The 70,677-nt window shown below is 50.1% G+C and overlaps 1 protein-coding gene across 3 annotated transcripts; it reads left to right on the top strand.

Annotated features, from left to right (window-relative positions):
- Window positions 1-14,634: 14,634 nt before the first annotated feature.
- ST14 (ST14 transmembrane serine protease matriptase) lies at window positions 14,635-68,237 on the top strand. Of its 3 annotated transcripts, none has more exons than XM_025183716.3 (19): window positions 14,635-15,081; window positions 38,970-39,129; window positions 39,885-40,012; window positions 40,554-40,624; window positions 41,970-42,130; window positions 43,308-43,343; window positions 43,966-44,203; window positions 47,848-47,987; window positions 48,369-48,466; window positions 49,719-49,828; window positions 52,215-52,345; window positions 53,821-53,925; window positions 56,821-56,928; window positions 60,182-60,295; window positions 60,661-60,783; window positions 61,229-61,415; window positions 63,387-63,661; window positions 64,321-64,457; window positions 65,620-68,237. In XM_025183716.3, the coding sequence occupies exons 1-19, from the start codon at window positions 14,983-14,985 to the stop codon at window positions 65,779-65,781; spliced, it is 2,583 nt and encodes an 860-aa protein (XP_025039501.3). In that variant the 5' UTR covers window positions 14,635-14,982; the 3' UTR covers window positions 65,782-68,237. The 3 variants fall into 3 exon arrangements, with proteins under 3 accessions (XP_025039501.3, XP_075772494.2, XP_075772493.2); XM_075916379.2 differs by lacking the exon at window positions 14,635-15,081 and adding an exon at window positions 34,618-34,731; XM_075916378.2 differs by lacking the exon at window positions 14,635-15,081 and adding an exon at window positions 37,019-37,341.
- The last annotated feature ends 2,440 nt before the right edge of the window (window positions 68,238-70,677 follow it).

The following is a 70,677-nucleotide window of genomic DNA, read 5'->3' as shown; positions in this document are numbered from 1 at the left end:
TTACATGCCCCTACCGGAAAAGGGGCCAGTGTAGACGTAGCCAAGGAGTAACAGTTAATTCGAACTAAGGAGTTAGTTCGAATTAACGTTTAACTGCTGCGTCTAGCTGTGGGCAGTTAGTTTGGACTAAGGGGGATTTTAAAATGGCGGTGTCCGGGATCATGCAAATGAAGCCTGGGATATTTAAATCCCAGGCTTCATTTGCAACTCCGGTTGCCCTCATTTGCCCTCATTTGCCTACAAACGAGCTAGTGTAGAAATATTTTGCGGGAGTCAAAATCTGCTTTTCTGAAGTCCAAGGTGTGTATTTTACTACTCTCTTTTCTTCCTTTGGTCAGGATCCTGAATCTACCATCTCATGATCACTGCTTCCCAGGTTGTCACTCACCTCTACTTCCCCTATTAGTTCCTCCCTGTTTGTGAGCAGAAGGTCAAGCTGCGCACGGCCCCTGGTTGGATCCTTCAGCACTTGTGTCAAGAAGTTATCCCCAACATTCTCCAAAAACTTCCTGGACTGTCTGTGTATTGCCATATTGGTCTCCCAACAGATGTCAGGGTGATTTAAGTCCCCCAGAAGAACCAGGGCCTGCGATCTGGAAGCTTCTCTCAGTTGTCTGAAGAAAGCCTCATCTACCTCATCCACCTGATTCGGCGGCCTGTAGTAGACACCAACCACAACATCACTGTTTTTGTTTGCACCTCTAAATTTAATCCATAGACTCTCAACAGGCTTTTCTCCCTCTATATACTGGAGTTCTAAACAATCATAGTGCTCTCTTACATACAATGCAACTCCTCCTCCTTTTCTCCCCTGCCTGTTCTTCCTGAACAGTTTATACCCATCCATGACAGCGCTCCAGTCATGCAAGTCATCCCACCAAGTCTCTGTTATCCCAATTAAATCATATTTCTTGGACTGGGCCAGGGCCTCCAATTCTTCCTGTTTGTTGCCCAGGCTTCTCACATTGATGTACAAACACCTCAGACAACCAGTTGATCGCCCTATCTTCTCCATTCGAATCAGAGATACTCCTTTGTTGCTCGTTCCTCTTTGCATTTCTTCCCGGTATCCGACTTTCCCACTCATCTCAGCGTTTTGGTCACTTTCCCCCGACGAACCTAGTTTAAAGCCCTCCTCACTAGGTTTGCAAGCCTGCCTGCAAAGATGCTCCTTCCTCTCTTTGTTAGGTGGATCCCATCTCTTCCTAAGAATCCTTGTGCCTGGAACAGAGTCCCATGGTCAAAGAAACCAAAGCCCTTTCTCCAATACCGCCTGCGCAACCACGCATTTATTTTCTCAATTCGACGATTCCTGCTCAGACCTTTCCATTCAACAGGGAGGATGGACGAGAACACCACTTGTGCTCCGAATTCTTTGATCCTTCTTCCCAGTGCTACATAATCTGCAGTAACCTGCTCAAGGTCATTCTTGGCTGTATTGTTAGTTCCCACATGGAGAAGCAGGAACGGGTAGCGATCCGAAGGTTTGATCAGTTTTGTAAGCCTCTCAGTCACATCCTGAAATCAAGGTCCCGGTAAGCAGCATACCTCTCCAGATTCTAGGTCTGGACGGCAGATGGATGGCTCAGTCCCTCTTAGGAGGGAGTTCCTGACCACCACCACCACCCATCGTCTTCTTTTGGGGGTGGTGGTCATGGAACCCTCATCTCTAGGACTACGCATCCCATGCCTTCCAGGAGATGGTGTTCCCTTCTGGTTTCTTCCTTGTGAGGTCCCTTCCAAAGCATTCACCACCGCAGAGCCTGTGGAGAGAGCCTGGAAGCAATTACTTACCTCTATAGCATTGGGGGATTCCTGTGCTAGCCTTTTTCACCTTCTAGAAGTTACATGCTGCCAGTTCTCTTCCTGGTCACGTACTGCCCTCTCTGGCTCTTCTGCCTGCCATGCTTGCAGAATTAAATGCTGCCTTTTATCAAGAAAGTCTTCATCCTCTCTGATTGAGCGTAGGGTCGACACTTGGGCCTCTAGTCCTCTAATTTTTTCTTCCAAAATGGCGACCAGCTTGCACTTAGTGCAGATGAAATCTGTTCTTTCTTCCGGGAGGAAGACAAACATGGCACATGCAGTGCAGATAACAACAGCAGACCTATCACCATCCATACCTGCTGTTTTGGAAAAAGGATTTAAAAGAAAGGAAAGAGAACCTCACCCCCTTCCCTCTCCCCTTCCAAACTCCCTCTCTAAACTCTCAGTTAGCACTCACCTGTTCACAAGCTCTTTGGTTGCTTGCTCACTGCTTTATAAAGCCCTAGACAGCCTGAAAGTCCTTCCCCCTACCAAACCTCAGCCAATCAGCAGAGGCTTCTAGAATTCAAATTTTAATTAGAAACCAACAGTTTCCAGCTGCCAGTCACAGCACACACTCCGTGAAGGGGAGGGGGAGGGAGAAGGGGAAGAAAGAAAAAAAACCCCTCACTCACAAACATAGACGGAAAAGAAAACCTCACTCACAAACACAACACAACACACACTGCAGACAGCCACTTCCCTCAAGAGTCCTGTATCTGTTTGTTTTTACCTGGAGAACTCCCTCTCTAAACTCCCTGTTAGCACTCACCTGTTCACAAACTCTTTGGTCACTTGCTCACTGCTGGACCTGGATTACCTGAAAGTCAGTGCTATATTAAAGCCTGACAAGGCAAAATGCATAGACTTGCATGGAAGGAAAATCCTGTAAAGGATGAGGTTTATTTTATGGTTCTTCGGGTTCTTGTCCTGGCAAGTGGAGCATCAGTCCGGACTGACAAGAACCTGTCTCCTTTCTCACACCCAACCTATCTGGCCAATAGGTTGGGCAGAGCAACAGACAGGTAACTATTCCATCAGAGAGAGAGAGAGAGAGAGAGAGAAAGAGAGAGAGAGAGAGTGTTTGTGTGTGTGTGTAAATGCATATGTTACTTTGTTATATTATCAATATATGTGGCGTTATCCCCCTGAAAAAGATCCTGTGTGCTTCTTTTAAGCATAACAGTGGTGCAGACTGGCGCTGCACGTACATCCATGTTCATGGACTGCAGCACAAGGGCCAGACAGAGAAGGCTGAGTGATGATCACACCACAGCCCCTCAGTGCCTGCCACCCCTATCCTGTGATCTCCTGATAATCCCTCCCTGGCCTTGGAGGATACCTGTGAGACATCCAGGCCCTGGGGTACCGGCTCCAGTGTGATGGTGCTGGCTGTCTCTTCCTCTCCCTCCAGCTCCTTGTCCTTGTCCTCCTCCTCCTCGTCCTGGGCTGGGACCCCTAGGTGGGCTACGACGGGTGTCTCCAGCCCCAAGTCCACTACCATGGGTGGAGATGGGGCTGCACCGACCCCCAGGTTGTGGTCAATTCTATGTAATAGGGGCAGGAGTGGGGTCCTGTCCCGGTGTGAGAGCTGCACTCCCGCGCCCCGGCGTAGTCCTGCTGCAGCTCCTTCACCTTACTCCTGATTTGCTCAAGAGTCCTGGTGTCGCCTTTCATGGCCAGGCTGTCAGCCATCCAGCCATAGATGTCAGCTTTCCAGCATCTGGAGTAGAGATCCTGGATGGTCCCCTCTTCACCCCATACCTCCAGGAGGGTCAGGATCTCGGCCCCAGACCAGGATAGAGCACATCTTTTTTGGCTGCTGGCAGGCTCCTGGGAGCCCTGTGCATGCTTCCTGGGATGGGCAGGAGGCTCTTGTGGGACTTGTGGCTGGGACATGGATGCCCAGATGTGTGGCAGTGGCAGTTGTTTGGTGTGTGGAAGCTCCAAGGACCTGCTTCCTGCCACAAGCCCTGTCCCCAGTGTCTGAAGTTTTAAGAGTTGCCGGGAGACAGGAACTATACAGTTGTGATGAGTGTGGATGGAGTGGCCAGCAGAGCACCTGGAGGCCTCTTTTATTGGAAGAACTTCCTCTTCTGTGTCCACACACACCTTTTTCAGAAAAAGCCTTATTCCTCATAGAATAAGGTTTACTTTCATCGGAAAAAGCCCTCCCTTATTTCAACTTTTTGTCAAAATAATACAGTTGCAGCGTGGATGCAAATATTGTTTTTCAGGAATAACAGCTGTTATTCTGGAACAATACTGCAGTGTAGACGTACCCTGAGATGCAGGGATGGTTTTAGTGGCAATTGTTCAATGAGACTTTGGTTCAGAAACTGCTGATGGACAGATTAAGTGACAGACAGTGAACTGGGAGAGACTGGGAGTAGGCAATACAAATGTAGAATGACAGAACAAATTCCTATGGGTGAAAGTGCTCTAGGAAGTTAGGAAAGGAGTCAGGTGGATTCATGAGGCTTTCAGATTGCACCTTTGCGGTATATTTACATTCCACACTCAGGCTATGTCTACACTATGGGGCTTTATTGGAAAAAGGTATGTAAATTGCGCTCCCCAATTTGTGTTCCTTTTTCCGATAGTTTTTTCAGAAGAGGCTTTTCTGAAATTTTGCCTGTCTATCCTGGGCCAAATTTTGGATAAGCACCCTCTTTTGGAAGAGCCCTTGTTCCTTATGGGAGGAGGAAGACGGGGCTTTTGAAAGAGTGCATCTGCTTTTCCGCAAAAAAAAGCAGAAGAGCAGACGCATTCCCTGGATTTGGCGGAGTTTTTCCGATACCCTGGAAAAACTCTGTAGTGTAGACATAGCTTCACAGAAACTGTTTTCCATATATCCAGCTACCCGGCACTCTCTAATGCAGCTTTTTCCTTACATCGCTCATTGTGGCAATTACAAGCCATCTCTTTCCTTCAGCACTTCCCAAAATTGGCACCAAACACACTCCCAATTGCAAGCCCCAAGCCAGGCTACATGGCTTCAATACTCCTAGCAGTGGCTTTTTCAGTTCCTTGTGTCTGCTGCAGAGGCTGATTTCCCCGAATTAAATCCTAATTTCATAACTACCTTCCAATAAAGCAGACGGAAAGGCTGCCTGCCTGCCTGAGAGCATTAGGCGCTATGTCATAACATGGGAAACTCAGACAAAGAGAGACAAAGTGACCTATCCACAGTCACCTGGTAGATCCATTTCAGAGTTGGGAATGGAAAGGAGTTCAGGCTTCTTTTCTAGGGCCTTGGGCCCAGATCTTCAAAGGTATTTAAGCACCTGATTTCCACTGCAATCAATAGGGAGTAGGAGCCTTTGAGGATCTTGGCCCTACTCATTAGCAACTGCCCTCAGGATGTTAATACAGTAGCTTCCTGTAGCTTGGGCATGAAGTAGGGCTGCCTGTTTGGGCTGGACAGATTCCTGCAGCTTTCATCATATGCCATAATTTTCAATTAAAAGTTAATCTTTTAATTCCTAGAGACTCTGGGGCAATCCTGGGGGTTGGCAAGCTTAGCATACCTAGGTCAGCGGTTTTCAAAACTTTTTTTCTCATGACCCAGTTGAAGAAAATTGTTGATATCTGTGACCCAACATAATTCAACTAGAGTGTGGGCTCTGGGGTGGGGCTGAGGATGAGAGCTTTGGGGTGTAGGAAGGGGCTCCAGCTTTGGGGGGGAGTCAGGTCTGGGGCAGGAGGGGCGGAGCTAGTGCTCAGGGCAGGGGCAGGGTTCAGAGCCCTGTGCGCACTTCCCCACACACACACACACAGACCTAGGAGCTAGGCCGCCCCTGGTGCCAGGACAGGCAGGTAGCTGCCTTAACACCTCCACTGGTCACCTTATCCCTCTGCAGCAATGAGACCTAGTGCCTGACATTCCACCACCCAGTCCTGGGTTGCAACCCATGGTTTGAAAACCACTGCTCTAGGACATAGGCAGGTGTTTGACAGTTGCCCACCCAGACCCTGGGTCACTTCCATGGTGTGATGCAGATGGTTCCAGCAGAGGTAACTATAAATAGCTCTTACCAATATTGCTTCCCTGGCTGCATGCAGCATTTGCTGTACTTCAGCATTAAGTTGGATTGCCAGATCCTTCTCCCACATGCTCATTACTGGGAAGGAAGTTTAGGCAGTGGCCTAGCTAGCCTACTTTCCCGGCAGTGTTTGCTAGTCCTGTTGTTGCATCCACTTGATCTTGATTGCTGCCTCTAGAAGGCCCCCAGTGTGCCTAGCTCTTTGTGAGCTCACAGGAGCAGACCTAGCCATGGTGCTTGAGGGAAGCATACAGGGAAGTTATAGCAAAAGGAAAGGGTGGAGGATGCAGCCTGTGGAAGGGGATAGCAGATACACCCTGCTCTGTGGGGTTCATGAGGTGCTGTATTTCTGCTCTAGTTAGGTTCTTACAGCCCTCATCAATGTAGCATCTGAGCCCCTTTTAGGGCATTAGCATCCCTGGGATGATCCATTCTTTCTCTCTCACCCTGCCCAGGGAGAAAATGTTTCACCATGTGTAAATTCTGTTTTACACAAGTGACTGTGCAAGCTCACCTGGGCACACACCCAGCCAATACATCTTAAAGATGTTAAAAACTGTGGTAGGTGCTGAAATGTTTTATAATATTATAATTATAATCAGGGCATGACAAACTAGTAATCTACTCGCCTGTAGATTACAACCTGGAAGAGCCGGGTTCGGGTGATCTGCGCATGCGCAGATTGCCGGACAGCACGGCTAGTGAGCCCTGATTATAGTTATAATATTATTATAATTTTATAATGCCTCCTGATTGTAATAGCTAACACAATTTTTTTTCTTTTAACAAAATTCCATCCCCCACCCCACTCCTGATCTAGACAAGGCCCAAATCATTAAATCCAGATTTGCTGTTTCTCAAAGTTACTAGTTCCTGGGTTGACCATTTAAATGTAGGCATGGGCTAGCATGGGGCACCGCAAAGTCATAAACACGGTCATGCACTGCAGTATAGGGATAAGCCCTCCAAAACAGCTTTCCGACGGGTGCCGCTCACACAGGGCAGTTCCACACAGTACATTTTCCTGTTTTCACCAAGATCTTTTTTTCCCCCAAATATAATTTGAAACGAGCCTTTGCAGGGCTAGGAGAACAATGAATATGACATAAGCAAACTGAATCGTCTGCTGCTGCGGATCACAACAGTCTTAGCCTGCTCTTTTCATGCAGCTTTGGATTTTCTTTCAATATTAGGGTACGTCTACACTGTTCAGCTATTTTGGTATACCAGAGGTATCCTGAAATAGCTACCCTGTGTCTACACAAACCACCCATTATTTACAAATATTTTTCAAAATAACGGGCATGCTATTTTGCCATCCTGGTAAGCCTTATTGCATGTGGGATAAGGGATGACTCGAAATAGTGAGGTTATTTTGAAATTTGGCGCTGTGTAGATGTGCCAAATTTCTAAATAAGCTATTCTGAAATAGTTTTGAAATAAGATATGCAATTTTCATAGCGCCAATTGCATATCTTATTTCAAGTGTAGGGCACTGTGAGGAGGCACCCTCAGTTATAGAAACAGATTAACCAAGATTCCTTCTCACCACTGGACTTTCCATCCTCTTCTATTGAGTCTGCTCCTCCTTTATTGCCAGTAGTGGTGTGTTCCTATCCATGCAGTTTTTAAAAAACTCTTTAGTTACTTAGGAAGTTGTAACAGGTTTTAAATTCTGGCCATGACAAACCACTAATCATTACAATAGTGAGATTTTGTTTAGAGCAACATTATACAGTAATAGTCATCACATCTCCTGTGTTACCATGCTGCAGAGTTACCATCTTTACAGTTCCCAGGACTTGCTGTTACTAATAATTTCATTAAATTGGGCGAAATCCCTGATTGCATCTATTTAACCAACTAGCCATTTCTATTAAATGTTAACATTCAAAAATGTGGACAGGTGTGATGGTTTGTTTTCAGATGAATAGACTATGAATAAATATTAATCAAATATGTAAGTATGTATCTGTCCCCTATTTATAATTGGTGCATTACTTTTTCCATAGCAACTTTGTCTCATATTTTTCTTGTTTCAATGAGAAGCTATCTGTGTCCTTTCAGCTACTAGCAGATGAGAGATTAAAGGAAATGAAGAATTAATGTGACTGCTTCTGCCTGGAAGCCCCCAGAGGATTACCAAAGAATCCTTTGGTGACAAATATCCAACCATTTGTGGTATTTTGGTTAAGAACTGCATCCCAATACTTTCTGATGGGTGGACATGTCCAGCACCAATGTACAAAATCTCTTCTTTCACCACAGTTATTCCAACATTTATTTATACACCCAGTCTATGGCTGTGTCTATACTCGTGCGATCTTGCGCCAGAGCTATGCAAATGAGGCTCAGCGTGGAATATTGCCGAGCCTCATTTGCATAACTAATGAGCCGCCATTTTGCGGAAGAGGCTCTTGTGCAAGACGGAGCTGTCTACACTGCCCCTTCTTGCGCAAGAAAAATCCTCTTGCGCAAAGCCGTTATGCTGATTATTTTCAGGCATGAATGAATTATATGTATTTGTACTTGTACTGCTTGTATTCTGCATCCCAATTTAACTTCTCCATCAAAATACTTCCAATGCAGAACCTCTGTCATGGCCCACAAAGTGAACTGATTTATGGCACTCGAAAAGCCTGAGATCCTGCCTTGAAAACCCTCCTCAGAGCTCTTCTATAGTAGGGAGATTTGTTGCAGAAAATTGCAATGCAGCTGAGTAGCAGTTGAGTACATTGGCTTGTAACGAACTGGCAAAAAATGAACAGTGCCAAGGTTCTGTGTACTTCACCTGCAACAAAGTCAAGATGTCTGGACACCTGGTTCTAGCTTATTTCTCACACAGGACCTTAACTATGTTTGTCTGTCAGTTACTATTGAGCATACCTGACAATTTAGTCTGGTTTCAGAATACACAACACATTGGAAACATCAAGGCTGTGTCTACATTGGCACCCTTTTCCGTAAAAGGGATGCTAATGAGACACTTCGGAATTGCAAATTCCGCAGGGGATTTAAATATCCCCCGCGGCATTTGCATGAACATGGCTGCTGCTTTTTTCCGGCTCGGGGTTTTGCCGGAGAAAAGCACCAGTCTAGATGGGATCTTGCGGAAAATAAACCCTTTTCCGGAAGATCCCTTATTCCTACTTTCAAGTGCCAGTGTAGACATAGCCGTAGACAAGACCTTCAACTTGGGTGCAGTTAAAATGCAATTGGCAACTTCTGCCTTTCCTAATTCACAGCATACTGCAAAGGTTTTGCCTTTTAAGCCACAACCACAGAAATGAAGGATGAGAAGAGCCCTCAAGAGGCATCTAGGCCAGCCCATCTGCTGTTGCAGGATTCAGCAGGTAAACCTAGATCATTCCTGATAGGTGTTTATCTAACCTCTTCTTAAAACTTCTGATGATGGGGATTCCACAACCTCCTTACATGGCCTGTTCCAGGTCTTACCTCATTTTATAGTTCAAAACTTTTCCTAATATCTAGCCTAAATCTCCCTTGCTTCAAACCAAGCCTATTACTTGTTCTCCATGTCCACCAAGGGTAGGAGAACAATTGATCACCACTCTAACACTGTTCTTGTGTCCCTCCTTTCCCTCAATCTTCCTCTTATGTAGACTAAGCATGCCCAATTCTGTCAATCTTTCTTCACAGGCCAGGTTTTCTAAAGGTCTTATTTCTATTGCTTTCCTATGGTTTCTTTCCGATTTGCCCATGTCTTTCTTAAAGTGAAGTGCCCAAAATGGGAATCAGTACTCCTGTGGAGACCACAACAGTGCTGAATAGAGCAGAACAATTATGCCACGTGTCTTACATACAACACTCCTGTAAATATGCCCAAGAATGACATTTACCTCTTTTGTCACAGCATATCACTACAGACTCATATTCAATTTGCAAACTACTGTAATCCTCAGATCTCTTTCTGCAGTATTGCTGGATAACTATTTTTCCCCTTTTTGTGGTTGTGCATTTGATTTGTCTTTATTGAATTTATTGATTTCAGACTAATTTTCTAATTATCAAGATAATTTTGAATTCTAATCAAGTAATCCAAAGTGCTTGCAACCCCTCCCAGCTTGGTTTCAGCCACCAGTTTTAAAAATGTGTTCTGTACTTCTTCATCCAAGGTATTAATGAAATTATTGAATACAGATGCCTATAGGACTCTCAGTTTGAAAGAAAAAAATGACATCTCAGTTTGAAAGAAAAAAAAATCAGCAATTCTATGTAAATGAAAAATTGGAAAAATCCCATTTATTCCAGCAAGATCATAGCTTAAGAGTTACCTCATCTATCCTGATCCATTATCAGGGCAGGAGGTTGGATGCAGAAGTGGTCTGAGGGTAGGAGGATCTGGGTAGGAACTTGGGTACATGAGTGGGCTGAGGGTGGCGAGGTCTAGATGCAAGGTTGGGTGCAGGAGCGGGATGAGGGTCTAGATGTGAGGTGGGAGGGGGTGGGGGCGGGTCTGGCTGGGAGGTTAGGTACAGGAGCGGGCTGATGGTGGGGAGGCTCAGAAGGAGGGGATGCATCAGGGGGATGAGGGGTGCTTATCTGACTCCACACATCCTGCCCTTCCCAGGCACCACCCCCTGCTGCTCCTGCTTATGTTCTCCGATTCGCAATGTACGCAGTATGAGCCTGGGGTCTTGGGTTAACGTTCCCAGGTACATTCAGGATCATGGTATCAGCAGGGAGCTGGCTCTGTGTCTGCCTGTCCCTCCCCCATGTAACCGCTGACACTTTCAAGAGTTACATGATTACTTAAATGCCTTTTAACATCCCCGGACTCTGGAACTTCAGTAGGGCTGTCACACAAGTGTACATGGGAAGAATGAGTATTAGTGGCTGCTGCTGGAGGTTAGATTTATGACCCACCCCAAAGAGCAGAGCACTTAAGAGTTTACGACTTCCAGCAAAAGCTCTTTTAGCTCTGAAACAGTTTGAACTCGGGCCCTTCTCGGGAGCGGGGGGGGGGGGGGGGATTGCCCCTGCACTCACTGGTAGGAAGTGGATCGATGTGGCTGGGGGAGCAGAGTGAGCTAGAACCATGTTCCCACACTTCCCTTGACCCTGGGAGAAGAAATGGGGCGGGGGCAGAGCAAGGGCAGGGAGAGGCAAGGCTTGGGCTGGAGGAGAGTTGTCCTGGTCCTTCCCTGGACTGGGGGGAGGGTCATGTGGCCTGTGACACACTCCCATGTGCTCCCTCACCAGTTGCTACTGGTCCCCACATATAGTGACCGGTTAGACCCTGAGTGTGTAAGCAAGAAGCAGCCAGCCAAGTACTTGAGACAAAAAGAATGTTTTGTCACCTCAGAGCACTAGCTCTCCCACTCTAGTGTCCCATCTCCAGCCGTGGCCATCTCTGATGCTTCAAAGGAATACGATAAACTAAAACATTGTGGGTAGTGGGAATCCCTCTCTATTCTTTATGTCTGGTCATTTGTTATCTTCAAAGCATTGTTCCGAGATTTTCTCTGTGTTTCAATTTGTTTTCCTTAGTTGCTCTGTAACATCTAGCAACCAAGTGTGCTTTATTAAGTATATCTTTTGGTTTGTAATAAAAATCACTATTTTAAGGTGACAATTTGAATCTTGTGTCCTGGAAGGTACATGAGATCTGTCTGTCTCTGTGTGTCAGCATGCCTCAGACTGCAGCTTGTTTTCCTCTTTTCTTTTTTTCAAGCGTTTGTAGGGCAAATGAACTTGGGGAACTCCTGTGGGTGAATTCAAGTGTTCATGCTGGGTTTTAGGAATAAAAATCACTTGATGGTGGCAGCTACCCCCCAAAATCTGTGCATTTATGATTCTGGGGGAAGTTTTTGTAACCAGTGCCTGTAGTGGCAAGGTATATTTAAAGTCTTTGCAGGCCCCCAGCTTCTGCATTCGGAATGCCAGAGTGGCGAGTGGCCCTGACACCATTACTGCAATGAAGTTCAGATCCAGCCAGCTCCCTGCCCCTAGAACTGAAAACTGAAATTAGCCAGGGGACTCTGACTCCTTCCTCTTTATCTCCTTTGCATTGTCACATTCCCCTCCCCCTCCCCCCCCATCCTTTAGATTGCTGCCTCCTATGCAGACAGCTGCTCCACACAGTAGGTGAAAGTGTTCATCTATAAGCACAAGGAAGCTGACATCACAAGGAAGCTGCTCCAGGTGACATCAGCAAGCACTGCAGGGGCTCAGAATCAGTAACCTGGGATTGAGGCAAATATACATGGCTTTGAGCATCTTCTGCTTCCACCAAAGTCATTTGGCTCAATGTGGGTTCTGAAGAGGGGCTGAAGAGGGCAGTGGATCAATTTAGGGAGGCTGGTGCCTGGCTAGGAAATGGTCTTCTGCTTCTATCCCCATGTAATACAGAAACTGCTCTTAAGCAGGCACCCCCTTGGGTGTGGCTCCCGAGGCAGGGTATCTGGTAGAAATACACAGCCATGTATTGCACAACAGCTGGCTCTGGGCCAGCCCTCCATGATACTGTGTATGACACCCACAAGCCTGACCTGCTCCTGAGACTATCAGTTTCAGCAGGCTGACTAACACCCCTGGGTTTCGAAGGGTTACGTCTTTGTCGGGGGATACTTCCTGGTTTGCTACCTTCCTGGAAGGGATTGAGATGTGAGGGGCTTGTGAGGGAGCAAGTGAAGGAGGCAGGGGAGGGAGTTAAGGCTTTTATATGAAGGAGCCATGTACATTGTGGTTTGCATGTACTCAAAAAATAAATCATAGGAACAGATCTTCCACAACTGGGCTGCAAGAACCGTACACAGTAGAGGGAATAAGAACGGCAGACTTGCAATCTGAAAGGTCTTTAGAAAACAGCAGAGAGAGCACAGGATCTGTGAGTACAGTACTAAATCTGATTTGTCAGTTTAATAATGTGTTCATTTTTTTTCATTGTATTCCTTTGGGCTGTGTCTACACTGCATCCCTTTTCCGGAAAAGGGATGAAGATTAGACCAGTCGGAATTGCAAATCCGCGGGGCATTTAAATACCCCCCCGCGGCATTTGCATTTACATGGCTGCCGCTTTTTTCCGGCTTGGGGATAAGCCGGAGAAAAGCGCCAGTCTAGACGTGATTCTCCAGAAAATAAGCCCTTTTCCGGAGGATCTTTTATTCCTACTTTCAAGAATCTTGCCAGTCTAGATGCACCCGTAGTGTTTTTAGGAATATAAAAGAACAGGGCATGGAAGATCACACTTCCCCCGCTACAAACACTGCATCCTGGTGGTTAAGGCTGGATCCTAGAGGGGAAGAGACCAACTGATGTGAAAAAGACCCAGCAGGAACCAGGACCAAGCTACCATGGGTTTTGCTAATGTATCAGAAATTGGTATGTAACATGCCCAGTCTGGAAAACAGAATTAAGACTAGATCTACAGTCAGAACGATTTACAGGGAGTATTCCTTATTCCAGCCTCCTCGAGCAAAACAATCTCTACCCATCGATGCACAGGTTTGCATCTACACTAGTGACTTTTGCCAACATAGCTATATGTCGATCACAGATGAGATCTCCTCACATCTCTGACCAACCTATCTATGCTCACAGCAGCTTCTGTAGTGTAGACATGGCCTAAGAGCTGGGAGGGAAGAGGCTCTGTGAATGGTCGGAGAGGAAGATCAAAGAGTTAGGGAAGAGGAGCTGAAAAATGTAGGTGAATCCCTGTTTCATTTTTTCTAAGCCATCCCTGATTTTAAGAGATTAAAAATAAGCAAGTTCGGGGATTTGTCCCCTTTTTTTCACCTGCTCTGTAAATAAAGAGCAGTGGAGGTGAATGGCAGTGGATAGAGTTTCAATATAAATAGGCCCCAGACATAATTTTAAAATCTGGCTCCAGATCAGAGTTTCCCCAAAGTTTTGGAGTATTTGGAGAGATTCAGTCAATCCCACTGCACCCACCTGTTGTTAAGCCGTAACCTCTGACTATATGGACACAGCATAGTTTGAGGACCTTAACTCTGAACATCATGGCTTCGGCTCTCAGTTCATGCTTTTGTATTTAATGACCTCCTTTAATTCATTCATTTTTAAGAGACCCAAAAAAGAGGTGCTGAAGGCATTTGGATCCCTGAAACTGTTACCAAGTAAATGCCTTCCCTCAGCTCATCAGAGTTTAGCTGCACACAAAAGGGGTACTGCTTTAACAATTCCATTATTGTTAAACTGTACAACCTCCCTATTGTGGCTGCAGTGATATGAAGCTGTTTTATGCTGGCACAGCTCTTCTCGTACATGAAGGGGAGTCAGCTAAACAAGTCTAATTGGGGGTTTTCTCCTTTTTGCTCCACTCATCTGAAGAAATGGGTGCAATGAGTCTGGTTTAAAAAGTTACTCCTTACCAAAATAAGTGACACTGGTACAAAACACACTTGTGTGAGAGAGATCCACATATCCCCAGATTTGATAGGGTTTTGCGGAAGGTGGAAATAAAGTTTTTTCTGATGCTTTGATTTACTAGCTGGCTGGGTTCCTTTCTCATGCATAGGTGTTTACTTCTATGCTGCTGAAGGGGGTTGGTGTGTTCCTATACATCTAATTAATTGAGTAGCCAAGAACTTTTCTAGTTCTTGACAATCAATTATCTGCACCACTCCCCACCAGCGTGTGTGGTACCCCACAAGGCACTACCAGCTCCACGTGTGCCACAGGGATAGAGGCGCCAGCAGCAAGTCTGCAAGAGAAGGGAGCTGCGAAATGAGCCTTTCGCAGGGGCAGGGCCTCTCCAGCGGCTTTCACCTGCTGCCAGGAGGAAGGCGAGAGAGGGGAGGGGCCAAGGCGAGATAATCTCGTGTGATCGCAGAGAGAGACCTGGCCACACCTTGAAACTACCTGAGCCCAAGGGGGAGAGGAAAACTCCAGACAAACAAGGCAGGGAGGCGAAAAGGGGAACGACGGCCCAGGGCCCCAGTGGTGGGGTGATCGCAGGGGAAGGAAATACCCAAACCGCGGCCTCTCCGCTACTGGCCGCACCCGGCCTGCGAGTTTCAGTGACACCGATCGGCCCTGGGCCCTGGGCAACGAGGCCCGCGGGACGGACTTTGAACGCGGCACTAACTGCGCTGGGACCGAAAACTTCCACGAGTTCGGGGCCAACGTCACCCCGTCTCCCGGGAGCATGCGGAGCTCTCGGCTCTCCGGAGAGAGAGACACGAAGGAGTATCTGCCCTCCCCGGGAGCCGCGGACCCAGGGCTGAAGTACAACACTAGGAGAGAGGTGAGTCCGGGGCGCGCCGGCTCCCCCGCGCAGCCAGCGTCCTGGGGGTTGTCTGAGCAGTGACTCGGCGCCACTGCTCCCCCGGCTGGCGGGGCGAGCGAGCCGCCACTAGGACTGGGAGGAGGGGCGGGAAGTGGCGGTCGCTATTGCAGAGTGACTGGCTGGCGGGGCGAGCGAGCCGCCACTAGGACTGGGAGGAGGGGCGGGAACTGGCGGTCGCTATTGCAGAGTGACTGGCTGGCGGGGCGAGCGAGCCGCCACTAGGACTGGGAGGAGGGGCGGGAACTGGCGGTCGCTATTGCAGAGTGACTGGCTGGCGGGGCGAGCGAGCCGCGACTAGGACTGGGAGGAGGGGCGGGAACTGGCGGTCGCTATTGCAGAGTGACTGGCTGGCGGGGCGAGCGAGCCGCGACCAGGACTGGGAGGAGGGGCGGGAAGTGGCGGTCGCTATTGCAGAGTGACTGGCTGGCGGGGCGAGCGAGCCGCGACCAGGACTGGGAGGAGGGGCGGGAACTGGCGGTCGCTATTGCACAGTGACTGGCTGGCGGGGCGAGCGAGCCGCCACTAGGACTGGGAGGAGGGGCGGGAACTGGCGGTCGCTATTGCAGAGTGACCGGCTGGCGGGGTGAGCGAGCCGCGACCAGGACCGGGAGGAGGGGCGGGAAGTGGCGGTCGCTATTGCAGAGTGACCGGCTGGCGGGGCGAGCGAGCCGCGACCAGGACCGGGAGGAGGGGCGGGAACTGGCGGTCGCTATTGCAGAGTGACCGGCTGGCGGGGCGAGCGAGCCGCGACCAGGACTGGGAGGAGGGGCGGGAACTGGCGGTCGCTATTGCAGAGTGACTGGCTGGCGGGGCGAGCGAGCCGCGACCAGGACTGGGAGGAGGGGCGGGAAGTGGCGGTCGCTATTGCAGAGTGACCGGCTGGCGGGGCGAGCGAGCCGCGACCAGGACCGGGAGGAGGGGCGGGAACTGGCGGTCGCTATTGCAGAGTGACCGGCTGGCGGGGTGAGCGAGCCGCGACCAGGACTGGGAGGAGGGGCGGGAACTGGCGGTCGCTATTGCAGAGTGACCGGCTGGCGGGGCGAGCGAGCCGCGACTAGGACTGGGAGGAGGGGCGGGAACTGGCGGTCGCTATTGCAGAGTGACTGGCTGGCGGGGCGAGCGAGCCGCGACTAGGACCGGGAGGAGGGGCGGGAAGTGGCGGTCGCTATTGCAGAGTGACCGGCTGGCGGGGCGAGCGAGCCGCGACTAGGACTGGGAGGAGAGGGCGGGAACTGGCGGTCGCTATTGCAGAGTGACCGGCTGGCGGGGCGAGCGAGCCGCGACTAGGACTGGGAGGAGGGGCGGGAACTGGCGGTCGCTATTGCAGAGTGACCGGCTGGCGGGGCGAGCGAGCCGCGACTAGGACTGGGAGGAGGGGCGGGAAGTGGCGGTCGCTATTGCAGAGTGACCGGCTGGCGGGGCGAGCGAGCCGCGACTAGGACTGGGAGGAGGGGCGGGAACTGGCGGTCGCTATTGCAGAGTGACCGGCTGGCGGGGCGAGCGAGCCGCGACTAGGACTGGGAGGAGGGGCGGGAACTGGCGGTCGCTATTGCAGAGTGACCGGCTGGCGGGGCGAGCGAGCCGCGACTAGGACTGGGAGGAGGGGCGAGAACTGGCGGTCGCTATTGCAGAGTGACCGGCTGGCGGGGCGAGCGAGCCGCGACCAGGACTGGGAGGAGGGGCGGGAAGTGGCGGTCGCTATTGCAGAGTGACCGGCTGGCGGGGCGAGCGAGCCGCGACTAGGACTGGGAGGAGGGGCGGGAAGTGGCGGTCGCTATTGCAGAGTGACTGGCTGGCGGGGCGAGCGAGCCGCGACTAGGACTGGGAGGAGGGGCGGGAAGTGGCGGTCGCTATTGCAGAGTGACCGGCTGGCGGGGTGAGCGAGCCGCGACCAGGACCGGGAGGAGGGGCGGGAAGTGGCGGTCGCTATTGCAGAGTGACCGGCTGGCGGGGCGAGCGAGCCGCGACTAGGACTGGGAGGAGGGGCGGGAACTGGCGGTCGCTATTGCAGAGTGACCGGCTGGCGGGGCGAGCGAGCCGCGACTAGGACTGGGAGGAGGGGCGGGAACTGGCGGTCGCTATTGCAGAGTGACCGGCTGGCGGGGTGAGCGAGCCGCGACTAGGACCGGGAGGAGGGGCGGGAAGTGGCGGTCGCTATTGCAGAGTGACCGGCTGGCGGGGTGAGCGAGCCGCGACTAGGACTGGGAGGAGGGGCGGGAACTGGCGGTCGCTATTGCAGAGTGACCGGCTGGCGGGGTGAGCGAGCCGCGACTAGGACCGGGAGGAGGGGCGGGAAGTGGCGGTCGCTATTGCAGAGTGACCGGCTGGCGGGGCGAGCGAGCCGCGACTAGGACTGGGAGGAGGGGCGGGAACTGGCGGTCGCTATTGCAGAGTGACCGGTTGGCGGGGCGAGCGAGCCGCGACTAGGACTGGGAGGAGGGGCGGGAACTGGCGGTCGCTATTGCAGAGTGACCGGCTGGCGGGGTGAGCGAGCCGCGACTAGGACTGGGAGGAGGGGCGGGAAGTGGCGGTCGCTATTGCAGAGTGACTGGCTGGCGGGGCGAGCGAGCCGCGACCAGGACTGGGAGGAGGGGCGGGAACTGGCGGTCGCTATTGCAGAGTGACTGGCTGGCGGGGCGAGCGAGCCGCGACCAGGACTGGGAGGAGGGGCGGGAACTGGCGGTCGCTATTGCACAGTGACTGGCTGGCGGGGCGAGCGAGCCGCGACCAGGACTGGGAGGAGGGGCGGGAAGTGGCGGTCGCTATTGCAGAGTGACTGGCTGGCGGGGCGAGCGAGCCGCGACCAGGACTGGGAGGAGGGGCGGGAAGTGGCGGTCGCTATTGCAGAGTGACCGGCTGGCGGGGCGAGCGAGCCGCGACTAGGACTGGGAGGAGGGGCGGGAACTGGCGGTCGCTATTGCAGAGTGACTGGCTGGCGGGGCGAGCGAGCCGCGACTAGGACTGGGAGGAGGGGCGGGAACTGGCGGTCGCTATTGCAGAGTGACTGGCTGGCGGGGCGAGCGAGCCGCGACCAGGACTGGGAGGAGGGGCGGGAACTGGCGGTCGCTATTGCAGAGTGACTGGCTGGCGGGGCGAGCGAGCCGCGACTAGGACTGGGAGGAGGGGCGGGAACTGGCGGTCGCTATTGCAGAGTGTCTGGCTGGCGGGGCGAGCGAGCCGCGACTAGGACTGGGAGGAGGGGCGGGAAGTGGCGGTCGCTATTGCAGAGTGACCGGCTGGCGGGGCGAGCGAGCCGCGACCAGGACTGGGAGGAGGGGCGAGAACTGGCGGTCGCTATTGCAGAGTGACTGGCTGGCGGGGCGAGCGAGCCGCGACTAGGACTGGGAGGAGGGGCCGGAACTGGCGGTCGCTATTGCAGAGTGACTGGCTGGCGGGGCGAGCGAGCCGCGACTAGGACTGGGAGGAGGGGCGGGAACTGGCGGTCGCTATTGCAGAGTGACTGGCTGGCGGGGCGAGCGAGCCGCGACCAGGACTGGGAGGAGGGGCGGGAACTGGCGGTCGCTATTGCAGAGTGACTGGCTGGCGGGGCGAGCGAGCCGCGACTAGGACTGGGAGGAGGGGCGGGAAGTGGCGGTCGCTATTGCAGAGTGACCGGCTGGCGGGGCGAGCGAGCCGCGACTAGGACTGGGAGGAGGGGCGGGAACTGGCGGTCGCTATTGCAGAGTGACTGGCTGGCGGGGCGAGCGAGCCGCGACTAGGACTGGGAGGAGGGGCGGGAACTGGCGGTCGCTATTGCAGAGTGACTGGCTGGCGGGGCGAGCGAGCCGCGACTAGGACTGGGAGGAGGGGCGGGAAGTGGCGGTCGCTATTGCAGAGTGACCGGCTGGCGGGGCGAGCGAGCCGCGACTAGGACTGGGAGGAGGGGCGGGAAGTGGCGGTCGCTATTGCAGAGTGACCGGCTGGCGGGGCGAGCGAGCCGCGACTAGGACTGGGAGGAGGGGCGGGAACTGGCGGTCGCTATTGCAGAGTGACTGGCTGGCGGGCTTCGAGTGCTCTGCTCCGCCCGTGCCCGGGAGAGAAGCTGTCGCTTTTCACAGCAACACAGTTGCTGCCCGTTTTTGGTCAGGGAGGCGGCGTGAGGAGGACTCGCAGGACAGTGTTGGAGGGCTGGTGGTGCTGACGGTGCCTCCTGGCTGCGTTAGCAGCTGGTGGATTGTGCTGTCTCGAGACTTCGTCTGAGTGAGATGGCAAGGCCTAAGTCCATGTAACCCTTCTAGGCTTCTTGGGCAGCTTGTTCAGAGGTGGTCAGGGCTCCAGCCAGCAGCCTCAATCACAGCTCGTTGTAGGAAAGATTGTGTTCATGAGCAAAACTTGGTGGCCTTGCCTCTTGTGGGAACTGTATGGCTTGTCCAACCCAGAGCTGAGGATGCTCTTCACCAGAATAATCCTCATGGGCCAGCAGCATGCAGGCATCTGGCTGGTAGCACAATTCCAGTCTCTCCATTCCAATGAACTTTGGGTTGTTTGGTGACCAATTCACTGCAGGTTTCTGCTGTGTCTGATTAGCAGCTGTTTCTGCTCCTTCAGTGTGTGACTTCAACATGGGGCTTGGTAAGGCTACTGTGCTGACAACATGCAGAGCCATAGTTAAACCTACTCTGAGCAGGACGATAGACCCAAGCAGACACTTGGACTCGGAAACATTACAGCCAGAAGGACCATCATGATCATCTTGTCTGACCCTTGTGCATATTGCGGGTGAGGCTCTGTGGCCTGCACACTCCTGAATTCTGGCTGAATCACTGGCGTTCTCAGATCATAATTTGAATCCACCATTGACTCTAGTTCAAACCTGCAGGAGACCCATGTCCCATGTTGCAGAGGTAGGTGAGACCCTTCCTGTGGTCTCCCCCAATCTAGCTTGGGGTGGGGGATTCCTTCCTGACCCCAAATATGGCTTTCAGAACTCATGAACCAAACTATTTGAGACCTTTGCTATGCAAAGGCAAATTGCTCTGTTTATGGCTGGAAATGACTAGGCAGTGTTGTGAATTGTATTGAAGTGAATGCATAGATTGTATTGGACCAAATTTTCACAAATACAGTAAAACTCCAATTGTCCGGCATCCAGTGGTACGGCACTCCTGATAGTCCAGCACCAACTGGAACCCAGAAGTGCTCCGGACAATTGAAGCTGCTGTGAGCCACATGGGCGCTCACGGCTGGAAAAGGGAAGGGGGGAAGAGGATTATACCCCTGTGACGGGTCTGCCAGGACCCACACTGTGACCGGGTGGGGGGTGGGTGGGGAACGGCTCAGAGAGGGGCGAACCCTCCGCCATTTTGCAGGAAGGCAGGGCAAGCCCCGTGCCGCTGCCGAGAGTTTCCGGGAGGGGAGCGGGCTCCTCGGACTGCAGTAGTTATTGTTGAGCAGAGGAGTGAGGGGTGGCGCTGCGGGATCAACCTGGCAGCACCCCAGCTGCTCTGCTCTGCAGCTTCCCCAAGTCCGCTGCTCCTCGGTTTCAGCAGCGGCAGCAGTGGACTTGGGGAAGCGGTGGGGCGGAGCAGCTGAGGGGCTTCCGAATTGGTCCCGCAGCACTGCTCCTCACTCCCCTGCTCGGCGATAACTGCTGCAGTCTTCTCCCGCCTCCCTGCAAAATGGCAGAGGGTTTGCCCCTTGCCGTGCCATTCCCTGCCCACCCCCTGGATGCAGTGCGGGTCCCAGAAGACCCGTCATAACCCCCCGCCAGAGTACCTCCCGATACTACGGCATATCTGATAATCTGGCACCACCTAGGTCCCAAAGGTGCCAGATTATCGGAAGTCAACTGTACTACTTGGTATTCAACCAGATCTGGGAAGTGCACGATTTTCATCCATTGAAGGGTTATAGAGACATATATTCACTGGCCTTTTGAGTGAAGTCTTGTCCAATAATATGAGATCAAGAAAATCAAGCGGAGACAAGTAGCTAATATGAAGACAACAGGATGGTTCAACCAACACACACATTTGCCCTCCCTCTTCTTTGTAGGCACGGAAAAGTTTGTGACTGAAAGAAGGTGTGCGTTTGCCAATGGTGTTGGCTGGTAGCAATCCAAGGTGTGTTAGGCTGTGCTTTCAAGGTAAAGAGTAGTCTATTCAGCAAAGAGATTAGGGGATAATGAAGGCACAAACTAGATCTTTTGGGGGTAGGACTAGTTTTAGTTAACAAAGCTCCATGCTGATTAACTCTGGCTCTATATTGCAAAGCTCACTTTTGTCAAAGATCACTGTGAAAAAAGTACACAGGAGTGATACAGGAAGGAAACTTAAAATGCAGATACCCAAAGGATCTTTTTCATCCAGGAAACTCTAAATCCTGAGTCCTTTCAGTACTAGTCTGACAAATTGTGTGCCTACTAGCCTTTGGCTACAGAGAAAATGTTTGTCCAACAGGAGCAGTTGGTTTTGGTGTTACCATGCCTATCTGCTTCAGAATCATGATCCCTTCTTGCCATTAGCATAAAAATTATAAATGGTAAACGTTTTTGAGAGAGAGATCTTTCTGTTTTTTCAAAACTTTAGGGTTCCCTTTCAAGCTTATCTCTGCAATAAGGGGGTCTTCTAATAGGTGGTCTGAATCACAGAATCCTAGAAATAGAAGGGATCATGAGATGTCTTCAAATTCAGCCCCCGTGCAGTGATGCAGCACCAAGTATACCTGGATCTTCCCTGACTGGTGTGTCCATCCTGTCCTTGGAAATCTCCAGTGATGGGGATTCCACATCCTCTCTTGGAAGCCTGTTCCAGAGTCTAGCTACCCTTGTAATTACACAGTTGTTCCTAACATTTAAACTAAATCTTCCTTGCTGCAGATTAAGCTTGTTACTTTGTGTCTTACTTTCACTGGATGCAGATAAAAATTGATTATGGTACTTTTTATAACAGTCCTTAATGTAGTTGAAGACTGTTATCAGGTGTCTCCTTAGCTCTCCGTTCTCAAGAATAAATGTGCCTGATTTTTTTTTAACTGTTCCTTGTAGATCAGGTTTCCTAAACATGACCTATCTCATGATCCCTTCCATGTCTAGGATTCTGTGACTCAAACCTGTCCTTTGGGCTCTCCAGTTTGTCCTCATCTTCCCTACTGTGGCACCCAGAGTGGACACAGTCTATGTGGGGCCTTACCAGTACTAAGTAGAGTAATAATTACCTCCTATATCTTATATACAATGCTCCTATTAGCACATCCCAGAATATTTAGCTTTGTTGCCACTGCATCACATTGTTGGCTCAGACTCAATTTGTGATCCACAGATCCTTTTCATCAGGATGAACACATTGCCAGCTATTCCACATTTTGTGGCTGTGCATTTGGTTTTTCCTTCCTCGTTGTCGTACTTGTCACTTCACTTTTTTGAATTTCATCTTGCTTCATCAATGCTCCAATTGGCCAGTCTTTTTTGAATTCTGATCCAGTTTCCCAAAATGCCTGCAACACTGATGCCGCCTGCAAATTTTCTAACTCCCTCTCCATTATACAAACTGTTAATAAAAAATGTTGAGTAGTAGCAGATGCAGGGCAGACCTCTGAGGGACCCCGTGAGATGCACCCTCCCAGTTTGACTGCAAACGATTGGTAACAATTTGTTTGGAAAGCCATCAGTTGTGTACCCATACAATAGTAACCTCATCTAGACTCCATTTCTCTAATTTGCATATGAGAATGTCATTGTGGGTCTGTGTCAAAAACCTTGCTAAAATGAAGCTGTATCACATCTGTTGCTTCCCTGGCCAGTTACCCCAAGAAAGAAGGAAATTGATTTGGCTTGGGTGATTGTTCTAGGGATGTATCAAGTCATTACAAAATGTAACCATGAACACTGCTAAAATCCTAGTGGTTACAAGGTTACACAGGCTATGGACTCTTCAGTGTAAAGCTTAAATACAGCCTTTATACTGCAGAGCCCACAATGCAGCCAGCTCCTTGGGAATGGGGTGAGCAGCCAATGAGCCAGCGTGTAACTAATGCGCAGGGGTCTCCAACCTTTTAAAGCACAAGATCGCTTTTTGAATTTAATTGCAATCCAGGATCTTCCTCAAACACCTCTGCCCCACCTCCTTCCTTACCCCTTCTCCGAGGCCTTGCCCCATCTCACTCAGTCCTCCCTCCCTCCCCCATTCTCCCTCCCTTTCACCCGGCAAGGACAGAGGATTGGGGCACAAGTTCTGGTCTTAGGCTAAGAGATTTGGAATGTGAGAGGGGCACTGAGCTGAACCTGGGGCAGGAGCTTGGGGTGCAGGAAGGGGTTCATGACTGGGGCAGGGGATCAGATTTGGCTCCAGCTGGACACTGCTTATCTCAGGTGGCTCCTGGGTGCAGTGGGGCTAACACAGGCTCACCCCTGCCTTGTGACCCTGCACTATTCCCAAGAGCAGCCAGCAAACCCCCTGCATCCCAAGCCCTGTTGTGCCACCCTCCGTTCTGTGAAGATACAATACAGGCAGTCCCCGGGTTACGTACAAGATAGGGACTGTGGGTTTGTTCTTAAGTTGAATTTGTATGTAAGTCGGAACTGGTACATATTGTAGGGGAAACTCTAGCCAAACATTTCTCCAGAGCTCAGTTTTGTTCTCCCTCACCTCACTTCCCTCAGTCCTTTATTCTCAAGCTGAGCTGTCTGCTGAGAAAAGCCGCTCTGTGTCTCCCTGGTCTGCTGGGGGAGGAGGGGGGCGCTAGCTTCGCGTCTCCCTGGTCTGCTGGGGGGAGGGAGGGGCGCTAGCTTCGCGTCTCCCTGGTCTGCTGGGGGGAAGCAGCTAGTGCGGGGTTGCCTCACCCCGTTAGTAAGTAGGGATCCGATGTAAGTCGGATCCCTGTAACCCGGGGACTGCCTGTACAGGGTAGGAGCATCAATACATCAGTGCCCCCTCCTATCTTTTCCCTGCTCTGTACTATAGCAGGAGGCTCCCAGGGAGGGGCAGCTCCAAGGCAAAGGGCAGGAGATTTGCAGCAGTGGGGGGAGGGACAGCTGACGTGCTGCCCTTGATATCCTCTTGGCCAAACCCATCAGGATCACCTGTCAGAGGCTCTAGCATCTACCAGTAGATCCCAGTCTAATGGTTGGTGACCACTGCTGTAATGGAAACCAATAAACTGATGCTTATTAGTTAACTGTGTAACCAGTTACACTTTTACATTCCTAATTTGTACTTGATAAATCTGTATTGGCTAGAGTTATAATTCTATTCTCCTCTAGGTCAGTGGTCCCCAAGCTGCTTTTTTTTTGGTTTATTTGTGAGTGATACCTCTCCTCCTTCCCCACCCTCCCTCAAGAGCCATGGCCAGGAGGCAGTAGCAGAAGTTGGAGGGAAGTGGAGCAGAGTGGGATAGGATGGTGCTGTCTGCCTGCCCCCTATGAGTGTTGCCCTAGGTCAGGCACCACTGTGTCTCTGCCCCCCCCCCCCCCGAACATTCTGTTGGCCCCACAGCTTGGGGACTTGCAGATTGATTGATAGTTTCTTTTAGTATCTTTCTAGGTTCCAGGAGTTAGGCTGGCTGGATTATAATCCCCCCCCCCCCTCCATCCCCTTTAAGGATAGAGCAGAGAGTATCTGCTAAATTACCTGCCTTGAGGGGTTATTCTTTTTTTAATGACAAATTCTTGGGGGATGACACCAGATTGACTCAACTGTGTCCTTGGTGCTAGCCTGCTACAAATGATAATGGAGACTTTGCTATTGCTCTGAAAGCTACCATTTGAGCTAGTTCTATTGGGAACAGATTTCTTAAGTGTAAATCTCTGACAGCTGGTACAGATGGCACAAGGATAGAAATTCTATCTATTCTCTCTGGGTTGGTGTCTGATGCAAAGTGCTTGCATCAATCTTCTGCTGTTTGTATTAATGGATCTGAACTGGAACCTGGATACTTCCCTTTTAAAAAAAAATCTCTTTGGCAAAGTCTAGCCCTGACCTTCATTACTCATGGAGACCATTTCTAGGGATTGAATTGTTCTTTGTTTGGCAGTGCAAATGATCTGAACACCTAATCCGGATTGGCTGCTGTGTACATCTGTTGCCTTTTGTTACTGGTTAAATAGCATCCAGTGATTAATGGGGGAATATCATGAACATATTCTATCTTGGGGTGGGGTGGGGCACAACCAAGATTTATATTTATGCTTAAGAACTCGTAGAGGGTGCTTAGTGCGGGTCTCAACCAGGATGCTGCTGGTGCCCCCAGAAGCTTACATGAGAGCAGCATTTCCCAATTTTATTTGGCCACGGAACCTTTGGGGGGAAACTGGCCAATCCTCCCCCAAAAAAGTGAAAAAACTGTCAGCAAAGTAAATAAATAAATACAAACATGAGGGAAAACTGGTTGACCATTTGGAAAACACTACACTGTGTGCACCCTTTTAAAAAAGGCTCTCCTCCAACACTGCTGTACAAATATATTCCAACACAACTGTACAAACATATATTTGTACAGCAGTGTTGGAGAGCCTTTTTAAAAGGGTGCACACAAGTGTCTGGGCCTGCTGCAGACTTAGAGGTGTAAATTTGAGTTTTAAAGTTAAGGGCATTTCACTGAGTTAGATTGGAATCAGGATCATAAAGTGACCTTTTAATCTAAAGCATGTTGAAGCCTTATGCGAAGTTCTAATCACATGGCTAATGCAGCCACATCTGGGGTGCAGGGCCACAGCTAGCTGGCATGAAGCATGCTTACCAAAGACAGTTGAGTAGGTAAACCTGGCCTGGAGCACGAAAGCAAATCTTTAATGTCTATGCAGCACAGACTGAGCCCTTACCTTTGAAGTCTCTTCCATGAAAATCCTCCATGATGGGACGCAGTTTCTCATCTGACTCGGAAGGGCAATAAGGATGAACTGGCCATGTGGGGAAAAAGCAGCATCTAGGCATGGCACACTTGGTTCTTCTTACCAGATTTATACTTGTAGTGATTCTTACTATTCTATTTCCCCCTTTGCCAGGAAGGACAAGGATGCGCTCTCTTGTGTCCTGAAGTTAATTCCTTCCTTCAGTTAATCTCCATTTTATAAACTAATTGCCTTAACAAGGATTTGAGAAGGAAGAAAAAGTGTGACTGTCCTGAGGCTGTTAAGTTTCAGGTGTCCTATCTTCAAATGTGTTTGTTCTTATCAAAAGCCTATTCTAGCCCTGCATGAAAAGGACAGTAGATAACCACTTGTGTTATCCTTTGATAACAGCAGACACAGTTTACGAAGGACCTGGGTGCTACCCTGTTATTGAGCTGGTAGTTTGCTCTGTGCTAACAGCTGTTAGGTTTGGGTTCTGTAAAAGGAAACTAACCTCCTTTCTAGAGCCCTGCAGATCCATGGGTATCTGCTTTATATCCATGGATCATTTTTGCAGATACAAATTTTGTACCTAGAACCCTGAAAATTTGTGGATATCCACTTCATATCTGATGGTGCAGATAGCCACAAATCATTTTTGCAGATGTGGCTGCAGATACCAATTTTGTACCTGTGCAGGGCTCTACCCATTTCACTCCCATAACCCCTGCTATAATGTACAGGTATCAGGACAATTCAGGGGGTGGTGGCCACTAGAGAAGCTGCTGGTGGCCGCAATTTGAGAAAGATAGTATTAAAGTCAATATGGGAACACTAGTGCTTGTGTGTGTGAAATTTAGACCATTTTAAGTTATTCGCCCATTTTGCACATGTAAATTTTGTTAGCTTTTGAATTTTTATCAAGTCTAGGGATATGTAGTGCATTTCTTGAAGCCATATAGTTGTCTGAGAATTTTTGTTCTTAAAAATGATAAAGCTGAGATGCTAGCCTCTGTAGTTACCAAGAAAAGCTTGAAAATGTGTCCTTAAAGGCTCAAAAACCAGAGAGTAAATAATACATTGGGGAAGGAGGTTATTACATTGGTTTGTTTTAAATGTCATGATTTCGGGGAGTCTCACTCGTGAAGTTGTTTTTTGTGGGACTGACTATTTTTTAAGCAGAACTCTCTGATTTCAAAGGCGAATTCTGAAAACTCACTTTGGGATGCAATCCAATGTGACTTAACCACTATTATTGTTATAATGTACAATATTAAATCTCATTGTAATGTTTTTCTGATTTCGACTGTAAAGCTGCAGGATAAGGTTTTTGTGCTGGGCCATGAAAACCAGATACACTGATTTCACTTTAATAGAACCATAGAACTGGAAGAGACCTCAGAAGGTCATCAAGTCCAGCACCCTGCTTTAGGCAGGACCAATCCCAACTAAATCAACCCGGCCAGGGCTTTGTCAAGCCGAGACTTAAATACCTCTAAGGATGGAGACTCCACTACTTCCCTAGGTAACCCATTCCAGTGCTTCACTACTCTCCTAGTGAAATAGTTTTTCCTAATATCCAACCTGGACCTCTCCCACCACAACTTGAGACCATTGCTCCTTGTTCTGCCATCTGTCACTACTGAGAACAGCCTCTCTCCATCCTCTTTGGAACCTCCCTTCAGGAAGTTGAAGGCTGCTATCATATCCCGCCTCACTCTTCACATCTGGAGACTAAACAGACCCAACTCCCTCAGCCTCTCCTCATAGGTCATGTGCTCCAGCCCCCTAAACATTTTGGTTGCCCTCCACTGGACCCTCTCCAATGCGGCCACATCCTTTTTGTAGTGGGGAGCCCTGAACTGGACACAATACTGCAGATGGGACCTCACCAGTGCCGAATAAAGGGGAATAATGACATCTCTGGATCTGCTGGCAATGCTCCTCTTAATGCAACCTAATATGCCATTAGCCTTCTTGGCTACAAGGGCACACTGTTGACTCATATCCAGCTTCTCATCCACTGTAACCCCCAGGTCCTTTTCTGCAGAACTATTACTTAGCTGGTTGGTCCCCGGCCTGTATCAATGCTTGGGATTCTTCCATCCCAAGTGCAGGATTCTGCACTTGTCCTTGTTGAACCTCATCAGATTTCTTGTGGCCCAATCCTCCAATTTGTCTAGGTCACTCTGGACCCTATTGCTGTCCTCCAGCGTATCTACCTCTCCCCCTAGCTTAGTGCCATCCGCAAACTTGCTAAGGGTGCAGATGAAATCCGTTCTTTCTTCTGGGAGGAAGATACACATGGCACACGCTGTGCAGGTAACAACAGCGGACCCATCACCATCCATCGCTGCTGTCCTGGAGAAGGGATTTAAAAAGAAAGGCAAGAGAACCTCCCGCCCTTCCCAACTCCCTCTCTAAACTCCGTTAGCACTCACCTGTTCGCAAGCTCCTTGATCACTTGCCCGCTGCCTTATAAAGCTCTGGAGTGCCTGAAAGCCCCTCCCCCTACCAAGGCTCAGCCAATCAGCAGAAACTTCTAGAATTCAAACTTTAATTAGAAGCCAACAGTTTCCACCTGCCAATCACAGGCAATCACAGCCCCTACCAATCATAGCCAATCACAGCATAAACTCCATGAAGGAGAGAGGGAGGGGGCGTGGAAAAGCCTCACTCTCAAACACAGGGGAAAAAAAACAAAACCAAAAAACCACACATCAACCCTCACTCACAAACACAAGCTCAACACACAGTAATAAAGCCTCAATAACAACACACGCTTCCCTCAAGAGTCCTGTATCTGCTTCTCCTTTACCTGGAGAACTCCCTCTCTAAACTCCCTGTTAGCACTCACATGTTCGCAAGTGCACAGGTGCAGGGCTACTCAACATGCGGCCCACAGCCCATTTGCTGGTGGCCCGTGGTGCAGTTTGGGTTTACATGGGACTCAACACACAGCCTGCGGGTGGGATCCTGTGAACATGATTTCCACTGGAAACATGCTCCACAACAGTGAGCATCTCCCAGGTGAAAGGCGCAAGCGGACAAGCTGGCTGAAACTAGGGTTGCCAGATGGTTTCAACACTGGACACACTTGACATTACATCTTATTTAGAAAATACCAGACATTTATATTTTCTCATTTATATTTTCTCAATTTGTTTCCTGAACAGAAAGCTCTAATACTGGACTGTGCGGTTCAAAACCGGACACTTGGCAACCCTACCTCGAACAAACGGGTACAGGATGTTGGCGTTTCTAGCCCCTAGGGAGCAGGTTTCCGGAGTGCTGGGGGCATTGTGTGAAGAAGCTATTTGCATATATATTTTCACGTACATGCAACCACACTTAAGTTGCAGCCCTCAGCTCGTGCTGTGAGTATCATTGTGGCCCCTGGGACCTCCAAAGTTAAGTAGCCCTGCTTCAGTGGTTAGTTACTGACTAATCACTTCGCTTCCGGGCTCTGGGATGTAGCACTATAAGTGCACCTGTATAGGCTGCAGAGGATGAGCTATTTCAAAGGGATTGGGCTGCCTATTTCTCCTTCAAATGAATATGACTAGTTTAACTTGAAAATCATGCCCTTACTGGACCAAAAAGCCTGTTTCTGTTAGAATTGCTGACTCTGTGTGGGAGAAACCTTAGAGATAAAAATGCAGCTGTTACTCGACAAGTTATGGGAAGTTTCTTACTGCACATTTTGACCTGGTTGTCTAAAGTCTAATTCCTAGTAAAAACCAGGAGAGTGTTGCCATTGACTTCACTTGGAGCAGCACCAGACATTTGTGTTTCAAACACGGGCTTGGCCCTCATTTGTCTGGATGCGAGTCTTTTTGGAAATACTGTCTCTTGAGCATGTGTGTTAATTGGGAATTCAAGTGTGATCTGTTTCTTTAGTGGCTTGGCACATCCCAAGCCTGCCTGGGTTGGATGGCTAAGCGTTGAATGATGCAATGCTATTTTTGCCCCTTCTGACACCTGCCCCCGGTCAGGTCTGTATTACAGACTTCTGTCGGACCTTGATATGTTGGCGTGGGGTATGAGGAGATGCAATCCCCGACCGACATAGCTGTACCAGCCAAAGTCCTTAGTGCAGACACCATTGTACTGTCAGTTGTGCAGTTTGGCTTATACGAGCTGCATCCTCACTAGGAAAGCTTTGCCATTATCGCATACTAGCACAGCTGTGCCACCAAGACCTTCCAAGTGTAGATCTGGTTCTAGGCTGAATATCTGGTGTTAATTTTACCAACTGTTTTTAAACAGGAGTGATGTGGGTGCAGGCCCTTGGAGTCACTGGCTGAGAACTGGAGTTTAGAATTGAAAGCCTTATTTAGTAGATAACACACATCTTTCTTGAACAAATGGTCCTGAATCAGATGCCAGCTCCACTCCAGCAGTGCTGCTTGGTTAGGTGAGACCTGCCTTCTCCAGAGCTTTCAGCCAGGCCTCTGCCTTTCCACTCCTGATATGTGCTGGGCTCTCTCCTTGTCCAAACACCCTTGCCTTAGGGCAGGGCTGGTCAATACGTAGCCCACGGCGCATTTGTTTGCGGCCCGCGGTGCAGTTTGGGTTTACACGGGGCTCAACACCTGGTCTGCGGATGGGAGTCAAAACAAAAAGGAGTCAATATAATCTGTTGAAATGTGTTTTAAAAGTTAAAAATTCTTGGACTGTCATTGCTCATTAAAAGTGGTGGGTGGAAATTGGGGGGTAACTATTGCATTTTATTAATATCAGCAGAACTGACTTAAATGGAGCCTGTGTGTTGTGTAGTCTGGCCTTAATCTTTGCATTCATGTTCATCAGTGTAAAAGAAGCTGTTTGCATGTATATGCATAAGTTGCAGCCCTTGGCATGTGCTGAGAGTAACATTCCCCCCTCCCCCCCCCCCGGGCTTCCAAAGTCAGGTAGCCCTGCTTTAGGGGCTCTCTCGCTACATGCATTGCTAGCACCTCAGATGCTTGCAGCCATGTTCCTTGTAAACTGAGCATTAGTGCAGCCACTCAGGAGACATTCAAATGCCACCCAGCTGATTAGCAGAGTGCCAACAGCTAGGTTTTGTATCTACTGTATCTCCTTGCCTTTTGCCAGCGTGGATCTCATGTCTGTCCTCAGGCCTCTCTGCCTCCCTTGGGACATCACCAGCCACGTAGCTGGCCCTTATCAGAACTTTGGTGGGTGCTCTGCTGTGGTGCCGGGTTCATGGCTTGGAAATGCCATGTTCAGCTCCAGCTTGGGATTGGGGAAGAGGGACTTGTATAAAAATCCATATTCATTTAACTTCTCCTGTTCATGTTGTAAGAAGAGCTGGGGGAGGGGTGGCACGCAAAGACATGTCTCCTCCCCAAGTGTGGAGTCAGGGGGTGTCAGGAGCAGGTCCCCTACCAGCCTGGCATCACACACTAGGCAGCTGAATAGGTTATTGCATGTGTAGTGTCTATTCTTACTGTTGCTATGTCACATGGCCTAGCTGCTCAGAATTGTACAGGAACAGCTGGCTAGGACTCGCTGAGCCTTCCTTTCCTCAAACAGCCCTCTACCCACCTCAGCTAAAGAGAGTCCCCATTAGCTGCTGGCAGTATAGGGCTAATGTCACATAGTTGAGCACTTCTAATGCCATCCAGCAGAGGGCAGTGATGTGTGCAAACAAATGAGCCAGTTCATTTCCCAAACCTTGTGTAGGGGTGGGGCAGGGGGATCGTGTTTAAATCCCATTTGCTGTTAGGTCAGGTATTTGTCAAATTGTAGCAGCGTGTTGGCCCTAACATTGAGCAGTGGCTGCTTGCTCTGTGAGCATTCAACTGCGCTGCATACCCACCCATGGGTGGCCTGGCAGCTAGAGAGCTGATGCCTCTGATCTTGTACTTATCTGAGTCACCATAGAAAAAAAGCCTCATTCTCGAAATACAGCCTGAGTGGGGCATCCCGCTAACTCCCTGCCTGCCTGCGAGGGCGTCTCCTTTTCAATAAAACCTTCCTAGTTCCAGGACCTACCCCCTCTCCCTGCTGTCCAGGCTTGCGCAGCGTGAGTCACCGCTGGCTGCCCCTGAAGTTCTGGTTTTTCTAGACAGGCGACAATTCCTGTCTAAAAATACCTTGAGCAGCCAGATCTGGGAGAGGCTCGCTACTAAGGGAACCACATTCCTCCTCCTTGGTGCCTCATTTTACCAGCAATTGAATAGTTGTGCCGGGGGGAAGGGGAAAGCCCCTACCCTGCTGATGTTTCAGACCACAGCATGGTCCAGCACCCATCTCTGCTAGGGTGCACAGGGAATCGCATTTCCCTGCTTTCGGGTGTCTGAATGTAACTGCAAAGCTGGCTGGGCTTTCCTGGATGAGAATAGTGGCCAAGACAGCTGATGCAGCAGGTTGGTCTTGAGAGCTGGTTTCTCCAAAGAGAAACAGAGAGGGTCTTCAATCACTATTACAAACCGTTTACACTCCAATCCCTTTCCAAAGTGTGTGAGTCCCCTAATCTCCCACTTGGCCTTGGGGAAGCCTAAGCACAGAAGAAATGATTTGCCCAAAGCCACGGAGGGAGCTGATCAACCAAGACATAGAACCCAGGAGTCCTGACTGCTTTAATCACTAGGAGAGGGGGGCTGGAAGCCAGGAGGTTTTGACTCTGTCATATGTGCTGTAGTCAGTGGAGTTTACTCCAATCTCATAGTGCCCTGGGAACTCTACCACCAGAACCCTCTGCATTCCTGGGCCCCGTCAGAGACTCATTTCCTTCATTCTGAAGTTAGCACCAGGGAGAGGAATAAGCTACGTGAAAACTTTGTGGGAAAGTTCCCATAGAGATGGCGGGACTCTCCCTACTGGCACACCTCTTCTAGTCTAGACTAGGCAGGCCTCTAGAAACCTTGCAATGCAAATATGATTTATCTGGAAAGTGTTAACGTGATGGGCCTTAGAGGGGAAAAAGGGAAGATGAAATATACAGTAAGGAACAGTCTTTTGAGAATTTTAATCAAAGAGATGAGCCTTTTCCATCTCTGTCATCTAGCAGTTGTCTTCACATCTATCCTGTGTTCAGGAAAGGCTGGTTCTGACTAGTGGTGTTCCCAGGGACGGTGGTCAGCACTCTGAATGGGTTACTCCAGAATGAAGAGCAGGATTGGAAATGGCAATGCCAGCTGGGAAGGTGGTCCCCCAAAGAGCTCAGAATGCAATCTGCATAGTTTGAATCCAAATTTCTTCAGGGTTTGGGACGGGGGAGGGTGTCTTCAGATAAAGGGGGTTGACTTGATCCAAGGCCTGCTGGGAGATGAGGTGAGACTCCCTAATTCACACCAAGACATGCGACATATAACCACCCCTGACATCTGGTTTTTCAATGACCTCTAATGTGTTAATATTCCTACAGTAGTAGGAGGATGTAAAGTACTAACAAAGTATTTTTAACTATCACATTGCACTAGTGTTAGTCTGCAATCAGATTTACATTTAGACTGGGGTGTTAGAGAGTGTGACAAAGAAGGGAGGTGGGTCAATGTGAGAAGTTGGAGGCGCTGGAATCATTGATGCCCAAAAGCCCTGTTTTTGCAGCTATAGAGTCCATATGTCCACTACTATGGAATTGTGTGAATCTTTGGGGTCTGGCACACTGAGTCCTTCTCCTCCCACAATTTTTCAGTTTGGCCTCCAAACCAAAAAAGCAGTGATTCTCTCAGCTGTAATTTTGGGTGTTTAGTATTATTGACACCACCATTAGCATATACGAAGAAAGCTAGCATGATACCAGTATGATTTTCCTTGTTACAAAATCTGTTTTTCAGGGAAAGGAAAAATTGGGTTAGAAGACTTGGCTTGTGAGGGCTTTTTTTTTGGGGGGGGGGAGGGGGGCTAACTTGCTTTGATCTTGTTGAAATTTAATTTTGTGTGACCTCTTCCTTCCTGTTGAGGTAACGGAAAAGGAGGAGAAATTGTAGTTTTCTGCCTCCACAAAGAGGCCTGAAGCACCAAGTATGGATTAAAATGACAAATAGCCTTATGTCAGGGAAGTGGTGTGAAGGGTGAATAGGGCTTGGTGCCTTGCCAGGCTGCCCAGAAATTGACATGACACCCCACCAATGGCAGACCAATCCATCTATAGCGTGTCTAGCAGAATGTTCCCAGTCCTGTTGTTAAAAGCTGAGTTGTCAGGTAGCATCGAGAAATCAGATCAAATGAAAGCAGCCCACAGATTGCACAATAGCTACAGCGGACTTCTGACCATAAGCAGAGAGAGCTATAAAGCCAAGATTGGAACAGGAGAATCTGCTTCCAGTGCCTGAACTGAATGTACTTGGGGGGGGGGGGCTAAAATCCTTCCATTGAGCATTCATTGCATGGGAGCTGGTGAAAGTGCCCCATCACAGTGTCTATAACATGAGGCACAGAAGTGCAAGCTGCTTCACCCCTGCCTTACCATTACATAAAAACAGCCAGACTGAGTCAGACCAAAGGTCCATCTAGCTCAGTATTCTGTCCTCTGACAGTGCCTGATTCCTTGTTCTGTTCACTCCCTCTGGGCATTTAAAATTGGGAAACACTGGTCTAGAGCAACAATGGGCAAGATATGGTGCATGGGTCAGATCTGGCCCCACAAGCCTTTTAATGCAGCCTCCCCCTCAAAGCGACTGGCTGCTCCTGTGGCTGTGTGCTGCAAGGGGAAGTGGGAGAGGCTTTGCACGCTGTTCCCACCCCTAGCCATAGGAGCTGAGCAATTTTGCTGGAGGCGGGGTTAGCATGCCACGCTTCCCCGCAGCACAGAGCCATGAAACAAAGCGGTCTGTGGCTGCTGGCAGGCAGGGAAGCCTGCTTGAGAGTGCTGCTGGCTAGGAGCTGCTTAGGTAAGCGTCTCCTGGCCAGAGCATGCCTCTGGCACCCCACCTGCACCCCAACTCCCTGCCATCCCTGCTACATCCCTCCCCCGGGCTAGAATCCTCTCCTGCAACCAAACCCCCTCCTGGACCCTGCACCTCAACTTCCTGCTTCTAGTCACTACCCCCTACTTCACTCAAACTTCCTCTGAGACCCCATACCCTCTCCTGCACCCCAGTCCCCTATCCCAAGCTCTCTTGCATCTGACCTCCATCACAGACCCCACACCCCCTCCATAGAAAAGTGTGGTCCTTAACCATTTACAAATCTTGGAGTGGCCTCCCCATCAAAAATTAATACCCACCCCAATCTAGACTGCAGGGCTAAGGCTTAGATCTCTTGCCATGCCCTCTGGAGTGTGCAGGCTTGGGTAGAGATCAGTATATAACAGGGAACACAGCAAGAGTAAAACCAGGCTCCTCCTTGCTTCAGTGGCTCAGCGTATGGAGTGGGTGCAACCTCCGCTTGACCTGGGGCTGAGGAGAAAGCGAAGCGAGATGCAGGACATAGCCCATGCCCACTTGTTCCTCTCTGTCCCCCTCTTTCTGTGATCTCAGAAGGAAATTCACAGGCTGTTTCAGGGTCCTTTGGTGGCCTGGCTGAGTTACTTCCTGCAGGTGCGTGGGTGAGACGAGCTGGAGGCAGGGAGTGTGAGAGTGAAACGCTCTGTGTATTACTGAAACTCTCCTGGTATGTGACACCAAGTTCAGCAACGCCTCTCTGCAGCCTTTCAGTTTCTGTCTATTCATGCTGCAGCTGAGTCAGGCCCCAGAGGTCTTCCATGTACAGGAACCTTTCTGCTCCTTGACCCTGCTCTGGCGTGCATCTGTGTGGCATTCCTTTGGCATGTGTGAACCCAAGAATGATTCAGCTGGTTTGCTGAGCTACTGTGGGGTGGGTTGCTCAAAGACTTGGCTTAAATGTAGGCTGAAAAAATTCATAGCTTAACTCTTGGTGTCCTCTTCTTGGGTAGGAGATCCCTGTATGAATATCTATCGGCAAATGGCAGAAACAGTGATGTCTAATGACTGGCACTGGGAGGGCTCAAATCACAGCCTTGCTATTGCCTGACAAGTCACATTGCCCCTCAGTGCCTTGGTTTCCCCAGCTAAGAGAGGATGCAATATGCTAGCAAATTTTGCTACTACTAGTGCTCTTCTATTCTGCATCTGCTGCTATACATTCCTAGTGTCCCTGATAACCAGCTATGAATAACTAGCATCTGTCCTCTGGTCTCTTGTCTCTCTCATCCAGTTTTGTTTGGGGCTTGTTCATCCCCATGCAGCTCTGTGCGCATTGGAGGCGGCAGGCTGAAGAGTCATGCCTGGAACTTGAAGCAGGAAGTGGTGAGGTTTGGGATGGTCCTTAATGCCCATGGGGGTTTGTTTTGCCATCTCAGTCAGGCCCCGGCGGAAGCTCTGTCTTCTGCACAGGCTGGTGGTGATTTTATGTGCAGGCTGGAAGCCGGAAGGGAGACAGGATGAGAGTGCTCTGACTTCCTGCTATTACAGTGCAGCCTGCTCATATGGACAGAGCTCAAGGAACCACTCCGGCTCCATATGGCACCCACGCCCTAATGGAGTATCTGTCTACTGTGGTTCTGTGCTCTCGATTAGTGCGCTCCTTTGTGCTCTCCCAGCATCCCACATGAGTTCTTGTTGGAATTTATGGCATGAGTGTCTCTCTGAACCTAGAACATATTTCAAGTCTGTAGTCTCTTTCAACCAAGAATTTCAAAGCACTTTACAACCATCTCTCTCAAACTCACGATGCTGTCGTGGCGATCCCATTGCCCGGTGAGTGTGAGTAACTTGCCAAAATCACTAAGAAAGCAGGTGACAAAGGCCAGGGATCCTACTCCTGGTTCCCTGTGGTAATCACTATTTTCACTTTTTTCCATCCCCCTCTGAGTGCTTTAGTGGTCACATGTATCTCACCTTCTACATTTCTTTGGTCTCTCTTTGCACAACCACAGCTCCTGACTGATGGGTTCATACACTTGTTCTGGTTTCACTTTTGATTTCCTTGAATTGGCATTGGATAGACTTGAATTTTTGTGAATTCTGGAGCTTCTGCAACCCAAGAAGCACCTTGACTTTCCTGCTCCCGAGGAAGTGTTACAAGTTATTTATAGTTTGGTGCATATTGCAATATGCACCATGCTGTATGTGATGCAAGCATATTGCAAAATTGTTTTGCATAACTTCCTATTAGTTTCATTAGCTTGAAGACAAAGTTCTCATTTCTGTATATATTTTAGAACCACCTGTCTGTGTCTCTGCAAGTCCATTTGTTCAAGAACTTCTCCTAAACAGTAAGAGCTAGGACCACCAGTTTGGTATGCAGCTTCCCCTTCTCCTAACTTAAAGCAAGGTCAGGGTTTGGTTGTGCCAGGAAAATGGGAAGTGCCTGGAATAGCAGTTTTCCATAACATGGAAAGGGAAGGGGCAGAGAGGAGGGATGCGATAATGCACAGTCATGGCTGGGGGCAGTGAGCGCAGGGGACAGCTATACTGCAGAGTGACCACCCGGGGCAACCACACTAGGAAGCGAGTGCCAGCTGGGGACAGCAATGCCTGGTAAGTCTTCTAATACAGCTATAATGGAGTTAACTGCTTGATTTTCTGGCAGAGTGGATCTGATAGGGTATTCGTGTTCTCTTGGGCCCTAGTGGTTGTAGGCGTATTTCAGCAAGGATCACGTCAATGTTATCCCTGCAGTGCTAGCGAGTGACCTTTTTAATGATGGGTTGTATTATTGCAGCACTGCTGCGACAAGATGGAGGATCTTGGGGAGAAAGTGCTGAGTGCAGAACAGAGCTCAGGTTTCCAGCACTGAGGTGGGCTAGGAGAGGAGGTTAAAATACACCCCCATCAGTGGTGAGGGAGCATTTTCCACAACTGCTGTGGCACTGCCCAGGGATCATTACTGAAATGAGATGTGGGGGGAAGGGTCCGAGAGAACACCGTATTGACCAGCGAGATCCAGGAATTATATTATTGTTTCCCTAGGTAGAACTGTTGGCTGTTGTAACAATTAATGCTTTGTCTGGTCTCTGTCAGTAAAGTTATCGACCTGTTGAAACTTCCTAATTAAAGACATTGGTTAATAAATAAATTAGAGAACAGGGTCTTCTAGTGCTTCACTGAGGCTCTGAGACAGTGGTGGACAACCTGTGGCCCATGGACCCCGTCTTCTCCCATGCACCTCTCGCACGCTGGGGCACCGGAGCCCTGTACTTCCTACTTCTCTTCCTAGCTAGGGTTGCCAGGTGTCCGGTATTCATCCAGACAGTCCGGTATTTTCACTTCCTGTCCGGTAAAAAAAAATTCAGAAAATACTGGACACCTAAGATGTCCAATATTTTCTGGTTTTTTGTTTTTTTGTTTTTTTCTTCCTCCCCCATCCAGGAGGCGAAAATCTGGGCACCTGACAATGCTACAAACACTCAGCACCTGGCCGGCCCCCAACTCCTTCAGCCCCCGCGACCCCATGCTTACCTGATTCTGCAAGGCTGCTGGCATAAAATGGCTGCTGGCAAAAGACCATGGGGAAGCAATGACTCTGAGTCTTAGTGCTCAACCGCTCCCTTGTTCCTATCCCTGCACTCAGTCTTAAAGGGGACATGCTGTTTTATGCTAATTTTTTTTCTCAACTTTGGTCCCTCCCCCCCCCCCCCTTTTTTTTTTCTTCAACAGAATTTTTTCCTGGTGGCTTTTTTTGAGGGGGAGGGGGATGGGTGTTCGGTATTTTTGTTTCAACCATCTGGCAACCCTATTCCCAGCATTTGAGTACATTAATTGCCTGATTCATGCTCCATCTGCACTACTCCTGCTCCCTTAAAGAGCCTGTGCAACTGCACACAGCTGATTCACAATGTTCCAGCTCTGGGGAGGAGCAGGGATGGAGCACAAATCAGGTGATTTGCATCATTCCAAATGTGCTGGGAAGAAGCAGGAGGAGTCGGACGTGTGCGGCTCCAATGCCCCAGGGTGCAAGAGATGCATGGGGAAGAAGAGCACTGGGGGGGCCAAGGGCCCACTCTCTGTCTTTGGTTGCCCTTCACTTTTTCTGAGGGGAACCAGGACTAGAACCCACAGCTCTAGAGTTCCACTCCTGTCCCACTGCATTCAGAAGCTCTGGCAATGGGGCGTGGTGGGCCTGTAGCAATGGGCTCTCACCCTGTGTCTTCTGCTCCCCTTCCCAGGACATGAACGGCATGGAGGAGGTGGTGGAGTTCCTCCCCACCATGAATGCCAAGAAGGTGGAGAAGCGCGGCCCAAAGCGTTGGATGGTGGTGACTGCTGTGCTGCTCATCTTCCTGCTCATCTCCCTGATGGTGGGCCTCCTGGTGTGGCACTTCAAATGTGAGTGTGGGGCGTGGCAGCCCTGGATCTGAGGGCTTTAATTACCACACCTGCTCCTAAATGAGCTGCCCAGAGATGATGTCTGCTACTTTTTGGATCCAGGGGCCCCATTGTTTCGGCCCCTGCATAAACACCAAGGAAGAATCCGTGCTTGCAATCAAAGCTGGCCACCTCTCTGCTTGGTCTGTCCAGCACAACTCAGTTGCCCTGCCTGGGAGGCAGGTGCAGCAGCCGGTCCTGCCTGGCATTCCCCTCGTTGGTGGCTCCTTGGTGACTGACTCACGAGGTACTGTGGGTGAAAATGGGGGGCCATTCCGTGGGTATCTGGCACTGGAGCATCCCAGCCCCTCCTCTTTCCTGCCTCTGGCATGCAGCATTCGAGTCTCCTCTGGGCTGCACTTTGATGCCCATGTGGCTGTATGTGACTAAACGCCTGTTGTCAGACTAGATCATCTGGCGACGTTCTGGCCATAGCTCCATAGCTCAGCATGTGGTGGTTTTCCAGTGGTTAGAGTCAGAGGCTGGCTACCAGGACTCCTGGGTTCTCTTCCCAGCTCTGCCCCTGCCCTTTGTAAGCCCTGCTTCAGAATTTGGGCCAGACCCAAGAACCTCACTTCGTAAAACCAATTCAACCCACTGATGTGCCTGGGCTGCAAATTCCTTGGTGCAGGAAATGGGGGATACTCATCTCCCAGGCTCCCTTGCTCTGACTGCCACACAGACATCCCTTCTCTTTCTGACTTGGCGTTTCCCAGATCGGAGAGCTCCCATCCAAAAGGTTTACAATGGCCACCTCGTGATTCAGAACTGGAACTTCATTGATGCCTATGAGAACTCCAGCTCCCCACAGTTTGCTGCGCTCTCCAAGAAGGTGCAGCACACGGTAAGGGACTCACTCACTCAGCTCCACTGTCTTCCACCGCAGAACTTGTCTGTGGTGCTCGGTCCTGCACTATGCCCTGCAGCCCACGTGGCGCTTTCTACCCTGATCCTTTTGCCTGGCTTCAGTAACAGGCTTCTATGTGTCCACCCAAGCTCAGGGCTGTGGAAAGGGGTCATGGCTCCAGCTGTGTAGGACCCTGTTCCTCGGGTACCAACACCCCTTCCTCTACATCCAATTGTTGAAGGATCACCTCATACTGAAGTTCCTTTCTGAGACTTTGGAAGTGCCTAAATAAGGACTCTGGAGCCTTGTGTAGGTTCCCAGGCTTGCAAACTTTGGCTGTGAGGTTAGGTGCTTTGTTTTGTGTGTGTGTGTGTGTGTGTGTGTGGTTTGTTTGCTTGCTTGCTTGTTTGTTGGTTTAAACTGACTCTGTCCTTCTAATATCCAGACCTGCTAGGAATTGAATTGCTCCTGATTTGTTTCAGTGCTTTTCTCTGTTAATGTGTGTGTCTCCCCCCCTTCCCCCCCCCCTTTTTTTTAGATTGAAGAGATTTATAAAAATAACCAAGACATTGGCCCTTATCACAAGGAGACAGTCATAACAGCATTCAGGTGGGTGCTGCATCCCTAGTTTTGGGTCCTGGGAGCAGGGAGCTGGTACGCTCTAGAAATTAGGGGGGAGGTAAAAACTCACCTTTCCTAGGGTATTGAGAGACAGCCCCACCTCACTGCAGCAATACCCCTGGGCTTCCCCCATGCCTAGACAGCAGGTCTCTGGTGCAGCTGCCTTTTGTTTTAGATTGAGAGCAAGAGTGGTTGTAACCCATTGCAATAAGTCGTCTTTCTAACACATTGCTTCTCAATTGGAGGCCTCAGGAATGTAGCACCAGACAAAATGAAGGGGCATTGGTCTGTGATGGGCCTAGTTGTGGTATTGAGGGGCAGACTCTCTACGGGTGACTCACTCTGGCAGGGCTCTTCCCGGAACACATCTTCTGGCAAAGCCATATTCATCCTGTCTGTTCAGCTCACCACCTGCCCCAGGAGCCATAGAACCAGGCTGAGCAAGAGGTGAGCTGAGCGCCCTCCTTCCCTGCAGCCTCCACTCCTGGGCTCTGAATTCAGACTGGTCCAGGTGTGGAGCAGGGCGAGCAGGATGATCGGGGAATGGAGAACCTCCCTAGGAGAGGAGACACGAGGAGCGTGGTTTGCATTAACTGAACTAAAAGAGCACTCACCATAAATACAGCAGAAGCTTAAATGCCAGTGAGGAGTTATTGAAGGTGAGCACCCATACTAGCACTAGAACAAATGGCTTTAAACTGGCCATCAGCAAGTGTAGACTTGAAGTTAGAGGAAGGTTTCTAACCATTAGAGAAGCAAGTTCTGGAACAGCATCCCAAAGGGAGCAAATAAGAGAAAACAGGCTCAAGACTGAGATTGCTGGCTTTGAGGGGATGGTGGGATGGTATGTAGCCAGCCTACAACTGCTGCTGGCAAATAACACTGGCTTCTGGAGATGGGACAGGAGTTTGGGAGATGCGGAGTTACTACAGGGAATTCTCTCTCAGGTGTCTGGCTGACGGGTCTCCCTCACATACTGGTCACTGTATTTGGGATGAGGAAGGAATTTTCCTGTGGGTTAGATTGAGAAACCCTGGAGGATCTTTTTCACCTTCCTCTGCAGAGTGGGGCCTGAGTCACTTGTGTGTTTAAACTAGAGTAAATGGTGGGCTCACAGTAACTTGATTTGAGGGTGTCAATACCTCAGCCAGACACCCTCTGTTACAGGAGGGTCTGTTACAGGAGCAGTTGTGTGACTCTGGCCCGTGACGTGCAGAGGGTCATGAGGGTCCCTTCTGACCTTAAAGTCAGCGAGCCTGAGTTTTTGGATCCTGTCCCCCTATTCCCTGGCATCTGCACACTGTCAGTATCTTTTCTCCCTTTCCCCCTGCAGTGAAGGCAGTGTCATCGCCTATTACTGGTCAGAGTTCATCATCCCGGCCTACAAGGCTGAGGCCTTCGACAAGGCCATGGCTGACAAGCAGAGCCTGATCCAAACAGTGGAGTACAAGTCACGGAACCTGATGCTGCAAGTCAAATCGATTGTTGCTTTCCGTGAGTCCTGCCTCCATTGCCCTTCTCCCCAGGGTCAGGGAACAGCCATATTCCCCTGGGGATTCTAGCTCTGCAGGCTTTTTTGGGAGGTGGAAGAGATCCATGCTTAGAGGCCTGGGAGTTGTTCTGCTCTGAGCTTTGCCATAAGCTTGCTGGGAGTGGGGGGAAGCTCTCTTAAATGGGAGTTTATTTTTTGGCTTGAGAGCTCATGTTCCCTCGGCTGGGTGTGATGGGCCTGGGTACTGGGACTGGCTGGGACTCCCCCAACCCTAAGCAGGGTTAAACTGCATTTAATTTACTAATCGACGGAATTACCATCGGCTAGTCGATAAGGGGGGAAACTGCAGAGCCACAGTGGGGTTAGCTCTGGGAGCTAATCCTGTTGTGGCTCTATCTCTTTTAAATATATTAAGAGCTACCTGGCCCTTAATACATTTAAAAGGGTGAATCGCAGCAGGGGGACCAGGTATGAGCCAGGACAGTTGATTCCAGCTAATGTCCAGCCCCGCTCCTCCGTGCGTCTCCTTTTCAAATGTATTAAGAGCCTGGTGGTTAAGGCATGATTCCTGGCTCGTACCTGGTCCCCCCCCACTATGCCTCTGCCTCCCCTGCCCTCCATGGAGATGGTGCTGGGAGGAACCAGCTCCTGTTCTCTCTCTTCCCTCCCCCCTCCCCACCATTGCTGTCTCTGATAGAGGCAGCAAGGGAGGGGGAAGCGACAAGTTGAGTCACTACTCATCTGTCTGATGAGCTTATGCTTATCAGATCGTCAACTACTTGCTTACATCCTGAGGGCAGGCTCCAGGTTATGAAGGGGGAACCCCAGCTGGAATCAGGTGTTGCTTGCAGGGAAACCTAGCCCTTTCCCTTCTGCTGCTGGAGAGAGCTGGAGTTCCTCCTTCAGGACGAGACCTGGTGCATACATGCAGTGAAGTGCAAGGTCTCAGCGCTGAAGCATGTCACTTGGATTCTACAGCCGCCAGACCTGACCCTCACTCCTGTGATGTAAGGCACAATGCCAGAGTTGCTTGTTTTGGGGTCCGGGGACTACCTTCCCTGTCTCTTGCTGTCGGGGAAGATACTCTCCCCCTGTCAAACACAGGCTGGCTGGCTGCTTCTTGCTTGGCATCTGTGCAGTGAATGTGTTACTAATGAATTATGTTTCTTTCTCCTGTAGCTGCTGATCCGGATATAGTTCAATCTTCACGGGACAGTAAGTGTAACTCTTATTCTTTCCAGCATATATTGCCCCTGAATTGAGTTGTATGTGCTCCTCTTTTCCAGTAGGAGCATCCTGGTCTGGGCTGAAGAAGGTGGTTGTGTTTGCTAGGAGGGTTTAATTCACTGCCAGGAGAAACCTACAGATGCCTGTGATCCCAAATGCATGACTCCCTCTCCCCCACCCCTTTCCCTGTGAGTCTATCCAGGGGATTATCCAGAAGGAGCAAGTGGCCCTATCCTAAGTGGCAAGTTTTTTTGCCATCGGTAGCCCAGTTTTTTCCTATTTATCTAGAACAGTAACAACTTGCACTCATCACTGTGCTCTCTCAGAACAATAGGCATCTCCTCTGTAACAATTTCCAGAGAAACTGGGCTGTACATGCCAGGGAGTCTTTAGAAATGTAAAGGTGCACAAAGAAAAGTTGTTGGAGCTTCCTGGCCTCTTATCCCATCCCTGAAATTAGTGGGGGCAAGAAGGAGGATGCTGATGCACCTTGGTGCTTCTCATCTCTTGCAGTTTAAAGCAAGAATTCCCAGTTTACAGTGTCTCTGCTTTCCCTTCTGCGATACATTCACTGACATCTGGGCCTTCTCCTCTGCCCTCCTCTCTGCAGATAGCTGCAACTTTGCCCTCCATGCCAAGGAAGGTGAAATCACCAGCTTCACCACCCCAGGCTTCCCCAACAGCCCGTACCCGAACAACGCTCGTTGCACTTGGGTTCTGAGGGCTGATGCAAACGCTGTCATCAGCCTAACCTTCAAGACTTTTGATGTGGAGCCGTGCAATGCTGGGATCGACGTCGTCAAGGTCTACAACTCCCTGAGCCCTGTGGACCCCCATGCCCTGGTGACGTGAGTGACTTTGGTGGGGCTGCCTCTTTCCGGAGGAGGGAAGGAAGGTGGTGTCCATTCACAGGCTTCTGAAGGGTGTCTACTTGGTGACTGGAATCCAGTGAAGTGCCCCAAGGGTTGCTTCTGGGTACAGTTTTGTTCAACATCTTTATTAATGACCTGGATGAGGGGATGGATTGCACCCTCAGCAAGTTCACAGATGACACTAAGCTAGGGGGAGAGGTAGATACATTGGAGGGCAGGGATAGAGTCCAGAGTGACCTGGACAAATTGGAGAATTGGGTCAAAAGAAATCTGATGAGGTTCAACAGAGTCCTGCACTTGGGACAGAAGAATCCCAAGCATTGTTACAGGCTGGGGACCGACTGGCTGAGCAGAAACTCTGCAGGAAAGGACCTGGGGATTCCAGTGAAGCTGAGAAGCTGGATATGAGTCAACAGTGCGCCCCTGTAGCCAAGAAGGCTAATGGCATATTAGGCTGCATTAGGAGGAGCATTGCCTGCAGATCTAGAGAAGTGATTATTCCCCTTTACTCGTCACTGGTGAGGCCACATCTGGAGTACTGCCTCCATTTCTGGGCCCCCCCCCCCCGTTACAGAAAGGATGTGGATGCACTGGAAAAAGTCCAGTGCAGGGCAACAAAAATGATTAGGGGACTGGAGCACATGATTTATGAGGAGTGCCTGAGGGACTGGAGATTATTTAGGCTGCAAAAGAGAAGAATGAGAGTGGGGTTTGATAGCAGCCTTCAAATACCTGAAGCAGGGTTCCAAAGAGGAAGGAGAGAGGCTGTTCTCAGTGACTGACAGACTGAGAAGCAATGGTCTTACGTTGCAGCGGGGGAGGTCTATGTTGGACATTAGGAAAAACTATTTCCCTAGGAGGGAGTGACGCACTGGGATGAGTTACCTAGGGAGGTGGTGGAATCTCCATCCCTAGAGGTTTTTAAGTCCTGGCTTGACAATGCCTTGGCTGGGATGATTTAGTTGGGGTTGGTCCTGCTTTGGGCAGAGGTTGGACTCAATGACTCCTGAGATCTCTTCCTAGCCTATGATTCTAAATGCCAAGGAGCGAGAGGAATTGTTCAGGGTGGAGCAAAGGGGATAGGTAACAGTGATGCTGAACCACAGTAATCTTGTGCTGACTAACAAAGGAATTGTCCTGACAGCCCAAGCTGCTCTACTGGAATTAGCCTCTGAAGGAAAGTAGAATGCAGAGTCTTTAAGGCAGAGACTGAGTCTGGGACACAGTGGCGCTGCTGTCAGAGTCATCCCATAAGTCTGGAGTTCTGATTTAACAGAGTGTTGGGCTCAGCCCCAATACTAACTGAATGGGGTGAGGAAAGGGAGGGGGAGCAGAGAGTTTGCAAGGCGGAAACCAAGGTGGCAAGAGAGCTCTTGAATAAATAGGTCATTTGAAGCCTTCTTCCTGGGAGGATTAAGATAAGAATTGTGTTGAGGTGGCACTTAGAAGCCCCGGTTTGGGCTCTGCCCCATCTTGGCAGGCACTAGACAAACAGAACGAAGAGACAGCCCCAAGCTTCTTTTTAATGCATGTTCCAAAGGCAGCAGTGGGTTTTTGCCTGCTGAACAATCACGCTGCAGTTGTTTGCAACCTGAATATTATTACTGTAAGCCTCTGCAAGTGAAACTGGCTGTTTTGTTTTGGTCATTCAGGAGAATAACGCAATGAATGTGCAGGTACCTGGATTTATGTCGGCAGAGGCATGTAGATTAGACACAAAGGCAAAGTCAAATGAAGCCACGATTTAAATGATCGCGGCTTCATTAACATTTACATGGCTGCCGCGCTGAGCCGACAAACAGCTGATCACCGCGCTAGTCTGGATGCTCCCCTGCCGACAGGGCTTTGATGTCGGCAGGGGAGCATCCAGACTAGCGCGCTGATCAGCTGTTTGTCGGCTCAGCGCGGCAGCCATGTAAATTTAAATGAAGCCGCGATCATTTAAATCGCGGCTTCATTTGACTTTGCCAAAACAACAAATCTACATGGCTCCGTCGATGGAGCCATATAGTTTAGACGTACCCTATTTGTCCAGCTTCGGGTGGTGAGTCACGCTTTCAGGCTTTCACTGAGCTCTTCTTCAGTGACAACTGCAGTTGCTCACAAGAGAAAGTGGCTTTTGTTTCTTTCAATGCTATTTGATGACCCAGAGGAAGAACTGACTCTTCCACTCCCAGTAATGGGTTCCATGTGTTGTGGGATAGTTCCCTTGTCCCTCACCCAGGGGGCAGAGAGCCCCTGGGCCTCCTGGCATCACACCCCATGTCTCCTGCAACACAGATATGGCTATACCCCAAAGCGCCTCTTCCCTGGGTGGTACAGCCCCCCCCGGCCAGAATCTATAGCGGACACCCTGTTCAGCAGGGCAGTGTGGCTTACTGGCCAGAGTCTCTAGGAACGCCCCCTTCACCAGGGCAACGTGACCTAAGAGCCAAATCAGTAGTCCGGGATGGTGTCCCCTCCCTCTCCACAGGGTCCCAGTCCATGGCCCTGTCAGTGGTGGGCATGTCCCACCACTAGCTCAGTGGGGAGTCCACCCAAAATATGCTAAGCTCTCAGGGACTCCTGTTACCTTCCCTAGGCTACTTCCTACCCTGTCCAGGATTGCTGGCATCTTCCAAGCTGGGCCTTTCTATGTCCGGTCTCTGTTGACTGGCCTCTGCGGCAGCATCCGTCTGCTGCTCCTCCTCTGGCCGGCCGCCTGGTCTGGCCTCAGAGGCGGCTCGCCTGCAGGAGCTTGAGCAGCACGTCCTTCTTCCTCAGCAGACCACCCAGGCTAAGCCGCCTCCTAGACTTTTATACCTGGGCTGTCATCCGAGCATGCCCAGCAGGATGGTGGGGTCAAGACTTCTTCAGCCAGATGAGCCTGGTTAGGCTCCGCTTTTGCAATGCAGGGCTGGTACACCCTGTCACACCCTAATTTAGGGAACCACTGTAATGGATGGGGCAGTATTGCCTAGTGGACACAGCTGGGGATTGGACCCAAAGGGTACGTCTAGACTACAGGCTTCTGTCGACAGAAGTTTTGTCGACAGTATCTGTCGACAAAACTTCTGTCGACAAAGAGCGTCTAGACTACATTGAGTTCTGTCGACAAAGCAGCTTGCTTTGTCGACATGGTAGTGTAGACGCAAAGGACAGTTTACATGCAATAACACCTTCTGTCGACAGAAACTCTGTCGACAGAAGGCGTTATGCCTCGTAAAATGAGGTTTACCAGCGTCGACAGAACTCAGCGGTAGTGTAGACGCAGGTATAGTTTTGTCCACAAAAGTCCACATTTGTCGACAAAACTCTGTAGTCTAGACACACCCAAAGAGAGGTGGGTTCTCTTCCTGCCTTTTCTACAGACCTTGGATAAATTTCTCCCCTTTGTCCCAGCTTTGTGCTTCAGTGTCACCCACTGTAAAATGGGGATTACGATACGACCTTCCTTTTGGATATTATTATATGAATGAGCTAATGGTGTCTCTCTTTAAATCTGGGATTGCTTTTTCTGGGGTGGGGTTGGGACTAAACGAAGGGGAGTGCTGAGCTCTGAAAAGGGCATAATGTAGTGCTGGAGCTCTTGTCTCCACTCGGTTCTGTTGTGCAGCGCTCTCTGTGCTTCCTCCTCCCAGACTGTGTGGCAGTTACTTTCCATCCTACAACCTGACCTTCCTGTCCTCCCAGAACGTCATGCTGGTCACGCTGACAACTGACGCCAAGGGGCGGAACCCTGGGTTCAAGGCCGAGTTCTTCCAGCTCCCAAAGAAAGAAAGTAAGTGGGGGGGGGGGGGGGGGCCTCGGGAAAGTCCCATCTCATGAAGATGGGGGAGGGGGAGCAGGCCCTAGTCATGATGCTGCCAACTGCACGTGAGACCCTGACCCTTCCTGGCTCTCCGAAGCTCATGTTTTACCCACAATGCACTTGGATTCTTTAATGATGCCCCCTCAGGAAAAGAGGGGAGGAATTATGTTGGATTAGATGTGAAGACCACCTAACTGGTCTCCTGGGTCATATCCAGGCCTCTGGGATCTCCAGAGATCAACTTAACCTTGTTAAAGGTTGCTCTGCATGTCTGTTTCTGCCTTGGTAATAGCCCATCGCTGCCTTTGGAAGCCCCAGCATCTTGATTTCCCTTTCCCACTTCTCTTCTAGCCTGTGGTGGGACTTTGAAAGGAGGAAATGGGACCTTTACCACCCCTTATTTTCCGGCCCACTATCCGCCGAACTTGGATTGCATCTGGGACATAGAGGTGAGCGTGCTGGACAGACCTTTCTGCCTGTCATGGCTTGGTAGAGGCAGGAGGCCTGCTGGGGTCAGCTTAGCCCATTGTTTAAGCCACAGCAGGGAGGTCAGCTGGTGATCGCTGAGGCCAACAGGTTAGCAAGATGCACAGAGTTGACGCTTATCCTCTCCGCTGTGTTTTATATGAACAATAGCATTGGCTGTGGCTTTGCACAGGGCATCAGAGACCTCAGGGAACAAGCCAGCCTCTGATTGCTGGGTTTGGGAGGTAATAAAAACCTCTCCCTGGGTAGATTTTTTTTTTTTTCCCATTGTGGATGGTCCTGTACTTCTCTACCACACACCTGCTAGTGGCCACCCTCAGGGATGGGATGCTAAAGTAGATGGGTCCTGGCCTGACTTGATTTGTCCATTTCTATTTTGATTTCTCCTTCCTTCAATGTCTCCCTAATTTGCTTTGTTCAATCCTTGTTCTGAAGGACTTGGGGATGGGGGGTAGCTTCCCTGACCATGCATGTCTTTTCTCTGAAACTGAGCAGGTCAGCTGGATGATGGGGAACTCCTTAGCAGCAACTGGCTCCGTGTGGCTAGAACTAAAGATACGACTAACCTGGCAACTTGTGGGAATTATCCAGACCAGTAGTCCCCAACCTTTTGGGGCTACCGGGAGCCTGGGGGCGGGGCCGTGCATGTGCTGTGTGCCCAGGGCACAAGGTGCAAGAATGGCTCGGGTCAGCCCTGGTCACTAGGCGGCAGCACATAACTGCCCCGGCGGGCACCATGGTGAGGACCACTGAGCCAGAGCATACAGCTGGTAGACTGACTGTATGGCTGGCCAGGTCTCTGTGCATAAATACCTGAAATGCTCCCCCCTTTTGTAAACCCTCCCACTTCTGTGCAGGTGCAGTGTGTTCTCCTACCCACCTTCCTTATGGCCCAGCTCTGCTGTTGCGCTCCTGCCAGGGCCACTGCTTGCAGCCTGGTGGCAGAATCCTGGCTTCCACACAGTTGGCAGCTTGCACAAGAATTCAAAGACCTGCAGAGGCAAAAGAATGCCCCCCACTGAGACCCAGAGCACTGGGCAAATGCCCAAGAATGTTCTGCTTTGGCCTTTTGTCATGGACTCATGCTCCACCCCCTAAATCTTGTCCATCCTCCCACGCAAGTTGGTTGCTCCCTCTCTGTTTAGTCACTGTAGAAGGAAGGAAGAGAAACCAGTTCCCATGCTGACTTAACTGCCTTTTGTCTTGCCCTCTCAGGTCCCCTCTACAAAGAACGTGAAGGTGCGGTTCAACCTGTTTTATGTGTTGGAACCTGGCGTGCCTGTCAATACTTGTACCAAGGATTATGTGGAGATCAGTGGTGCAAAGTAAGTGCCGGGCACTGTGGCGTGACTCAGACACAGGTTGGGGTATGGTCAATGAAACTAATGGTGGCGAATGAAACGGGTCGAATGACAATCTTTTTCATGAAACGCATCATTAGACAATGGAACTCTCTGCCACAGGGTTATTGAGGGAAAAAATGATTCTAAATAGGATTGGGCATTTCTCTGGTTTACAAGAATATCCAGAGCTGTTACAAGCAGATCCTAGCAGACTCCAGAAGAGAGAGAACCTTTACTTCGGGGCTTAAGCCAGTAACTATTTAGGATTAGGGGGCAGGTTCTTACATCTTCCTAATGTTGGGCTCTTGCACTGTCCTTTGAAGCATCTGGCACTGGTCACTGTTGGAGATGGGATACTGGACTGCATGGACCTGCCTTTCCAATGTCCTGTGGAGAATGGTGGAGTTACACCAAGCCTGGGCGAAATACAGCCCGTGGGCCGCATCCGGCCCACCACGCCACTGGATCCGGCCCGCAGAGACAGTGGGGAGCCCCCCACACCACTTAGAAACACGGCTGCAGGGTGCTTTCTCTTTGAGTCTGGAGAGGAGGGGGGAAGATTCAGATGCTGCTCCCACCTCTAGCACAATCCTATTGGCCAATTTCTGTACAGAAACTGGCCAATGGGAGCTGCCTGTTTGAATGACAGGCAGCCACTCTCCTGCTCATTCACTCAGGAGCATGGCCAAGCAGGCAGAAACACTCTGGAAGCAGGCTGATTTGGCTGCTAAGTGGTATGTCTCCTGGCCAGAACCTACCTCTTGCACCCCAGCCCCTCCTTTTGCAAACCTCTGTGCCCCACACTCCTGCCCTGCTACTCCACGTGCACCCATACCCCTCCCAGATCTGTTACCCCAATCTCCTGCCCTAGGTCACATCCCAAAACCTGCACCCCAGTTCCCAGCCCTAAGTCCACAACTTCCTCCTTCTACCCAAATTCCCTCCCAGATTCCATTCTCCCCCCTGCACCCCAGTCCCTTATCCCAAGCTCTCTTCTGCACCCAACCTCCATCCCAGACCCTGCACCTTCTCCATTAATACCATGGAAGAGTGTGATCCTCAAGGACTTTACAAAAATCTTAAGAGTGGCCCCCCTGTCAAATTATTACCCACCCCAGGGTTACACTATAGCTGCTGTGAAAATCTGGCTCCCAGACTGGTCACTATAGCTTGGTATCTCTAGTTGACTTTGAATATCAGATGCTGTCTACAAAGCTTAAGACTGTCAGATGCCAGTTAGGATCCAGATAGGATTGATTTTTATCACTCACAATGAACAGCCCTGTGCTTTCAACCTCAGTAAATGTTCTAAAAGGGAAAAAGCCCATTGCTATGATGAAGAGGAGGTGTGCTCTGTGTTTCTGTAACTAATACGCAATGGCAGATGAATAGAAATTTAAAGCACAGTGTGCCGAAAGCCAGACCAGCTGTATATGCCACAAGGACCACTTGGTTATGTTAAGTTTTCCATTATTTTGCTGATGGAATTGAAAGCAACACCTGCTTGCTGCTTTGCAGTGCCACATAACTGTCTGTTGAATGCTTGGGTCAGCTCACTAAGGCTTTTGGAAATGTGTGGGGGATCAAAATCTAAACTTGGACCTAAATTGTACTGCTAGCCCTTGGGAACAGTTATATTGTGGGAGCATGCCAGCAGAGATTCAAATGCTGCCCTGCTGATTAGAAGAGTGCCCACAGTCTTTCACAGATGGCAGCATGTATTTATATTGGTGGTGCACATAGCATATACCTTGGTGCATGCAATAATTTTATTCTGCACATGGATGGAAAAATAAGAGCATTGCTGAGGTGTTCCTGCCATGGACCAGGAGCCCTTTGTGTCAGGTGCTGTATACACACGGGAAAAAGAGTCTGTGCCCCAAGGGGCTTACAATCTGAATATGAAAAAAGAGACAACAGGTGGCTCCAGCAGCCACTGGACCTCAAGAAAGCAATGTGATGACCATAGTGTTCAGTGGGAGGGGAAGAGGCTCTTATTCTTACTTTGAATACTTACTTCGAAGTAAGAATAAGAGCCTCCGGAAAAGGGCACTTTTTCCGGAGGATCGGGGCCAGTCTAGAGGCTCTTTTCCGGCTTTTTTAAAAGCCGGAAAAAAGCGGCAGACATTTTTTATTTAAATGCCGCGGGGGATATTTAAATCCCCCGCGGATTTCCCTACGACGACTAGTGAAATTTTCATGCCCCTTCCGGAAAAGGGGCCAGTGTAGACGTAGCCCCAGTGTTTAGAGTAAGTGCGAATGAAAAGAACCTGTTGGTGTCCTGGGCCAATGAGTGCGTGTGTGTGTCTCTCTTTCTCTCACTTCCATACTGTAACAGTTTCTAAATCTGTACTCTCCCCACCCCCAGGTACTGTGGAGAGCGCTCCAAGTTTGTGGTGGCAAGTACTAACAACAAAATCACAGTCCGGTTCCATTCAGACCAGTCATACACAGACACTGGCTTCTCCGCAGAGTTCCTGTCTTACGATTCCAGTGACCGTAAGTTGAAATCCACATGATGTAAACTTTCAGGGGAATTTGGTTTATTTTCTTAGCTACTGAGGAGCAAGTGACACAGTTGTGTTATTGCTCTGCCCTTTGACCTCTAGCAGGCATCTGTTTAATTGTTGCTTGGGCCATCAGTGAAATGAGTTTTGGGGCAGATGGGCTATCACAGCTCAGGGAGGACAACTCTTCACAGATTTGGCTTACTGCTGTAGTTGTCCTGTACATTGGGTAGCACACATTCATTGTTCACTGACAAAGCCCTGGGAATTCCCTAGGGATCTATTTTCATGTCCCATTTTTAAATAGTGCAGTTCTGAGGTACATGCAGGTTATTGTTAAAGATGGGCCTTGAACTGGACAGCCCCAAATGCTGGGAAGTACTGAGCCAGACTGAGTGTTGAGACTGTGAATGGGCTGAAGGAAACCCTGCTTGGAATTGAATGAGATCACCTCCGGTCGCCAGTGGGGCTAGAACACAAGACCTCAGGCGTTGGCAGTATTTCAGTGAAAGGATAGTCCCTGTTCACTGGGAGTAATTAGCAGATTGTAGTTGTCTCTGCACCCAGCACCAGTGGGAGACATAGAATCATGGAACTGTGGGAGTGTGAGGGACCTGCACTCAGTGCACTGACTCATTGAGCCCAGGAGGGACAGATACACTTGTGCTTTGTGGGAGCCTGAATCGGGATCCACTCTGTTGTTTGAATCTTGTCTCTAATGATGTTCTCACCTAATGTCTCACTTTGGCTTCTTCATGCCAAGTGCCCAGTGGGTGGAAACAGATGTGATGAAATGTAAGTAGCAGGCTTACTCAACTGCTTACCAGGTAGCTGGTTGGATGGCCAGCCCGGGCAGGGAGGAGAAGCCCTGGCTGAACCCAGCTGGCCACGCTAGGGCTGGCAGACAATGCCACAGACCCAGCTTTTCTGACTCAGCCCATGCAGGTCAGAAGAACTTTGGCTCCAGCTGTGCTGGGGCAGGCAAGCAGGACTCCCATGCTAGTGCAGTCTGGATGACTCAGTGGGACCCCAGTCCTGGGTACATTTGGGACAGACAGGTGGGACCCTACTGTCAGCTGTGCCAGGGTGAGCCGGTGGGACCTCAGCTGCTCTGGCTTGGCTTGGGTGGGCCGGTGGGGCCTCTGCCATGCCAGGTAAGCAGGTGGGACTCCATCCCCGGCTGTGCTGGCCTGGCAGGTGATGCCCCCGCTCAGACCACTCTGGGCTGGCGGAACCCTGGCAAACAGTTAACCAGTTAAAGGTTATAACTTTAGTTGTTTAACCAGTTAACTGTTTAAACTGTTGTTCAATCCCTAGAACACTCACCCATGTTAGTCCAGATGTGACCTCAGTGCAGCATGCATGGATAGAGAAATGGCCATGCCAAAAATCAAATGCTAGAAGAGCTGGTGGTGACTGGCAAGGCTCATGCATGTTGTACTTTTTCTTTTCCCCTCCCTTCTGCAGCCTGTCCTGGCAAGTTCACCTGCAAAACTGGCCGCTGCATTGACAATGCTATGCGCTGTGATGGCTGGGTGGACTGTACGGATGCCAGCGATGAGCGCTCCTGCAGTAAGTCCTTCCTTTCGATTCTCTTTGCAGGGCCCTGTGGTGGGAGGGAACTCTTGGTTTGCTCAGGGCTCCCCAACTGAGCAGAATGGGTTAATGCATCAGGGCTGGGGATTGATGGCCATGCTTGGTAGTCTAGCTGCAGGACTGGAAGTTGCCCGGATTGGGGTGTCTCTTAGCATCTGTGCATCCAAACCTGCAAGAATAAAGCCTAAGGAAGAGAGATCTTAGTGGGAAAATTGCTGGCCCTAGCAATGAAGAAAGGAATCATCTCATCAGAGCCACCGTCCTGCTGGAGGTGAATTTAGACATGGGTACAAATCCAAGGCTGACTGGATGGCTCCAGCAGCCAATTATGTGGCCCATGGAGTGCACCCCCAGCAGATCCCACCCTCCAGGCTTCTGAGAGTTTGGGTAATTGCACTGTTGCAGTCTTAAAGTGATATACGCAAGCTGCTCCAGCTCTTTACATGCGTAGCAACTGATGCAAAGGTGTTGGTGCTGGGTCCTGTAATTCAACAGGACAGGAGTGAAAATGGACCTGGGTGCTGAAGTCCATAGAGCAGCTACTTTCATCCCACCGCCCAGCTGAGTGGGTTGATCTGAACATCTTGAACAGTGCAGACGTGGGATGTCCAAAGATCAGGGCTTCTTGGTGCTGTGGCTTTTTGTTTGGGTCAGACTTTTTGTCTTGTTTCCAAGAAGAAAAGTCAAGCCCTGCTGGCTTGGGGAACTGTAGAACTGGGAAGAACCTCGAGATGTCATCAAGTCCAGTCCCTGCACTCATGGCAGGACCAAGCACCATCCCTGACAGATAACTATCTAACCTCTCTTAAATATCTGCAGCGATGGAGATTCCACAACCTACCTAGGCAACTTATTCTAGTGTTCAGGAAAAACTTCCTGTCAGGGTGGTTAATGTCCAACCTAATCCTCCCTTACTGCAATGTAAGCCCATTGCTTCTTGTCCTATCCTAAGAGGTTAAGGAAAATAATTTTTCTCCCTCCTGGTTGTAACAGCCTTTTAGTACTTGAAAGCTGCTTTTATCTCCTCTCTGTCTTTTTTCCAGACTAAATAAACCCTGTTCTTTCGGTCTTTCCTCAGAGGTCATATTTTCTAGACCTTTAATCATTTTAGTTGCTCTTCTCTGACTTTGTCCAGTCTCTCTCTGCTCTCTACATCTTTCCTGAAATATGGAGCCCAGGACTGGACACAATACTCCAGTTGAGGCCTAATCAGCACAGAGTAGAGAAGAGGAATTATTTCTCATGTCTTGCTCCCAACACTCCTATTAATGCATCCCAGAATGGTGTTGGCTCTTTTGGAAAGTGTTATATTGTGGGCTCTTATTTAGCTTCTGGTCAGCTAGGACCCCATGCCCCAACCAAATATCAGGAAGCTCCTGACGGAAACAGTTCCTCCCCCCAGCGCACTATAGACAAGGAAAAATCAGTGGTTTGATCAGTCTGGAATCCCCTTAAAGTTTGTGAGCCTCCATTTGTATGGTTATGATACTTCCTGCAACGAGCTAATGACGGGTGACTTCCATTCACTAGCTGCCCTCCCACCACTGCCCGTTGGGTGACTTCCTGCCATTTAATCCTCACTGATTCCATTTTGGGGTCCCAGTCACCTGGCATCTGCATGCCCTGGGGTCTGGCGTATCCTCATGCCCAGGGCACTGCAGTGTTCTTTATAGTTCCTTCCTGTTATGTGTGTTTGTGAATTGATTTTTCTCTTGGACTCATGGGTGATGGCATTAGCCATGGCCTAAAGTCCAGGAGAGGAGATTGGAGCCTCTGGGTCAGGTGTCATTGTGTTAAATGACTAGACTCCACTGCCTTGGGAGACAAGTAGGGTCCTGTCAGCCCATGGATGCTCACTGCCACCTCTCTTTGGCTTGAGGGGATGAGTGGGTGTTGGGTGCTCTCTCAATCTGAGGCTCTTTTCAGGTGAATTTTTTTCTTATGTTGAAAAATCTGTTCTCCAGTTCTTCTCTGCTCCCTCCCACAGATCTGTCTGCGCTGCTGAGCTTGACCAGTTAGAGGCACAGCAGCGCTGCACGTGTTTACTGCCCTCTCAGGAACTATGGCCAGCTGAGTCTTGTTTAGTTTGAAACACAGTTGACTTTCTATAATGGGTTTGGTTGGCCTTGCTTCCTCCCAGCTTTTCCAGTGCATTCCAGAAAGCATTTCTCCTGGTGCTTCTGGTGCCCGTCGGCATGTGTGCCTGCTGGGCATTTGTTCCCATGTTGAGGCTCTATGGGATAGCTCTCTGAATTTTTCCCAGAATCCCCTAGGACAAACACTTGGCAGGTGAGGATGCCCAAACTGAGTGAAAGAAGTTGCATCCTGGGTGCCACTCAGTCCTGCTTCTCATAACTTGCTCAGATTAAGACGTTGTGAACAGGCTACATAAAATATATCTGTGTGGGTAGCCAGGCTTTGGGGAATTTTCAGGACACCAATTTCCTATGCTATCTGTGAGGCTGGTGCCAGGTGCTGAGCTGACTGGGATGGCCTGGTGTTGCAGAATTTTCCTTCTCAGCCCCAGACGTTTTAGCCAATCTTGTCCCTATCGGATGTTGCAGTGACTCCTGTTGCTCCTTCTTAAGGTTCTTTATCCTCCTGGGTGTTCCCTGACTCCGGGGGCTTCCTGTGCAGTCAGTTGTTCTGGCTTGTGTCTTTCTCAGGACGGGTACCTTCCACTCCCATGGGTACAGATACAGGAAGGACTCTGTAGCATGTAGGGCCTTGTCCAAAGTGTTCTGTGTGCATCTCCAATTTAGAAGGACCTGCTTAAAGGCTACTGGCTGAAACCCAACACCAGCCTGTAGCTGTGAATCTTCCAGGTGAGCAATGGCACCATGCATCATTTCGCTCCCCTTCCTTCCTCAGACTGCACCGAGAACCAGTTCCAGTGCAATAATGGCTGGTGCAAGCCACTCTTCTGGCTCTGCGATGGTGTGAACGATTGTGGGGACCACAGCGACGAACTGCAGTGCAGTAAGTGACTCACCCATTGCTTCACCCTGGCCATTAAATCACAGCATTTAACCTCAAAAGGTTAAACCAGAACACCAGAGGCCACCAGGTCCAGCACACAGCTGGGGGGGAAGTAGCACTGAGAACCGACTGCCCTCAGCCCCGCTTTCTGAGGGTGTGGAGCCACCCCCCACACACACCTTGACCTGGAGTGGTGACCCTGGAGACAGGCAGAGGAGTCTGGCCAGGAGGGAGGGTGCAGGAGCTGGCTGGAGTCTTGGCGGGTGGGTGTGTGTGTGTGTGTGTGTGTGTGTGTGTGTGTGTGTGTGTGTGTGTGTGTGTGAAGAAGATGGGGGTACAGAGTCTGGGCATGAGAGGGATGTGAAAGCACCACCTCCTGATGCTTCCATTGACCTCAATTTGGCCAGTGGGAGTAGTGGAGAAAGCCTCTGGCAGTGTGTTCGTGCCCCTGGGGGCTTTCTTTCCCCACCAGCAGGAAGATGGCACTGGCGCTCCAGCCTCTGTGGTGGAGGAGGGGGAGTGTGAGTGGGACTCAGACCCATAATCCCATGTTCTGGAAGCTGATGCCTTATCCATTAGGGCAGTAGGCCCCACCAGAACATGGGGCTGATCTCCTGCCTATCCCAGGCTGCTAACATCTCCCCCTCCCACAAATCAGCAACCACAATTAGACCAAAATATTCTAGCCCCCCGAGAACAAGCAGGACCGGGACATGGATATGTGTGAACCACTGGTGGGCGGAGTGCAAGAGCTGATGAGGTGAGACCTTGATGTGACGAGGTGAAATTGGGGTGACTCTGACTTTAGTTTGAACAAAGAGAGGGAAAATCAGCTTTACCTACTCCCTCACCCCCTCAAATTAGTGTGACTGACTGGAGCTAGCTTAATATTTGCGCTTTTCCAACAAATAACTTCATTTAAAAAAATGAAGCTTTTCCTGTGTTCTGAGTGCCCTAACACAGTGGTTCCCAACGTTTTTTTACACCGTGGACCAGCAAACCCATTCACAAACTTTTGGTGGGCCAGCAACTTTTATTTGCATATTCATTAAATAAAATGTTACCTATCTGCCAACCACTCACCCACTGACCCTGTCTTGTCACTGCATACCTATCCCTCTGCCTCCAACCCCAGAACCCTCAGACCCTGTCCAGCCAACCCTGGTACTCTGTGTGTCTGTATTATTAAACCTGCCAAACCCATCATCTGATATCCCCCATATGCCACAAAACCCATTACCTCAGAGGTCTGTCTTGCCAAGCCTGTCATCCCAGTGTCCACCATCTCCCGCTTCCCAACACCCTCTGCTGCCAACTTCCTTTTATCAGCCACCTCTGTCCTGCCTGGTGCCTGTCCTGCATCCGTTGTCACTTCCAATCTTGGCACACTGTGTCCCAGCGATCCCTGATTTAAATTGACAACCTCTCAATTCCCTGGATCCTGCCCTACCACTCCAAGTCCTCCCTAATCCTGTCCCAGTACCTGCAGTGCCCCTTGCTCCATAAACTCCATGCCTGCCTGTTGTGCCAAACCCTGATCCTGCCTCACTGCAACTGCCTGTTGCACAAGCTCTGAGGCCCCCTGACCCTGCTCAGACACCCTCAGCTCTGCTGCCCCCTGAGACAGAAGCACCAGCTGCACCACACCTGGCTCCAACCACTGACCCACTGCAACCCACCCCCTTTTGCCCTTTGACCTCTAATCCCTGCCCTCCCCCCTTAACTAAGCCTCAACCCAGCTCCTTGCTCCCCAGTGCCTAACACCCTATGCCCCGTACCCTTTGACCCTTTAAACTCTGACCTCTACATCCCTCTTGACCTGTGACCCCACCACACCCCCTCCCCACTCCCACACTACCCAGAGCAAGGCTGCCCCCTTTAGGGACCATGGTTGTTGCTGCCATGTGGGCAGGGGGAGTGGCCATTGGTGGTACGCATGCTCCTTCCTCCTTGCCTCTCCCTTCCCAAGTGCATCTTGTGCCCCCGTGGGTAGTGGCAAGGGTGAGGGGGAACATGGAGCCCTGGCCGGGCCACCATCTTTCCTGGGTGGGACAAAGGAGAAGGGGAGAGGTGCCGCCTCCTGCCACAGCCTCAGCCCCAGAACTGCCACCAGGTAAGATCAGCCACTAGAGTTGCTGGAGCTGAAGCCAGCTGCTGTGCAGTGGCGCTGCTATGGCCCAGTGGCCAGCAGTTCACAGCCTGGCACCAGTCTGTGAACTGGCCGTTGGGATCTGCTGTCCTAACGTAATTAATTCATATCATTTATACTATTGTATTCAGTCCCAGCAGTATTAAAATCAGTTCTATGGGAACTTTGTTGCCTGCCAGTCACTTGCCCTTTCTGATTTAGGAAGCACACCTTCAGCCTTCTTCAGAGACCCTTTTAAACCAAGAGCACCTGGAAAGTTGCCAACTATATAGGACAAAGTGGGAGTAATATATAGTGCTGTGTAATGAATAAACTGGCTTGGAAGGACTTGATTTTTGTAAATATTGGTTAATGTCAATTTCACCATACACACAAAACACAAACAACTGTTTCCATCAAGGATGATCAAAATGTACAGAGAGGCAAAGTAAGAGAAAATGGTGCTTGAGAGTGGTTTTAATTTAGAGTTTTGATTCAAGGGTGCATTCCTTTGTATATCATTTGACAGGAGATGGTGACAATTTAGTTGTTTTTTTTTTTTTATAAAGCTTTATCTTTTTGCATCTCAAAGTCTGTTATTCAAATAACTATTGTCCATCTCTGGCTTCCAGCCAATGAAAATTTCAGCTGATAAAAATAGAAGAAAAAATGCTTCAGGAAGTAATTTTGCACACCTGCGAAAAGCAAACTTGATAAAAAGCTTAAAAATAAATGTCTATTACCCATTGAAATGTGTGTGTGTGTGGGGGGGGGGGGTTGTTTTGTTTTGTTTTTAAATGACAATTGAATTTGGCCAAGCCTCAGGATAACATGATGCTTTGTAGAAAAGGGCAGAAAAAAAGAGCTTCTGGAGATAGATTCCTAGAAGATGATGGAGAAATACACAGGAAGGAACTAGAATAGATGTGCTGGGTTGGAAGAGTTAGTCTAAGCTTTAGGGAGCCACAGGGTCTGAGCAAGTCCTGCAGCCTCAGTAAGAAATCCCCTCTCTATTCCTGAAAGCATGGCCCTGCCTTCTCCATCATGTGGCTCACTTAAAGCCAGATCCTTGGCATTTTGTGCCCTCCTTGCCTTTTCTGAGCTGCTGCTTCCTCTCTCTTCCAGAATGTCCAGATATGCACTTCAAGTGCAGCAACGGGAAATGCATCCTTGAAACCCAGAAATGCGATGGCAGGGATGACTGCGGGGATGGGAGTGATGAGGGCAGCTGTGGCAAAGGTGAGACTAAGTGCAGAAGGAGACCCGTGAGAAGGGCACAAGACCTGCGTGAGATACCTGCAGGCCCCAGGAAGGGGCTGCGAACAGGGAGTTCTACAGAACCACGACAGTGTGTCCAGGTGGGGTTCTCTGAGCCATGATATGGCACCAGAGGTGGGATTCCCTTTTCCCACTGGGGTGGCAAAACCATGAAACAAAGTGAGGGGCTCATGTCATTCTGAGGCCCTTCTCCTGGGAAGGAGCCTAATGGACTGTCCCAGCCAACATTGCTCCCAGCCTCGCCTCCTCCCCCAGAGCTAGTGCCTGGCTGGTTCCCCCACACTGTGCAATCTGGAGCTAACACCTCTCCCTTCGACTGCCTGCAGCGGAGGCCGTCTCCTGCAAGGATTACACCTACAAGTGCCGCAACAACCTGTGTGTGAGCAAGACAAATCCTGAATGCGATGGGGAGAAGGACTGTGCCGATAACTCAGATGAGCAGAACTGTGGTAGGTGATGCTCCTTCTCAGTGTGGGTGGGAAACATTTCTAGCACTCCCTTAAATTAGGGCTTCACTCCCGTGAGACCTCCTAGTGATTATATGAAGCTGGAAAGGAAACATGGGATAGTTTGGGCTCCAAAACAGGTACACTGTACCTTTTGGAACTGATTTTGCTATTTTCATTTTGTTTGACTGATTTTTTTTATTTGTTTTTTAAAATTAAAAATAGTTCATGTAGGACCTACACAAATGCTTTTATTCGCCCACTGCTGCCTCTGCCATTGCAGTTTGTAAATACTTCTACTGCAATGATTGCTCCAGTGATCAGTAGCCAAATTGATTGGCCCATTAGATTCCCCAAGGGATGGGGAGGGAGTTGGATGAAATTGGCAGCAGGTAACTAACAGGAGTGGGGTTTCTTTTTCCTCTGGTCTTTCGCTCTCTCATCTCAGACTGTGGGATCCGCTCTTACAGCAAGCAAAGCCGAATCGTTGGTGGGTTGAACTCCGAAGTAGGCGAGTGGCCATGGCAGGTCAGCCTGCATGCGAAAGGCCAGGGGCACATCTGTGGGGCATCGCTGATATCGGACACGTGGCTGGTGTCAGCAGCACACTGCTTCAAAGACGATAGACAGATGAGGTTGGTGTGTGCAGTGGGACTGAGTCTCTGCTGCTGTCTAGGGTCGGACAGCCTGGGTGCCATGTCAGATGGGAAGATGTTAATCATGATGGCGGATCAGACCAATGGGCTCTTGGGTCCAATATCCTTCCACCAATGGAGGCCAGTAGCAGCTGCCACCTACCCATCTAGGTCAGTGGTAGGCAACCTGCAGCCCATGGGCCACGTGCAGCCCTTCGGGGTTCTATGTATGGCTTATGAGACATTTTGTGTACAACTGACCAGATTCTGCTGGTCTCCATCCATGTGTAGGGTTTTCTTCCCCTATGAGCAGGGCTTGACAAATCATTGAATCTACTCGCCCATGGTGAGTAGATTTCAGCAGGTCGCCACGGTCACCGGCGGTGCGTGCATGCGCAGTGCGGGGCTGGCGAGAGGATTTCGCTGCCGTTTGTCAAGCCCTGCCTATGAGTATTACTAAAGTGACGCACACCTAAAAGCCTGAACATGTGAAGTGAGGTGCATGCTGACTACACACAGCATTGACTGTGAGAACCGTGTGCTCTTTTTGCATCCACTCACAGCGCTGCTATGGTCCAACTGGCACACCCTGCAAATTGTAGGTTCCCAAGCTCAGTGAGCAAAAAAATCTTGCAGCCCATTGAGATGGAGGGACGCTCATGTTGTCTATTCACTAGCCTGGGTTTCCCATCGCTGGGCTAGGATGCTGACTCTGGGGTGGGGATGCTTTTTTTTTCCTTTCTAAATGTTGAATGGACACTTTACATCCTGGGCTGGGCCGAGTCCAAGTAATGGCTCCTGCCCTATTGTTCTCAGATGGAAGTTTCTATGGACTGCCCTCTAGGTCACTGGGGATGATAGGTACACTGCTGCTAGTCATGCTCAGTGGCAAGATCCTCTGCTGCTCTCCAGTGTCCCATTATGGTGGATCATTCTTGGCAAGAGGTGATTCTGCCATTGGTGTGGTAGGGGCTCCCACAATTAGTGTTCCCTGTAAACTGGGTGCTTGCGCGGCTACCAAGAGAGGTTCAAATGCCACTCAGCTGATTAGCAGAGTGCCCATAACCTGCAGCAGATAGCAAAACTTCTTCCACATATGGATAAAAAAATTAGAGGGAACATTGCCCACCATGCTTAGAAAACTGGAAGTGTGTGAGGTTTATCGTGTCGCTGGTCACTGCTGTTGAAACAGAGTCTTGGCCTTCCCTACCAAGTAGTTGATGACAGGAAAGCAGCAACTTGAAGAACTAGTCCTGCCAAACAGCTGGGAGTCAGGACACCTGGGGTCTGTTTCCAACTCTGCACTTGACCATTAACGTGGGTGTGCCCACCAGGGAAAGAGGATATTACTCACACATGTGAAAAGCTCTGTGAAGTCTTAGGGTGAGATACTGTGGAAGCATATGGCATTGGTATTGTACAGTTCATATAATAGGGGGCTTTGCAGGGAAGCTCTGTGCTCTGCAGACTAGCCTGACAGCCCCAACAGTGCTTCATGGTATTGGTCAGAAAACGGGGCTTCTTTTCCCTTCAGAGAGAAGTTCAATTTTGGTGAAAAAATCAAAATGGAAAGTGGTGCTTCCTGGAGTTGTAGATTGGCTGCCATACACTCCTTTTTCTTCTAGGCTAGCCACCTTGATCAGACTACATCTCCCATGCTGCACCCCTCATCCTGAGAACAGTCTGTTGCATCATGGGAATCAGTGGCAGTAGTGTATTAATGGGAGATGTGGCTTGTCTGCTTCCAGGGGGCATCCTGACAGGATAGCTCAGAGTCCAGGTTCAGTTTTTAGTCACTCATTTGACTATAAAAATCAGAACTTTCCATGGAGAGTAGATGCTATTTTGTGGAAATGTGATTAGTTGAAAATCCAATTTCTTTTTTGTAATGGTTTTGATGGAAAACTTTTGTCCAATCTGAGCCCTACCCCAGAGCCGTCTCATTGTGCCCTATGGCATGTCTCTGTGCAGTTACTCGGATGCCACGTTGTGGAAAGCCTTCCTAGGGCTCCGCAACCAGGGCAACCAGAAAAACGAGAAGGTGCAAGAGCGGAGCATCAAACGCCTCATCCCCCACACCCAGTTCAACGAATACTCTTACGACTATGACATTGCCGTGCTGGAGCTACAGAGTCCTGTCACCTTCACCACCACCGTCCGGCCTATCTGCCTGCCTGATTCCACCCATGACTTCCCTGCTGGCAAGGAAATCTGGGTGACTGGGTGGGGGGCCACCATAGAAGGAGGTGAGGGGGTCATCTGGGAAGGGGGGTCATCTGGGAAGGGGTGTAGGAGTTGGGTGCCTATGGGTGCACTGGATGCCACTTGGCTGATCAGAGGGTAGCCCAAGCAGGGAGGGGGAAAACCCTACAAGGGCTTGGTAGATCCTTTTGGAAGCTCCTGCAACCCATAGGCCACTCTTGTGGGGGCCCTGTGCTCAGAGTGCAGGCATTTCCAGTGACACTGAGACAGGGTGACATGGGACTGTGCAGAGGGAGTCCTGTGTCTGCTGCCGGACTCTCCCCCCTCAGTCTGTGCCACACATGCTGCCCCAGCCTTTGTAGCTGGTTTCAGATCCCACGAGGAGCCTGGGACACAGCTGTGGGAGAGGTTGAAGTGTAACTGCAGCTGGCTGTCAGTGGTGGCATCGAGTCAGAAGGGAAGTAGGGGGTGTCTGTGGGGCACTGCTGGGTTCTGATGGCTGGAGTTTGGGATGGAAAGGGGAATGTGGGTCTGGCTTTATGGGAGGGTGTGAAGGAAGCCTTTTGGGGAGGAGAGCAATTCTCTCTCACAATTGTGTGCACACTGAGGATGAGGGGTTGGGGCAGGCGCTCTCCATCCCAGACTCTTTAGACATGGAGGGCTCTCCTGGCCTTAATGCTGCCCTCCCTGCTGGTTTTTGCAGGTCCTGGTGCCACAATCCTGCAGAAGGCAGAAATTCGAGTGATTAACCAGACCCAGTGCAACATACTGCTCACCGACCAGATAACGTCACGCATGCTGTGTGGAGGAGTCTTGACCGGGGGTACTGATGCCTGCCAGGTAGGGGCCTCTGGGATACCAGGTTGTGCTAAAACCCCAGGTGTGGGGGTTAGGCTGGGTCCAGCTTGGTGGCTTACTTCATATCTCCATAAGCCTTGGTGCACTCTGGGTTCATAGGGGCAGAAGGACATCTCTCTCCTTAGTGGAGATTTTATTTCCTTAGTGTTAATCAGAGGGAATCGCTGGTGTTTTGCTTTAACACTTGGTACTTTGGACGGGGTATGTGGGAACAGAGATGCTATTTGGCTTTGGATCCAGATTTCAAAACATGAGTCTCCACCATGTGCTTGTCGGTTCCAATCCAGCCCCAGCTCCTTAGTGCTGGAAAGCTGTTGCTGTTTGCCCATCTCTCCTCGCCTACCTGCCCAGAACCCAAGTCTCTGCCTGCTACAGCCAAGAGTTCCCCCAGGCTAGAGCCAAGAGAGTGTTCATTGCTACTGCCTGGGCTGCGTGCAGGTTATGTTCCGGGTTACCAATTCATTGCAATTCACCAGCACAAACGTCACTGATTCCCATTCCCTAAACACCTGCAAAGTCACAAAGAGAAGAGAAATCAAAAGGGAAAGTTAAGGAGCTTTAAAGATACCACCATCACCCTAGCCAACCTTGGAAATACTCATGTGAAAACTTCCGTAGTGTGGAGTGAAAGTCAGCTACCCTCAGACCTCCTACCTCCCACCCCTAAAGATACTTGGGTGGAACTCCTAGAGACATTCCACATCCCTTCCCAAATTCCTTGGCTGGGTAAATGACTCTACATGAGCATGTGGATATGCTGTTACACAGAGGGTGAGAATGAGGTGGTAGGGCAAAGAGCAAAGCCCTTCAACTCAAAGGAAATATGTTACTGTTCCCCCTAACAAGCCCTCATATTGCCTTGCAGCCAGGACAGAATCCTGCCTCATGGCATGCCAGGAAGTAGGGCGGTGTTGTACGTGTGGGGAACAGAGTGACTGGTCATAGGTACTTCCGATGAGAAGGTGTTAGTGTGAATGACCATTGGTCTCTTCCACCTGGCCGGTTCGAAGGCTTGGGAGAGGGGCGTGAGCAATCCTTCCCCATATTCATGCCTTGTTCTTCAGGGAGCTGTCCCTAATGTGAAACTACGTGTTGGTCAGTGATCCCAAGGTGGGAGCTCTTAACCTGTTCTGTTTCCATGCAGGGGGACTCAGGTGGGCCGTTAGTTAGCGTGGAGAAAAACAACAGGCTGTTTCTGGCTGGCGTGGTCAGCTGGGGAGACGGCTGCGCTCAACGGAACAAGCCTGGAGTATATACACGAGTCTCCAAGCTGCGGGACTGGATCAGGCAGCAGACCGGGATTTAGGAGGGCTCCAGTGAGGGGCTCTAGAGACCAATGGACATGCAAGGCAGCCGGCACCTCTCCAGTTCGGCTCTGGGTCTCTTTCAAGCCAGCAGTTGAAGATGCTCCCAGCTGATGTGAAGTGGATGGGTGGTTTTCTTCCTTCTCCCATCGTACTGGACCAGTGAGGCACCTGGCCGGTTTGAAGGCTTGGGAGAAAGGAGTGAGCAACTTGAATCCTTCCCCATATTCATGCCTCCTCTTCAGAGAGCTGTCTTAGTGAACCTAAGGGAGACCTAGGAATCTCACCTCCTCCCTGTCTCACCTCAGCATGAACTGTGAAGGACAGGCATTCTGGAGGGAGTAGGAAAAACCCCTGCTCATCGTACCCCAAAGAGTAGGGTTGGAGACAGCCACAGTGTGGTGCTGCACAAAAGACATGCTGGTCTGTATTTAAAGTAGGTCTGTATAAGTGTGCGTGTGCATGCGTGTGTGTGTTTCCAGAGGCAGAGTCAGAACTGTCTGACACCTGGCAGGTGACGTCACAGCTGAATCCTTTTTCTCCCTCCCTCAAATTGAGACGCTTGACAGACACAAGAAATTTCAATCTCCCATCTGCTCTAGATGGCCTGTTGGGTCTCGACACCTGCTGAGATGGCATGGGAGGGATATGCACCTTCCTCTCCGAAAAGGAGTACTTCTTAATCCTCCTAGACCTGCTTGGCAGCCCCCTGGTTCTGGTTATAGAGTTGTCAACTTTCTTGACTGGATGCTGTTTCTGCAAATGGCACCTAGTTGAAAGAATTGGCAACCCTAGGTTCGGATGGGCTTGTTTTTTAAACTGTGTCTAATTCTTTAGTTTCAGGAGCAGGTTTAATTGTTGAGGACCCCAATTCTCCCTGATGATAATGCTGCCTTGAGCTGGTTAGCTGTCGGGAGTGGTTGCCTGTTGTTGAATTATACCTGAGTGTCAGCAACTGACCCCGCTTGAGGACCACTAGACAGACCCAGCATGGGAGGGGATGGATCTAGATCCTGCAGCTCCTTTTGAGGCAGGCTGTGCCTAAAGCCTAAATTGGTGATTTGGCCCTCCAATTTCAGCCCGCTGCTCAGATCCACACAAGGCACTGCTTTCTGGGACTTGTCCCTCTGTGAGGTGGCTGACTCAGCTCCACAAGGAGTAGCGCACTCTAGCATCTGGGGGTTGCATAGCAGAACTCCCTGTGGGCCAGTTGCTATTAAGCTGTGGTCTGAGCTCACCCCATTCCCCTGTTCTCCCTGCTTTTCACAAGAATAGCTTAAATGTAGCCACTGGGGAGAGAGAGAGAGAGAGAGAGAGAGAGAGTGTGTGTGTGTGTGTGTGTGTGTGTGTGTGTGTGTGTGTGTGTGTGTGTGTGTGTGTGTGTGTGTGTGTGTGTGTGTGTGTGTGTGTGTGTGTGTGTGTGAGATCGAGATAGAGATAGAGATAGAGATCCATCTTCTGGCCTGTTTACAGGCCAGATTGGCATTGCCACAATGTGCCTTAACTGTAAGAAGTGAATTGTAACCTCGCTAACTGTCTGAAACCCCATTGCCCTATCTGCGGGACATCAGTCCTTTAGCTGGCTGTTCTTTAGTCCTTGCGAGAGGCTGCATCCTTCGGTGACCCGGGAGATCATGGAGATGAAAGGTCCCATGTAGCAGTTGCTCTTCAGGTTATCCAAAGTTGGCCCCATGCAGCATGCTGAACATGGAGTCAACCCTGTAGCCCTTATGTTGACCAGTGGACATACTGGGTGATGCAGGCTCTAGCATGAAACCCGGTACCGGTAGTGCCTGTGAGCAGGGCATTGGCAGGGTATGGACGGGGGGCTCCAATAGGCTTTCTGACTCATGACTGCAAGCCCTGCTTTCTGTGTGTGTAGTGTAATGTAATAGAAGCTGTTCTGTGATTGGCTAGCATTGCTGTGGGGACTGGGTGGGTGTAGGTGCCTATGAATGGCCCCCTATGCATGTGTGCTATTTCCCTCTTTCTGCCAGTTCCAGGCCCCAATCCTGGAGCCCAGGGCACCCTGTTGGGACTGGGAGGGGCTGATAAGAATGTAAAAGCTCAGTTGCTTGTTTGAACAGCTTGGCGCAACCCTAAAGAGAGTGTTGCCATTTTAGGAAATGCCTCTGCCTGCCTTTGGCCCTCGAGACAAGCTGGGCTGAGGGAAGGAAAGGCTTTTTAATCTTGGGTTTTTTGTTTGTTGTTGTTGTTGGTTTTTTAAAAGAATGTTGCAAAATTATTTCAAATATGCTGATTGATCCATTTTTTCCTTCTGTATATACTGTGCCCTGTGATAGTGTTGTACATATGTCAGAGTGAAGCTGAGCAGGGGCAGCCTTTTTTGTCGTCTCTTCCTTCTGCACTTCTTTGTTGTAAAGTCATTTTTGTAAAGATCCAAATGAAATGGCAAGGCTTGAAGAAAATCCATATTAAACTGGGGATTTTTGTATGACTGAATGTTTCCTTCATTGATGCCCCCAGAGATCTCAAGGTTCTTTGTAAGCTTCATTTGTCTGATCTCAAGGCCCTCTGCAAGGGAGGGATTGTTGTGCCTGTGTCAAAGCGGAAGAAACCAAAGCACAGAACAGTGACTTGACCCAAGGTTGTGCAGGAAATGGGTGGCAGAATTTCAGACCTAACCTGATAATGGGTCCTAGAAAGGAAGCATGGTACAGTGATTGGGGTATTGAATGGAGACCTGGGTCAAGTCTCTCCTCTGCTACAAATTTTCTGTGTCCTTGGGCAAGTCACTTAATCTCTCTGTCCCAGTTTCCCAACTGCAAAATGGGATTGCAGCTCTGTCCTATATCAGAGGGTATGTCTACACTATAGTGTTATTTCGAAATAACGCGTCTACACACAAAATGCATTTTGAAATAGCGTTTTGCTATTTTGAAATAGCACGTCCACACTGAGTGGACACTGAATCACATTTAAGGCCGAATGGAATCAGGTCAGGAGTTACTTTGTGTGGCTGCTGCCTGAGGCTATCTGAGGCCTCAGCTTTCCCTGCTTGCTTGCCTACCTTGATGAGGGGGACAGCAAAGCATTTTGTCTCTGCATGCTCTGGTTGCCCTCACTGGTTGCAGACACCACAGCACTCTGCAACATGAAGCTGGAGCTGCCTGTGGGCACTCTGGTGCTTCTCTTCGACGTGTTGCTGCGAACCTGGCTGCACTTTCTGCAGGCTGCCATCCGGGAGGTCCATTGGGGGGCTGTCAGTATCCAGGAGGCCCTGCCGGGAGAGCTTCCACCCTGAGGAGCACGAACAGTCTCCCTGGTCTGCCCCACTGGGGGCTTGAGCCTCATTCCTCCCTCACTTCCTTCCACTTATCCCCCCCCCCCCCCGACCTTCTTGATGTAAAATAAAATACACGTTTTTTCATAAACACAAACTTTCTTTATTTAACAGAACGGGGCGGGGGAATGAAACTCTGAGACTGGGGAAAGGAGGCAGGACAGGGGTAGAGGGAGGATGGGAGAGGGGAGGGGGAAACCTGGGAGGAGGGAGCTGGAAGGGGGAAGCTCAGGGCTCAAGGTTGGGGGTCTTGCTGAACCAACTTAATTTTCATGCAAACCTGCTCCTGGGTTCGTATGTGGCCTTTGGTGGCCAGGTTGGCAGCTATCCTGCCATAGACAACCGCATTCCTCCGTCTAGTGCAGAGATGACGAATGTTGGGGGCATCCCCCCCAAACCTGAATAAAATTCATGATCTCCACCCTAGTCCAGGAAGGCACCTGCCTTCTCCGGGCCCTGGCACGCTCCTGGGAGCTGGCAGACTGTGCGGAACTTCCTTGCACAGAGCAAAATGCAGTCGTTCATGCCCACTGACAAGATAACTTTCAGAAGCTCGTGCTCCATTTTGCTGCATGATCCCTCTTTTGAAAAGCGTTTTCAGCAAGACCAGTCGTGTTTATCACTGTGGTCGTTAGAAAACTGACTAGCTGCGTATAAAATTCCCCATTTCAGTTTTGCTTGCGAGACGCTTTTCCACACAGTGTCTTCAACTTGCTCAGAAATGAGTGAAAGTCCTGCCGTCCGTTCTACAAACCGCAGCAACTCAGTTTACATACAGATCAGCTCGAGACATTGGTACAGGAACCACAATGCTCATTATGTTTCAGGAGACGATTTTCTGAAGATCTAGCCCTGTAGGCAATGTCCCTCATAGAAGGAGTTGTTTTGAATTGATTTTTAGCTGTAGCTGAGATGTTTGCACCCTGGGCCATTTGAACACTGTGACCAGCTGCATACAACATTCCGCTAGATCAGTTCTGCTTACGAGACGCTTTCTCTCGAGGTTTCTGGTATTGCCTCAGAAATGTGTGAAAAGCCTTCCGCACGGTCTAGAGAAAGCAACAGCTCTGTTCAACTACATCTTTTGGGTGGGACTGTCATACATGGGGAGAAATTTTCCCGCAACTGAAAGCTTTCAAAAGCTCTGCATGAGCCCTCATCTGGAGACAAGTTCAGCAAACTGTACGGAGTTTGCCCATATGCGACTTAACAAACTGTGGCTAGCTAGAAACACTTCATTCAAGATTCCCCTACAGCACTTTTGATTACGAGAGGATTTTTCAAACCATTTTTTGCATTGCCTCGGAAAGGTGTGAAAAACTTGCCAGGCGCTACAGAAACCGCAACAACTCGGGTCAAGCCCATGATTTATATGGCACCTTCACGTAGAGAGAAAAAGTAAAGTTTTCATGCTCGCTGAGAGGAAAGTTGTCACAGGCACTACATGAGTCTTGATTCGGAGCCTTTTTCCAACGAAAGGTATGGAATTTGGTCGAATGTACATTAAAACACTGTATCTAGCTGCGTACATTTACGTTAACATTCCCCTATGTCAGTTTTGGTTACGATTCCGTTTTTCCTCCCCCCCCAATCA

The sequence above is a fragment of the Pelodiscus sinensis genome, chromosome 25 (genome assembly GCF_052426305.1).
Source record: "Pelodiscus sinensis isolate ZL-2025 chromosome 25, ASM5242630v1, whole genome shotgun sequence".
In the NCBI taxonomy this organism is placed as follows: Eukaryota; Metazoa; Chordata; order Testudines; family Trionychidae; genus Pelodiscus; species Pelodiscus sinensis.
Note: the sequence above shows the minus strand (reverse complement) of the source record. Positions and strands in the feature narration are given on the sequence as shown.

Excerpts from the sequence above, each read along its gene's own strand:
- ST14 (XM_025183716.3), top strand. The coding sequence starts at position 14,983 with ATGCGGAGCTCTCGGCTCTCCGGAGAGAGAGACACGAAGGAGTATCTG. Across the intron at positions 43,344-43,965 it reads AGTTCAATCTTCACGGGACA|ATAGCTGCAACTTTGCCCTC; the intron begins GTAAGTGTAACT and ends TCCTCTCTGCAG. Across the intron at positions 56,929-60,181 it reads CAGCGACGAACTGCAGTGCA|AATGTCCAGATATGCACTTC; the intron begins GTAAGTGACTCA and ends TCTCTCTTCCAG.